Source organism: Ambystoma mexicanum, chromosome 2q (assembly GCF_040938575.1).
Source record: "Ambystoma mexicanum isolate Mex_15411 chromosome 2q, UKY_AmexF1_1, whole genome shotgun sequence".
In the NCBI taxonomy this organism is placed as follows: domain Eukaryota; kingdom Metazoa; phylum Chordata; class Amphibia; order Caudata; family Ambystomatidae; genus Ambystoma; species Ambystoma mexicanum.
The window spans coordinates 1,247,851,980-1,247,924,068 of NC_090924.1; positions in this window are offsets into that span (position 1 = coordinate 1,247,851,980).

Consider the following 72,089-nt stretch of genomic DNA (forward strand, 5'->3'; position numbering starts at 1 on the left):
ATTGATGGCAATTGAAAGAGAATATTCAATGTCACATTAGCATAACCATTTACTCCAGTTGTGTTTGTGAATTTAAACGGACCAGAGAGTTCTGTTTGTGGATGGTTAGATGGGCTTGTAGATGTTAGTGGAGAAGATATATTTTTGTCTTTCCTTTCGGAAGGATGTGAACTTGACTTTGTACTAGAGAGTTTTGTGGTTGTATCATTTGATGCAAGAGGTGGTTGTTGTTTTTTTAGTGGTATTGTTGGGAAATCTGCTATCAGTTCTGTTTCAATTATTTGTCTTTTAAAATGTTTCTTTTTTGAGGTACAGGGTATATATTTATATGGGGGGTGTATAGTGCTGGTAGCCTGTTGTATTCTGGGATGCAAGGAATGTCAGCATTGACTTTGTTTGCATCAAAGAACTAGGAATAGACCATTTAATGTACGAATGTGAAAGTGATATTTAACACATACCTTCTTTAAAGACTGTGCTGCCAATGTCAATCAATGCTTGATCTAGGGTTAGACCTTGTGATTTGTGAATAGTGATAGCTGACGCAAGTGACAGAGAAAATTGCTGCCTGCGTACATACATGTCTTTGAAAAGAAGGAAACGTCCCATTGTTCTGCCAATTTGTTTAACCTCTTCAAGTTTGTCAAAGTGGATATTGACTGAATGCTGTCATGCGTATTTGTCTGGAAGCCAACAACTGTACCAATTGCTCCATTGAGTAAGCCTTGTTCTACGTCAAGGTTACGTTTTAGAATTGCTCGGCAGTTTAGACACAAATTAAATGTTTTCTCTTATTCGGTTGTGTTGGAGACACACATTTATATGCTATTTAGTCGTGCTGTTGCTTGATGACACATAGGAAGTGACATGTCAGGCTCATCTAATTTGTCTGTGGAGGTAATATGCAGTATAGGTTACATTTCTTTTTTCAACATTGTTTCATTGAATTGACTACACCTTGAAAGGGTTGGCATTAAGGACATACATTTTAGATTGTGTTTTGTTAATTGTTCCATGACCTCAGGAGCAGATGTGTTTTGCCCATATAGCTCATGGATTAGTCTACTATTTAATATGGATGTTGCACCTTTAGTAAACAGCCCAGTTCTAATGCTTTTTAAAATGTTAGCATATATAAGGTCTGCAGACTGGTGCATGTTTGAGTTAGTTCTCTGCAGCGAACATTTTGCCAGAGATTTACATTTCTAATGATGCCAAGAGCATTAAGGCATTCTTTGTGTCATAATGTTTTGAAAATAGGTTGCCCTTTCACTGGCGTTAACTGTAGGAGGTCTCCGGAAACAATGACATGTTTTCCTCCAAACAGATCCTATGGGACTCAAATGGGAATGGGGATTAGCAATTTACCGGCGCCTGACTTCCTGGAACATCGGACTTGTAATGAGGCCCATAGTAACCTAATAATTATTTTTCTTTTCTCGAAGGTTTTACAAGTTGGATTAGGACCATGTTATACAGTTATCTATCTTGTGGAGTGTTAAATGATAACTTTACATGATTAATGAGAGTTTAGTTAGCTTCACTAGGCTTCCTTCACAAGTTGAAACTGAATAGCCAGTTGTCTCATTTGGTGTGACATTGTTTTTGTAGGTGTAGTTTGGTGCAATGTCGTAGAGACACATATTTTCCAAAGTAGTACTTCTGTTTGGGTAGTATTTGTCAAGTATATCTTTTTTTTAAATTCCCTTGCTGCTGGGATCATTTCTGGCTATGTTTTTGATCTCTTGGTAGGATTTTAGTACTCTTTTTCGGAACCAGGCTGGTCCAAGGCTTAGCCAGACAATGTGCTCAGATTTGGCATATAAGGCTGTAAATGGTCTGCAGCTTTGTAGGAGCCACATTCTCTGTGGGAGAGCATTTTCATATCGAAGCTGTTCACTTTATGTGACAGGGTTTTGTCAGATGATATGTCATCCCAGAGGTCCTTTAGCTCTGTTTTTTCAGTGTTGGTGAGATAGGCTGTGAGATATCTTGCAACTGCAGTGGAATTGTCTGCAATGTATTGTATGTCAATGTTTGCATTGCATAAGAGGGCAATGATTGTATTGTAATCATCGATGTACTTGGATGCTTCGTCCCTTCTAATGTTGTATGTATTTTTAACGCTGTGTATGTCTTCTTGTAACTAAGCAATTACTTTCTTTTGTATGTAAATAAGTCATTTTCATTCTCTGTAACAAGCGCCACGATGCCCACGGGATGCCTGTGTGCTCAACAAATGTGAATAAATAAAAAAAGAACAGAAACCATTAACATACTTACTTGTCCTTACTTATCCTTTTTTGTCCTTTTTTGCACACTGGTCTAGGGAAGCCAAAGCAACATTTGATATAGTATTGCCCCTTCCTTTTATATATACAGCAGTATTTTCCAGATGTATATTTTTGGAAGCGTAACACTTGTGTATGTAAGTCAATGTGTGTGGTTTCTGAAGGGATGTTGCAGGTAATGTATTTTTTATTACATTGCAAAACAGTGTCATCACAATCATGGGCACATTTTGGAGCATCTTTTAGCCACAAAATCATGTGATGCTCCCGTTTTGATATTCTTTTCTCCCAGATTGCGCAGTAGGAAATAGGGCTGGGAAACATGGTTTGGGTCATCTGGTGTTGGGAAGAGGGGCCGGGAAGGATGGGGGAGTGAAAGATAGTTGATATCATGTGTTTATTTAGGTGGAAAAAGAGCATGCTGGGCGTGGCAGTCCACAGACACCACGGTAGTCCACGGACAGGGCCTTGGATGGATTATTTATGTGATGATTGCAGGCAGGCTTCATTAGGGTAGGGGAGTAGAATGTAGATGATATGAGGATGCTTGTGTAGGTAAAAAAATAGGCCATTCAAGCAAGAATCTAGGCACTGGCAAAACTACTGCAGTATCATACGACCATGCAACAAAGAATGTGTGTATAACTATTGCTGTAGGTAGTGTTTCGTGGTCAGTTGGAGGAACATGTTTGAGGTTGTTTTGTGACTGAAAGCCGGCTTGCTAGAGTAGGGGAGTGCATCCTACATGATATTGTATATTGATGAAGAAGGGCAAATTGATGTGTGTTGGTTGTGGTCAGTGGCCAGATTCTTGGGTGCATGGGTGTTTTATGCTGTGGTGGTTGTGACCAGACCCTAGACTCTTGGCTGCATGGCCAGAGGCCATAGGCCATGCTCCCAAGTCTCTAGGGACATTATACGAGAGCATTATAATACAATTCAAGCTTTAGTACACCTTCAAACTCTATGACTGCAACGTCCAATAGATCAATCTTTGATTATACTAGTTAATGGTGTGCCAACAAAAAACAAAAGAATTTGGCAACAACTAATTGACTTAAGCAATTTAGACAAGCCCTACAATATCTAAAAGAAATAAATTAATACAGAGTCACCAGACACTGGCCAATTTTGAACATATAGATCTTGTTACAGCAGCCAACATCTCAGACCAGTATACCATTCACCCACTGCACTCCAAAGACATGATTGACGATGCATTAACAACATATAAAATGCATCAAGCCAACGATCCCCAATGAGCAAATGGGAAAAACTTGTAGAAGCACATTATTTTGCTCTACTCTTTCATAGAGGAAAAGGAGGAAGATATGATGAAAGATCCACACAAATTAGTGCATACGAATATCCCTCTTTACAAATATATTTTGAAGACTCCAGAGTCAGGCAAAGGGCCTCATTATGTGGTTGGCATTAAGGGGTTAATGGCGCCGGTAAAGGGCCGGAGCTGTTAACCCCTTACTGCCCTATTACGAGGTCTGCTCGCGGGACCCGCTCAGGACACCTAGTTTTACCAGACGTCCTTAACAGGTCCCACGAGCGGCCCAGTATGCTAACAATGGGCCCGTCATTAATGGGCCCATTGTTAGCATGCTCCCCATTCCAATTGAGCCCTATGGCAGCTCAAATGGGAATGGGGACGGTCCGGGTGCGTGCTCCCTGAATGGGGAAATACCAGGCCCTCCAAGGTCAGAAGAGCTCGGTATTTCCCCATTCAGGGAACCCGGATCTGGATCCGAGTTTGGGGGTAGCCATTATTGTTACATGTTAACTCTATGTTATGGAGTTGCACACGCATTAAAAACAGGCTCTAACCTTTTAAACATATCCGCTACACAACTACTTCACAAAATAAAAGACAAACAATGAAGTTTTCCAGTCAAGTAACACAAATCGCTTGGCAAACATACGTGCTACAAAAGAATACTGGTTCTAACGTCAATCTGATGTAAGGTGTATGTGAAGGAACCTAGGCCCACCCACATGGTGTGTTACTTTAAGTTGTACAGAGTATGCATGGGATGACTTGCATGACTTCTTATGCACTGCAAACCAAAATAAAGACAGGATAGATATAAAATCACCATGTCAATGTATCAAGGTACTTTCACCATTGCGTCATTGCCATGCTGCACTTTATCTGCAATAATACTACCCCTCCGCTCGGAGAAGTGCAACACTTCTTTTGGAGAAAAGAATATCAATCCAGAGGAGCACCACACATCCACATGCTTTTGTGGATAAAAGATGCTCCCAATTTTGGCCATTATAGTGATGCCACTGTTTTACCGTTTATTTAAAAATACATTACCAGCGACCAATCTTCCCTCTAATTATTTTCCCCTAAGTGTTGAAATGATTAGTCTTCCTGTGTCCATTATTCTCATTTATTCGCCATGTGCGATACTGAATAATGAGGTAAGCCACTTTTTAAGCATGTGTAGTTAGTGAGGTACCATCTCTGATATTTTTAAAGTCTAGTCGTACCAATATTTCAGATAATAGGTGGACAATAAAAATGTATGTGTATGGGTGTGTGTGTGTGTTTGTGTGTGTGTGTGCGCGTGTGTGTGTGTGAATGTATTAAAACTTACTACAAGCTACACCAAGAATCTAACAAATGTAATTTCCATACTTCTAGTGAAATCTGTGTACATCCTTGGTTTGGCCACATCTACACATAAGAAGTTAAAAATGACATTTCATAATCTACAAATCATCTTCGACATTTAAAAAAAAGAAAAAGAATTGTTATAAAACACTTCCTTTTGCACAGATAGTTGTGTACAGTGTGGAAGACTTTTTTTTTTAATGAAATACAAGTTAATTGTACAATATAATAAGTAGCTCTATATTGTCATTAGAATACTTCTTCTCAAATCGGTGTGTGTCCTTTGTTTGGCCACCTACACACATAAGAAGCTACTGACAATTTTCAGTAAGCTAGTTCGACAAAAACAAAGAAAATCCACAGTGTAATGACAAAACACTTTGCAGGACTTCTGAGTAAACCCTCCACACTGGAAACAGATGATCTTTAAACATTGAACATACAAACACTTAAATTAGGCTATTTACATTTTGTATTGAATTGGAATATTTCTTGAAAACATATATTAATTCATTTATTTATTTATTTCATTTGGTTATACACCCAAACCATTGGGTATCACTGCATAGGTTACAAGAATACTTGCTACTTAATTGTTTCACGATAACTTGGTACTTAGTTGGTGTCATGAATACTGTGTGCCTTGCTGGGGCAAGATGGATAAGGGCCGGGCAGGTTTGGCATATACTGCATAAAAGCATCACTCCCTCCCCCCGTTGCACACATGAGGCATATAAACTCTTAGCCCATGACATCATTCTCTAGCACCCTTGTAATCATGCCTCCTTGTTTTCATGTCTGTTGGGGTTCAGAGTATAATCACTTCCTGCCCACTTCCTGTTAATTTCCTGCCCACTTCCTGTTCATTTCCTATGGCCATTAAGGAAATATACTGAACTACCAGTGCACTCTAGTTGTTGGGTGTGACTGGCTATACAAACCACGCTCGAAGACTATTCAGCGCTTCGTGTTGTTTTCTGTAAGCTTTACTAGCAACATGCTCACTGCGCTCCTGTCGTTGGAAGAACTTCCAGCCCACGTGCGCGCGGTCTCAGCTCCAGTCATCGGATCATCTCTCCGGATCATCGCACAAATGCCCAGCAACTCCTGTGAAGAGAGAAGACAAAAAAGTCAGGTAGCGCTCTTGTAATTGCTGACTCCTATATCAGTCCAACGCAGCGCATACTCACCTGAACTAGTAGCCGCCAGATTGTGCATGCTACTCCTTTTCTTACAAACTTGGGTGCACCTGTAAAATACAAACAACAATTAGACGTGCTCCGTGCAGCGGCCAGCATCTCTTAACGCTGTGCGAAAAGCCTGAATGACACTTACCTGCATAGCAGCATTCGCCCAACTCTAAGAGCACTCCCGGCTGGAACGAAAGACACTTGCCTGCTAATCCAGTTGGCTCAGGGGTGCCAGTGAAGTAACTGGTTCACCAGGCATCCTGCAGCAGCATTCCAGGGGTTTCCGCTGTGAATTAGGAACAGTGACTCAACACGGAATGCGAGCAGCCTAAAAACTCATTGCAAACGCAAGGGAAAGACCCACAAGCGGGGCAACCGGATCACCTTCCCCCAAATAATTGCAGGATGGAGAGCTCACCCAACTAATCCTCAAGGTGAGCCAGGGAAAAGCCTTGTCAAATCTCCTCTACACAATGGATAAGAGGGAGGGGGTCTAGTGGTGAAGTCAGTCCTGTATCTTAGTGTAATTTACCCTCTTTATTAACAGGCAGACTTCCCGCACCAGGTTGGGCAGTGAGCACACAGAGAAAGAGCTCAAGACTCCATCGCTCCTGCAGAGACATAGGTGAGTGTGACAGTTGGTGCATATTGGCATATTTGTAAACATACAGTTTTGGTTCTTAATGATTTATACACTTCATATATATAGTTGCAGAGTTATTTACATAGAGTTACAGAGTCAAAACAAGGCGTAGTAGTACTTACAGTGGATACATTTACAGTCTTACATCTTTAATTTTCAATTTTTTTGTGGACTCCCTTCTTTTGGCCCCCTACACACATAACAATGAAGACACAGTGGGCCTCATTACAAGTTTGGCAGTAGACTTGCTGGTAAAACCAGCAGGCTGGCGCCAAACTTGTGAAAAATTCCGGCACCCGCGAATGGGCAGTTATCAGGTCATTATGCCCCACCAGACCCGGTAATTGCCCATTCGCGGGTGCTGGAAAATATTCTTCCCCATTCCCATTTGAGCCCTGTCAAATGCACCGGCACCATTGGTGAATGGTGCCGGTGCATCCGGCATGCTCTGCTCGCAGGTGCCAGTATGCCTGCCAGGCCAGTCCTGGCTGGCAGGAATGCACACACAAGAAGAACTCGTAGTTTGCCGGTCCGGTATCTACGGTACCAGGAAGCTTACCAGTACTGTAGTTACTGGACTGGCAAACTTGTGATGAAGCCCAATATATCTAAATCTTTCCCTAAAACTCGCATTAGTAGTTAGCTGCAATTTATTTTAGGAACATTGTACTTTACTTGTTTGCCTCTACATCCTGTTTACTTGTTTCAGATGTAAACAATGATGAACTTCTACACTCCCTAATATTTAAAATAATGAACATGGAACCCCTTGTGTAACTTGTACTTATATGAAATACTTATATACTAAAATATACACTGTTTTACATAATAAAACGGAAGTAGAAGATTGCAGAATCCTGTTTAATCTTCTAATTTATGTAATCTGAGAATTGTATCCCTATAGTCTCGGGAGGATAGCTCAGGGGCAACATGATCATATTGGAAGCAAGACGATACAGAGCAACACAAGTTTGATCCCTGGGTCCCCGCTTAGAAACCTCTGGGTATTAAGCATGTTATAAATAACCAATTACAATTACATTTATTTCATAGTGATTTTATATAACATCCTAGTAACTATCTATTTTCTAATTTACATAAAACAGTTATTATACTTATTTTTCCATTACAATGCTTTATTTTGCATGTTTATATTCACAAACAATATAAATCGTATTTTAAAACTTTAGTTCTAACAATAGTAAGTAAGCATTATTTAAACCCTGTTGGCAATCTAGCTTGTGTGAGACTATAGAGTCATTGCAGACAAGTACATCTTCCTTTGTATGCACCCATGCTATGAAATGTCCAAAGTGAATGCATGCCTCCACATTGAAAATAATTACACACATATTAAATGTTTCCTTACTAATTGAAATTTGACTATTTACAAAATTGATTACTGACATGTTCGTTGTTCTACTATCTAAACTGTATTTTTGAAACATAATCAATACATGCGTATTCAAATCTAGATTTTGCTGTGCAGATTGTAAATTACAGCCACAGTCACTGCATTCCATGTCATGGAAAGCTTTAGTTAGAAGATCAGAAAAATCATTTTTTTCTGATCAGGGATAGGAACGTATAAACATCTTTCAGAAATATCCTGCATATGGTTCCACTTGTATCTAATTACCACATATATATCTATACTAACAGTTTCCTGCAGTAATACATCAAATACAGTCATTAAAGATTCTTGACTATCTTTCTTGGTATTTTGGGAAACTGGTTGATTTCCACTTGCAACAGCTACTACATTTCGGATTGATATTGCCAAATGTGTACTGTGTGGTCTTCCATCTGCAGATATTTTAATAAATGAAGGTTTCACACATAGCTGTTTTTTTGTTGTTAAAGCTACTTTTTTCATCAGTGGTGTTATTTGAAACAATATTCACAAAGCTTCATTAGAATAGGATTCAAATCTTGTTTCATTACTAAATCTACAATGGGAATACAATGGAAGTATGTCACCATACTTTTATTTCAATGTGGTTTCACTGGTTCCTTATGTTTCCTGGCTAAGTGCTTAGCAGATAAAGGTATAAGGCCAAGGTGAGGAGCATAAAGTACATGTAACCTATTGTATTCTTCAAGCTGTCATGTTTCTTTCATCAAATTTTTATAAAAAATAAACCTTCAGTATTGTTCACACATGACACAGCTACATATGATATTCCTTCTTTGAACACTGTATGACCAATGTCAATAAGTGCTACTTCTAAAGTCAACCTTGTGATATATTAATAGTAACTGCATATGCAGAGCACAATGGAATGTGTACCCTTTTCCCAAAGGTATCCTTAAGAAGCATGAAATATGCAGTGGTCCGAGAAATCAAAGCGAGTCTTCTATACGATTGAACTTTACTTAAATATGTTCAATATTGGTACTGTGAGGAAAAGTGTGAAATGCAATCACTCTTCCCATTTCCCCATTTATTAGACCACTTACTACATTCAAATTCCTCTTTACCATCACTAATGCATTGATGCACAGTTTTAAAACACTAGACCTGTTGTTTTGGAAATGTATTTCTCTAGTTGAACTAATAGGCTTTTGTTCTTTTATCTAACTCTAATGGCATAATATGGCCATTAAAAACATCACCCAATTGTAGCTACATGATATTTTGCTTCTGAGAGAGCAACATTGTAGATCTGAATGTGTTGCACTCTGAAATTGTACACATCAAAGCAATACAAGAAATGTTTATTTCATGAAGGTTCAACATGACATCAGACACAGTGCAATCTGCACTAAACATTTTAGAAATCAGTGTTCCCTTTAAGACTACTTTCACATTCACCTCAAGAATAACTATACACATCTTATTAAGCATTTCTGCATACCCTAAGTCTGCAGATTGCCTCATATTAATGGTAAATACCTGGAATTCAAAACAATTTCAAAGGTTAAAATTACCAACACTCCCTATATTTTTTTGACTATCCTTAGATTGAAGCATCTTGAAAACTGGTTGACTTTTCATAGGAGTTCATTGTAACAGGTATCCAAAAACAAACCATCGTAGTCAGTCTTCAAAACTTCTTGCATTTTCAAGTGAATGAAAACTAGCATCAAGTTAGACACCATGCTTACTTCATCTAAAATCCTTAATGTTCTTAGAACTTGTCCTACTTCTTGTGCTGCTCTTGATACACGTTTTTCAATACTCTAATTTCTTTTCATGCTCCGCTGGTAGCATCAACAGTCAATGTAAAGTAACACCTCCTTCAATAAGTGCTGCTAAAACTGTTGGAGCAGTTACAATACTTGACAAGAGCAATCAGTTTCATTTTGTATAATAGCTTTTAATGCATGAATTAAAATAGATGTACCTGTTTTTGCTTGTCCACTAACATACATCAACAGAGATTTGTATTGGACAGAACATTCATGATTTTCATGTATCTTTGATTTTATAATAAACTTCTTTTTGCTCTATATTAAATTTACTATTTTATCATAATTTACATCTGCAAAGTTAGTTTGTTGCATTGTACTTTTGAATTCTTCCATGGCAAGCTAAACATCGGTTTTAATAAATGGCTCACCAAGCACATTTTGACTTTCTGGTGCAGAATCTTGACTGCCCTCAGGAATCCCTTTTGCAATTCAGCTGCCGACATTTCTTCTTGACGTAGTTCTTTTCACAGCAACTCCAAGTACTATCTAATTAATTAAGCTTTTTTAGCAAAAAAAAATTCAAAAGTTTCAAAACTTCAAAGCAAATCACTCACTGCACGCAATGGGAAGAACATGCAAAATACAGCAATTAAATAATTCCTTAATCTCTGCAGTTTGGCAAGGCAGTTTCATGTGGTTGATAAGACTTGCCTTCTCATGTCTCATCGGACAACCCGAACATCCATGTACTTTAAACCATCCTCTGTCACTGCAGGAATGGAACAAGTAACATATTTTTCTATAAACGCCATCACACAGTCATCACACAGTCATCACTTTCCTTAACAAAGTGAGGAGTACCTTAATCCACAACAGCATAAGCATATTTGGAGCCCCATGTGCCTGGTACTCTTTCTTCAAAAAGAAATGTTACACAGTGACCAGTGGACCATTGTCTTTATTACATAGAAAAGTGTAACATGGCTAAACATCGGTGAAGGAAGAATCATAAAACACTTGCAGGGTCCATGGAACACAATTCTCCTAGTGCCACACATTCTATGTCTTCTTCCTGTGGATTAGTTTCACAAATCCACTGTGCAAGATCATCCCAACCATACCCATTGCCACTTAATGTCACAAACCAAGTTGGAGGGCCCAGGTTTCACATGATGCATCTAAGCTCTGACTGCCTCCTATACCAATATACCTTAGTTCCTCTCATTGTGGCAAGAATATTGACAAGTTTACCCTCTAAAACATCATTTACTCTTTCATCTGCTGCAGAATCTCACATGCCATAAGATATTGAAATTTAGTTCCTGTCTGATGTGTTTTTCTGCAACAGCATAACATAATGTTGAACATTCACTTTCATACAATAAGTGAAAAATATTTTTGGTGCAAAATAGGAATCTTCAGAATACATTTGTGCACAATGATAATCTGAAGAAGATATGGAACCTTCCGATCATCCGATCTGCCTCCTGTTGCAATAGGAAAAAGCATAGGGAAACAACAAGCATGTAACATTTTTTCCCAAACACTGATTGGTGCACCTTTCATTGGTTTCATTTAGTACAATTCAACACTATTGCCCATGACGTCACTTGAGAGTACAGGATGAACTATCTGCAACAGATAGATGTTGGAACTGAGCTTCACTGCTTTTTTTGTTGACTCAACATCAAGCAGAAACAAGTTTGGTACAGTCAGACTGCCTTTGTAAAAATCATTGTGCTCCAACAGAAATGTCAATGCATTAGTAACCTTTGCAACATCTATAAGCTGTTACCAAATGTTCTTATCTTTTGTTGCAACACCATTTAATAAAACAAACAAATCTGCAATATAAAGCTTCACTCCTAGAGTGTTCACATTTTCATGCAAACTGATTGGTAAATAACCAACATTGCCTCTTACACCTTGCACTAATATTTCTTTTAGGCAGGTTTGATATCCTTGTTTGTAATCTAACAATAACCTGGAAATAATGAACAGTTTGCAATGTATTCTCTTCAAACATGTTTATTTTTTGAAGCAGAACATTGATAACAGGCACTACCATGTCATTCAAGACTTTTCTTGGAGGAATACTTGTTCACTTATAAAACCCAGCGCTTTGTCCACAAACATTAGGTGCCTCACTTGTGTCAAATCCTTGTTCTACAAACAAATACATATAAAGTTGTAAGCAAACATCTTCTACACTGTGTTTATTTTCTCACAAACAATGTCAGGTCTTTCACTAGAAGAGAACTTGAACATTGCAATACTTTTTTATACTGTTAAAAAATCTGATCCTTTAAAAGCATATGATCATCATTTCCACTTCCTGCAAGTGTTTTATATACATGCACATCATGTTTGAATGCATTATATGTATCATTGTAGAAACCAAACAGGTGCAGTCACAAGTGTTTGATCAAAGGTTCAAGACACATACTTGGTGTTTTGCACTCAAATAGTTTAACTAAACGTTATCTAATTTTAGTATGATGTGCAGCCAGCATCTGCATATGATGAAACTGACTCTTACATCTACTTTTATCAAGACAAGCTAACCCAGAAGTCCTGTTTGTTCACACATGTCACATGCCACAGTCATCTATTCTCTGTAGCATCTTGATCTGTCTTTGAACATTATCATTTTTATGCAAAACTTGCAAAAATGACTGGAAGACTATACAGGAAAACCTATCAATATTGCAGAAATAATTGCCCTTCCATACCTCAGTTAGCCTTTTAGGTTTTATTGTAGACTGACCTAAACTCTCCTTAGGATTTCTTTTTTTTTTAGAAATTCCACGTTTTGGACTTTGGACTACATCAACTCTCATCAATAGCAAGGGGCACATTCTTTCCTTGAATGTAACTCTCCTCATTAAAGCATCTTTCTATATGAGAAATGTGTTTCCACTCTCCATCAAACAATTCACAAAAGTTGTCATATGTAAGTAAATGACTTGTTTCTATATTTCTATGGAATGGTGTGGTCACCCTAATTAACTTCTTAAGTTTATTCAATACAAAAATTAACAATTTTCTTTTCATATGAAAAACATTTTTAATTAGTACTTCTATTTTCTTCTTTTTCAAAAAACTTTTCAGAACATATCTAGAGTTGGCCTCACACTTCTCCAAAAATGTGCGTGAAGCATTTGCCTACATATATCTTTATTTCTCTGTTTCAAATTTAGAGCACATTTCCTTTCTTTTCTTGTAAATGTCTTTGTTTTGGATTTGATAATTTCTTCTTTTATCACTTTCACTTCAAATATACTAGGTGGCATTAATTTGTTAAGTTGGCACATCTCCTATCGTAAAATGCACATTTCCAAAAGTATTATCAATAACAGCTAAGGATGTATTATCAGCACTATTTACACGTACAGATTTGGAAACACTACTTTTAAAAATATTATAGTGTAAAACATTACTTCCCTGCAATCAATCCTTTCTTCTAACACGTTCTTCATGCTTCTTTGTTGGCATTCAATACAGACGCTGTAAAGAAAAAATAAATAATTACAATATACAAACCAACTCTTGTAACATAAAACAACATTAGCCCAAAATTAACTTGATATGATTAATACTTTCATTTCATAAACTTAAAAACATGTTATAAATAAAAGGTTTTCTTTCACCAGTTTACCTGAAAAACCTGTTTTCTATTTTAGGGATTTCTTAAATCACAGTATCTACTCTACATAACAAAACCACACAAAATAAAGCTATATTCAGCACCTAATACATGTGAGTAAATATCACTGTAATAAAACCTACGTGAACCTGCATAATTAAAGAAACTAATCTTCTAAAAAAAGCCATATCTATATACACATGTGAGAGAACTGTGCACTGCTTTGGTGCTTATAGGAACCATTCAAAATGATGAATGCTTTCAGTTCCATATCTCATGCTTCTATAAACTGAATACATGGACAATTGCATTACACAAATACAGGGACCAAGGGTCTAATCCACTTGACAGAATGTTTAAATATTAATGGCACCAGTGACTTCTTCAATGAAAGTGGACCTTACAACACTACATAATGCCATATTAGTGATGTAAACACTCATTTTCAATACACATGTTCTTATGCACTATTCATAGAAACGTGCACTGCTGAATCCAATTAAGTACCCAATATATTTGAGTACATATTCCTCCAATAAAACCTGTAGTAGCCTATTCTCTTCAAATTCTATATTATGCGTAGGTACCTTCTCCACTGTAACTCATAAACCTCTTTTCAATTTCAGAGAACATCTTAAAACACAGACCACAACCTACTTAACTTGACCAAGCAAAATTAACCTATACTGCAAATGTTAAATGTGGACTACATTGAACTAGTGAGATCTATAGTGTACTTATCTTTAGGGGAATATTCACACAGAAAAATGGTTTGAGATGTCACTACTGAGAGACGTCTAATAGTGTTTGTGTGTACACATTTAACAGGTAGGCCCATTACTATATACATTATGTGTGAGAACTGTGCGCAGCTGAGATGCTTATTGCAACCATTCAAAATGATAAATGCTTCCACTTCTGTAGGTCATTTATCTATAAACTAAATAGATGGACAATTAAATTACACAAACATAGGGGAATACTTTCTAATCCACTTGATATTTTAGTATTCAGTACAACAATGACGTCTTCAATGATTGTGGACCTTACAAAACTATATACTTTAATGTCATATTACTAATGTAAACATGAATTTCTACTACCCATGTTAATATGCACTATTCATAGACACTTGCTCCGCTGAGTCCAGTTCATTACCCAATCTATTTGGGTACATATTCCTCTAATAAAACCTATGGCAACCAATGCTCTTGAAAAAGTGACTCTTCTGAACAAGGTCTATATTTTTAGCTGGTTTCCATTCCCAGTGCACGTCACAAAGCTCTTATCAATTTCAAGGAACATCTTAAAACACAGTGCATATCCTACTTGTCTTGATCAATCAAAATGAACCGATACTGCAACTGTTACATGTGTGCCACATTGCAATGTTGAAACCCATAGTGTACCTGTTTTGGGGGTAACATTCACACAGAAAATGATTCAGTGACTCTTTCACTGAAAGGCCCATTTCTATATATATTATATGTGCACTACACAAATAAAGGCAACCCAGTTCTAATCCACTTGACAGAATATTTTAATATTAAGGGCAACAGTGACATCTTCAATTAGCGTAGACCTTACAACACTATACTGTTTAATGTCATATTGGTGATGCAAACGTTAATTTCTACTACATTTCTACTACACATGTTATTATGCACTATGCATAGAAACCCTGTTGAGTCAAATTCAGTACCCAATATGTGTGGGTACATCGTCCTCTAATAAAACCAATGCTAACCTATGCTCTTATAAAAATATACATACTTCAAATCCTACTTGACTTGATCAGGCAATGTCAAACCATACTGCAATTGTTAAATGCAGGCTACATTGCACTGGTGAGATCTGTCGTGCTCCTGTTTTAGGGGGTAAATTCACACACACCCAATGATTCGGTGACTCTTTTACCTAATCAGATGTTTCTCTACTGACAGCATTCCAATGGTATTTATGTGTGAAGATTTAACTGCTAGGCCAATTGCTATATACATTATATGTGAGAGAACTGTGCACAGTTTAGGTGCTTACATCAACCATTATAAATGATGAATGCACCCACAAGTATCACTCAGGCTTCTACAAACTGAATAGATAGACAATTACATTACAGCAAAAACAGGCACCAATGCTCTTTTCCACTTGACAGAATATTTTAATACTAAGAGCAAAAGTGACTTCTTCAATGCAAGTGCTTCAATTTCTACAGCCTATACTGAAAAGGCCTATATCAAGAGAAGGTTTCCTTTCACCACTATACCTCACAATGTTACTTTTACTTTCACGGAACACATTAAAGCACAGAGCACATCCTAAATGACATGAACAAGCAAAATCATCCCGTAGTGCAATTGATAAAGGTGAGTAGACATTCCATGCTGAGGCCCATAATATGTCAATTCTTCTTGGGACAATTGACATTGACAAACTATTCTGTAAATCTTTCACATAATCATACATTTCACTGCTGCAAGCATTCTAATGGAATATGTGTGTACAGGTTTAACTGCTAGACTCAATTTTATATACATTGTTGGTGAGGAAACTGTGCATAGTTGAGCTACATAGTGCAACCATTGTAAATAAAGTAAATACAGAATATTGCCACATATGTGGCGTATGCTTCCACAAACTGAGTAAAGGGACATTTACCTTATACCAGTATAGGGTACACTGCTCTTTTCCAATTGACAACACATGTTAAAGCTAACAACAATAGTTACATCTTCCTTGACAGGGCACCTTACAATACTACACCCCGTAATGACATAATACTGATGTAGAAATTGTTTTATTTTATTTCTTGGGTATTTATAATGCATCTACACACAATGCTGCTGATTCATGGAATTTGTGCGTTGAAAAACAGGGATTTGTGCGTCATTCTGCCCGCGAATCCCCATTTGTTAAACAAGGATTTGCGGGCAGAATGGCGCACAAATCCTCGTTTTTCGGCGCACAAATTCCATGAATCAGCCCCAATTTGTTTTTCAAGGTGCAATTCCGTTACCCGTGTTCTTCTGCACTACTAATAGAAACATACCATATATAGTCCAATTCTGTACCTAATATATTTGGGTAAATATTGCTGTACTAAAACCTATTATATACTGCACTCACCTTAATAGAGAATCTTGCTCTGCTTCTTACCAAACTCAGAAAATACACCACATTTCTTCAAAGTAAAATACATTTTCTTACCTAACAAACAACTTCTAAGAGTTATGACCATATATTTCTTAGATACAATGCAGCAGCACATTATTTTGTACATACACGGAAAGATTAAAAAAAGAATTCCTAAAGCCACATCATCAGCAAATTATCAAACAAATCCTTAATCAAAACAGTGAGAAACCTTTAATTGGGCATACATGTTTCTCACACACAGCCAAAGCATAAAATGTACTACTGCTTAATCACTCTCCTGAAAACACTGAAGAAAAATATAGACAGCCCTACTTTCCAAATAATACTTGTACACTTTCAGAAACCTAAACATACTTAATATATCTTATATAAACACACATTCATATTACACATGCAATATATAAAAACATAAAATCACTGACCTTTAGCTGCTCCAAAGAATGTATATATATATTCAAAATTGCCAAATACAGAACATCTGCACAGTGTGGGTTGAGAATAACAAAAGTTCACATAAGTGTGACTTTCATACATTTTACAAATCAACAGCACAAAAACAGGGCTGTAGAAAGCAAACAAGCAAAACGGCGGACATATTTTTACTGCAACCTATCACAGTCAATGAACCCTAAAACAATCCTTCTAAAGACAACTTATATATGTATATGTAGAACAACTTATATAAACACACATTCATATTACACATGCAATATATAAAAACATAAAATCACTGACCTTTAGCTGCTCCAAAGAATGTATATATATATTCAAAATTGCCAAATACAGAACATCTGCACAGTCTGGGTTGAGAATAACAAAAGTTCACATAAGTGTGACTTTCATACATTTTACAAATCAACAGCACAAAAACAGGGCTGTAGAAAGCAAACAAGCAAAACGGCGGACATATTTTTACTGCAACCTATCACAGTCAATGAACCCTAAAACAATCCTTCTAAAGACAACTTATATATGTATATGTAGAACAACAATTGAATAAAACCATTTTTTTAAACAAATTTCATAGCTGTGGCTATAACCCCGGCTACCAGGGGCAGACCGTCATAGCCGAGGGTACACATACATGTTTTTCATACATTGAAAAACACACAAAGGTTTCCGACTTAAATCACACACAAAAGAGCAAACATACAAAAAGAAAGGTATAACATCCATAAAATAATATGATCACAGCACAGAAATATGAACAGTAATAGCTGTGTGTTAGATTCATGGGTTCATACCACGGCTACAAAAGCCAGCCAAAAAGTTTGTCATCCAATTGGGGTATTGTTAGCTGTGGGTATGGCACCCACTTGTACCCGCTGCAACCCGTACATTTGTTTATATTTTCAAAAAGACATATTAACAAGATGTAAACATTCAAACAACACAAAGGTAGACAAGAGGGCATGGAATCAGAGACACATGTAAAATTTAGGGACCTATGTGATTACTACGACCCCCAGAATGGCGAAAACCGCCTTACACGACATACATATGCAGGGGAGACTCCTCACAGCCCCCAATACTACTATTATATCCCATACCCCACCCACATGTGGTGTAAGGAGTGTCGGAAAAAAAGTTGGAATTTTGGGAGTCGGAATTCTGAGGGCAAAATTCTGGGCCATTATCAAATTTAGTAGTGTAAAATCCATGAAATAGCATGATCAATGCACAGAAATGTGTATCGCAATACCTGCAGCTATGGCGAATGTTATCGCCATGGTTGTTTCCACGACAAATACACAATGTCCCATTGGCTCAGTGGTGCCTGCGACTATAATCCTTCTCACAGGGCACAACATTTAATTGGCTGCTGACATAACCGTGGCTATTTAAAAAAGGCTTCATAGGTATTTTCGTTTTCCAATCTACCTAAACACTTCTTTAGGTGGCTCTTACAAGAGCCTTTGTGTTTTTTTAACAATATATAACCAAAAAAACTATTTTTAATCAGTGAAATACTCCTCTCCTCTTGTACAATTCAAGAAATCTTGAAAAATGCCTTCATTCTCTTTCCTTTGATGACTGTTTAATTGTTTCTTCTGAAAGAGAAAATAACATGTGCTCCCTGTCAAAAATATTTCTCCACAATTTCGGCATAAACCTCACATTTTAAGACTTCATCTAACTAACATTATAGAACCAGAAAAACGTTCTAAGCCACTGCTTTAAAAACTGATCACCTATATCCTCAACATCACTATTAGTCCGATTATCAACATTCTTTTTTTTCCACAATCTTCTGAGCAATGACATTCCTGCAATTGCCTCAATTTTTGAAATAGCCACCAGAACAATATATAGCCACTTTAATTCCACGATCTCCCAAAAACACTCTCTGGTAATACCTACTTACTATGTAGAAACAGTCTTAATATTATGATGCAATAAGCAACAGTTTAATTGGCACATATAAACATCGCTCAAAATAATACATTTTCTTTTAGGTCCAATAGATGAAGAGCGTCTGAGGTACTTGACATCCCATTGGTAGCTGCCCACCAATCAGAAACCAAATACAGGGAATTCCACCTTCTCTCCTCATGGTATCTTCTTGCATTGTTCATTTTAATATATTAGGGGGCAAGCAGTATTTTTCATATCAGAGTAGAATGGAAAACTACATGGATTGACTGGAGGAAAACTACCCTACAGAGGAAGGAAGATGCTGAAGAGAAGCAGCCAGAAGAAACTGCACAACATTCAGGATGTTTATTGTTTATATTTATGTAAAATGTGACTAAGAAAAACATTTTGAGAAACAGACATTATTCAGCATATAGTTATACTTTACCTTACTCCTTGTAAATGGCTGTGCAACCTGCAAATGTATTTTAAAATCTATTATATCTTCAAGTGTTAAAATATATTTCAAATATTTTCAAACAGATGAAGAAGTGATTCAAGTATCAAGAAGAATAAAACAACCGGCACCTCAAGAATTACCCACAAAACCAATCATGGATACCTTTAAAGAAATAAAATAAGTATTGATTAATATTCAAAATGACGTACACTCCATTAAAAAGTATATAAAAGAAATAAGAAAAATCATCAACAGTAATAATGGAGATCATTGGGCTAATGATACCACGCATCCACAAGGTTACAGCCGGGGGGCTGGGTTTCCCCTACATAGCACCAAAACTTTGGAATAATCTCCCCCACGCTCTAAGAGCAGAAGGCTCCCTCACAGCGTTTAGAAAAAAACTCAAAACCTCTCTCTTTAACTAAAATTCCTCTACCTACTGCCATTCAGGCACACACTGCTAACTATTGCTACTGCCCAAACTGTATGCATGTATGCCTCTGTATGCTGTAACTAAGACGCGCTTTCCCTGTAACCAGCGCTATTCTGTAACCAGCGCCACGATGCCTCAGGGCTGATTCTGTGCGCTTAACAAATGCGAATAAATAAATAAATAAATAAATAAAATAATGAGGAAGATATATCATATGTATGAAGTAAAAGAACAAGAAATCTCACAATCACGTTCCCTCCAAATAAATATATCTTCAAAAAATGTTGTTTTCATACTTATTTAATTTTTTTAAGTATTTACACTTATATGGATTATTGACGAATAGACAGTTAATAAAGTGTTACCGTAACTGTGTAGAAAGACATTTACTAGACTACTGCGCTCACAAATGTGTACATATATTTTAAAACAAATGTTTTAAAGACTTGGCTACAAGCACAATGCAGTTAGCATTGTGCCCTCGGCTATCGACTGTGCAGCTATTATACACGCAGCTAACACGGGATGATACGAGTGGTCGAAATGGCGTCAACCACAGCAATGACTGCAGTGTGTTTATCTGCGGCTACAGTGGAGCATAGCTACAGCTGCGATAAAATACATAAACACATGAACTTTTTTTAATACACACTGTATTGAAAGAATCAATTAAAATCTAGTGATTCATTTATATGGTGTATTTATACAGTCTATGTTTTTACTGTCTATTTTTATGACAGACAGGTTGGCCCTGAAAAGGTCCGTTTTTGGGGAGAGTGAAAAAAGAAGAATAAACTAGGAAGGGAAAAACATTACTATTCACACCTATAACAAGTCCTTTCTGACATTAGACACATCTTAAAATAACCACAGCTCATTGGAAAGTGTGGTAGCCATGGCTATGTATTTATAGATAGTTTTTTTAATCGGGGTAAATATGTGTACATTCTATAGGAATATATATTTTCAAGCATACACCGTGTAATAAATGGTGGGATAAATATTCACAGACATGAATAGAATAAAGAGGAAGTGAATATGGTTAGTGGTTGTGATAGAGATAGTGGTAATAGGTTGATTGCATCTACAGAAGGTGATATACATTAGTAGCCTTCTATCTGCAAAATAAAAACAATAAGTTAAAGAACACACTACATGAAATACAATTAAATACATTGTTTTACCCTCAAATGTAGTGCATATTATACACAATATAAGATACAACATCTGTGCACACTGAACTGTTGTTCTCTTTGCACATACTAATCATTGTGTTACTGGGAAAAAATAGAAAATGGATTAAAAGAACACATACAATAATACATCAATACAGTCAATAGATGGTAGTAGACTAGGTGGGGATACATTTAATGGGTAAAGGTAAATAGGATGTAGTAGGATGGGTGAGAATAGACAGGCTGAAAATATAGTGCACAAGGGATATAAAACTAGAATAGGGTGGCTGAGGTTTAAAAAGAGGGAAAGGATGGGTTGCATATAAAGAGTGACAGTATAGTGCACAATAGTACAGAAGATAAGGGTACACTGCATAGGTAAGGTTGCATTTCCCTATTGGCTTGTTTTATAGTAGTGAATAATAATCGGTACCAATTTCAAAGTTCTTCATTTTAGTTATTGCTTTTAGTCCTTGTCAGAATACAGTTTTTCACTTATAATAAACATAACTTTAGCTTATTACACCTTATTTTCCCATCCTTATTTACCTGCTTTTTTCCTGTATCGCTCTCCCTTTTCTTGTGATTTGTTGTCTTTGTCAATTTTTTGTTTTCATTTATTATTTAAAAATGTTTAACTTTTTCAATGTTGTGGCATTTTCCTTTTGGTTTTATCATGTTTCTTTTTAAACATTTTCCTCCCTTCCCAGACTATTACCATCATGTTTGGCAGAAGTGATAGCAGTGACAATGACATTGTGTGGGTGTCAAAACATTCGCCACCACAAAAGGAGAACTGTGGCATGAAATAAAACTTCATACAGCTGGTAGTTCTTTCTGGTAAAGGTTCACCATTCCCTGAAGGAGGTAGAGGAGGTGCAGTGCACCTTTTGCATCAAGCTCCTACAATGAGGACCATCAACCGTCACTTCACAGAGCTTGGGCATCTTTGTATTAATAAGTATTCTGCTACACGCCCATTGGGAAGATGTGTATGATGTGCATAGAAAAGCAGATGAATACCATAAGGTGAAAATGCATGGGCTCATTCATTTCATTGTCATAGTTTTGCAGCTATAACTACATCTCTGGCACCTACTTTATCATCACGTCCTACTACCTCTTATTCTACAACTCCTTCAAATTCAGATCTTGCCAACACCACTCAAGGCACAACTTTTTCAAGCGGACCACAACACCCAACTACTCTTATTTTACTGGCACCTAATTTTGCAGAATTTTAAATTCTTGGCAAAATATGCCACAATTGGGTTGACACAGTATCCCATTGGGAAATGAGACTCTCCTAACATCAGGTGCATTGCCATTGCTCTTGGAAGATAGTTCAAGGGCACCATGCTCGCCTTGGAAGCAAGACGACACGGAGCACCACAGGTTTGATCCCCAGGTCTGTGCTTAGAAAACTCTGGGTATTATATCATATCATATCATTGCTTGTTTCTTTTTGAAAGTGGCAATCCCCCCTTTTTTTTATACAAAAAACAACACAACCTATAAAATAAAAAAATATCAAAAAAATATATGTAGAATTTTCAGTAATCCCTTTGTTATAATCCTTAATGTTGCCCCATCCCCATTTCAACCCTCCTCCTTTCTGTCCCCCAAAATGGCCCTTTTATGGGCCACCTTCTAAGTTACAAAAATACTACAAAATAAAACACCAACTGCACTAAAAGTGCACAATGTTTTATGTGATCTATTTTGTGCAGTTTGTGTTATTGAAATGTATTTTTCAAAAGTTTTCAATGTATCCAAACACATGTTTCATTATAACCACGGCTAAGAGGTCATTGACTTTTTATTACTGTCGTTATAAGATGTGGGGGTAAAAAACTAGGTTTTTTAGGTTGTTTTATACATAACCAAAAGCGAAACCTTCAACAATAGAATATCAAATGCTAAATCAAACTCTAAAGAACTTTTCACTATCCTAAAATAATTGGAATCTCCCATTCTACCCCAGACAGCTTGCAATAAAGGTGCCCTTTGGTGTGTTAACATCAAGAAGGCCTTTTTAGATAAAATACTACTATAAGCTAAAATAGAAACCAAAAGACTCATCCCTGCCTCTAAAGCAAAACCAATTCTAACAAACACCACCTATCTTCACCGAAGCTCGGCAAATTATTTGAATTCTCACCAGTCACTATAAAAGAGGTGGAGGCCAAAATAACTGGACTTAAACCCTCCAAATGTCAGGGGGATATCTGTTCAGCCTCCATCATTAAAGAAGGAGCCAAAGAGATTGCGACCTTCATCACATCATTCATTAATTCCTCTTTCGCTTCCTGCTCTGTACCTAAGAATCTCAAATACGCCTGGGTCATGCCCCATATCAAAAAGCCCACCCTTGACCCCAATATCCCTACAAATTACCAACCAATCACAACTGTATCATTCCTGCAAAATATTCTGGATAAAGCAGCATACATCCAAATTGAGAACAACCTCAAATCAAACAATCTGCTTGGCCTCTGACAATTAGGATTCAGGCCTATACATGGCACTGAGACGGCTCTCTTGGATCTCAAAATCCAGATGGACGAGGCTAAAGATAAGGGTAACCCCTCCCTTCTCCTATTACTTGATCTGTCAGCTGCTTTTGATTTGGTGGACCACAGCATTCTGACCACACCCCTAACCACATCGGCCTCATTCTCGCCCAAAGCAGCCAAATGGATCCAATTGTTCCTCTCTGACAGATCCATGAGGATCTTCTCTGCCACAGCTTCCGCAGCACCCTCAGCCATTTCTTGCGGAGTCCCACAAGGCTCATGTATCTCCCCAATGCTGTATAATATCTTGACAAAGATGTTATTTGACCTCCTAGATGACTTGTAAGCCCCCTACACAAACTATGTGGACGATATGCAAATTGTCTTCACTCTCTCAGGCTCATATGAGAAAGATGCCGCCCAACTAAAGAAAAAATACAACAAAATACAAGATTGTATGGCCAAGCAGAGCCTTTGTCTAAATGATGACAACACTGAGCTCCCACTCATTGGCTCTAGGAAATGCCTTAACAAACTTAACCCACAATACAAGACCTTCAACATCGATGGAAATCTCGTTAATGTGTCCAAAGATGCCAAGAACGCTGGGAGTCTACCTTGACTCAACCCTCTCCCTATCGAGACAGGTCAATACCACAGCGTCTTCTATGGTCTTCCGCTTCAAAGTCAAATCCTGGCTCATCTCATTAATCACACTTTGATATCTGGCACTTGAGCCTTATTGTACATACTTGTCTGCTTGTGTCTGTTTTCCCATAACTAGTCCTCAACCTAACTGCCTACCTGTACATAACTGCTTCTACCTATGTATATTTTGTATATCTACTTTCTTGTATGTACATTCTGTATATTTGTTTGACCTTTGTGTACATTCATATTGTATGCACATTGTCTGTAGTCAAATACTATGTGGGTCATTCCAACCCTGGCGGTCGGGGGTTAACGGGGCCGGTAGAGCTGCCAGCCCCTTTAACCCCCTACCGCCTCATTACGAGGTCCGCTCACGGGACCCGCTAAACCAGGCGTCCTTAACGGGTCCCGCAGAGTGGAACAGCAGGCTAACAACGGCCTGTCATTAACAGCCCCGTTGTTAGCATGCTCACCATTCGCATTGAGCCCTATGGGGGCTAGGATGTGAATGTGGCTGGGTTCCCTGAATGGGGAAATACCGGGCCCTCCAAGGTCGGAATGGCCCAATATTTTCCCATTCAGGGAACCCAGACCCGGTACCTGAAATGGGGGTAGCCATGCTGCAAATAGCGGCATGGTTGCCCCCAATGTTGTAATGACCCTCTATGTCTATAACATGATTGTTCCAATAAGCCAAGCGCCTAGATACCTCCGGGTTCAGTGTGTTATACAAGCAAATAAACTAAACTAAACTAAACTAAACTAAATAAAATACATATGTGTGTAATAGATATTCCTTTAAAGGGCAATTTTCCGATACAAAGACTGCTTCTTCAGTGCATTGAGACTTAATACCCATGGGTAAGTCTCCATTATACTCGCAGCTATGACCTGCAGCTGATGCTGAGACTGACCGCACCTCCAAAGCTCGACATCCCATTGGGCAATACAGTAGCCATGGCTGAGTATCTATGTTCAACAATTTATATATATATTACATGGCCATGTAGTTATGATTAAGTTGCTGTTTCCATAGGAAGAGCACTTTTTGGGTGGCTTATAACTTTGCTCTCCCTGGACGGATCCTCACCAAACTTTGCAAAGTAGTTGGGTCACTCTGAATTTTTTTGCAAAGTTTGGTGAGGATTCGTCCAGGGGGGGAAAAGTTATAGGGTGGGTCCCAAAACTTTTTTTTTTTCCCATAGACTGAATGGGAAAAAACTTTGCGCACGGCTACAGCCCGAACCGCTGCACGGATTTACACCAAATTTGCGGCAGGAGCGGCGGCCTGGTCCCAAAAGCGTGTTTTTGTAAATTTGGTGTAAATCTGTCCAGTAGTTTTTTTAAAAATGCCCTTCGCGGACGGACTTCCCTGTGCGCTCCGCGGACAGCACCCCGATTGGCCCATGGGCTTGCGTCATGTCCACGGACATGCGACGTGTTCGCTGATTGGACGGCGAGGGGCGTGGAGCGCGTCAGATTTTCTGTGGCGTCCGCCATCTTGTATTCGCAGTCGACCGCGTACAGTGTATTTAGTGCCGTGTGTTGGTGTGTAAGAGTGTTTGGGCAGGGTGGGGGAGTATGAGATAGGTTCAATGTTTTGTTTTTTTATGTGCTAGACCTTTTTGGTGTGTTCGATTTGTCCGTGGAGAACACGGCTGTTCTGACATTTTGTAAATAAACTAAATGGTGGGGTGTTTAGAGGACGGAGTATGTGTCATTTTTGTTCGCAAGGAAGGTAAAAATGAGCTATGAACACTCGCGGTGTACTTAATTGTTCGTAAATACACAAACTGGGGGTGTCCTCAGGACGCTGTCCGTATTGTAATCTGTCTAGTTGAATGTGTTCTAAGAACACTCGCAGTGTCCCGAAATGGTTGCAATTACACAAAATGGGGGTGTTCTGAGAACGTTGTTTGTATTGTTCGTTGTCAGGGTGAAAGTGTTTTAAGAGCACTCCTTTTGTTCGCTAATAGTACAATTTCCTAGGGGCGTCAACCGACTTTTTGTCCACTAAAGAAACAATAAATCCGGCTGGTGTGCGCCGACATTATGTGATAATCCTATGACTGGCGCTATTGACCTGGCTGACTTGCTTTTGCGACACTAAATCATATCTCCCGCCCCTAAGCCTGATATTATCAAAGCATTCATATTCCCCGCCTCTCTCCGTGACGTTACAGGGTGCGTCATCAAACGCGCCCAGTCGTCTCCAGTACTACGCGACTTTACACAGAACCCGGAAGACAACACACATTATGTCACAACACAGCGCGCCACAATTCGGAATATGAAACTGTGATTTAAAAGCAAAGAGCAAGATTGTAAATGTTGTAAAGTACATTTATTTGACATCAAATGTTTAGAGAATATTCAGCAATTTGCATTTGTCTTTGTTGTCGATCCGCAAAAGTTCATGTTGAGACACGCGATGTTCCTTTGCGGTACAGAGAGTGTTAGATCAGCTTACAACTCAGTGCGTCACAATTCGGAATATGAAACTGTGGTTTAAAAGTAAACAGCAGGATTGTACATTTGGTAAAGTACATTTATTTCACATGAAATGTTTAGTGAATATTCAGCGAGTTGCTTAGTATACTGGATAGAACTTCATAATAGAATGCTATTTATATCAATGCATTGCTTAATGGACTAATTAGCTCATGATATGCATTCAAATGATCCTTGACACTTCTTGGTCAACATTATAAGAATCCCTCCTACAGAGTTTTCATGAAAAGTAAATGCACATGTGATGTCATCAGTGATGTCATCAATGACATTTGTGATGTCATCTTTGATGTCCTGGGTGTTAGTGTTAGCAGTGCATGGTGGCGCGAGTTATGGTTGCTTATCTTACCATAACTGCCGAATTTCAGGGGTTTTTCGGTTTTACTTTGAACCATAACGTCCCTTTAACAAAGTTTTTTCACTGAATTTCATAGGTTTTTAGTAGCGCAACTTAACCATAACGTCCCTTTAACAAAGTTTTTTCCCTGATATATATATATGTAAAGTGAATGAGAATAAGCAGGTGGGAGTATGGTTAATATCCGAAGTAGAGAAGATGCAAGTAGGTTCAGTGGATGGAGAAACGGTAAGGTACACTGATATTCTTCTATCTGTAAAATAAAAGAAAACATGTTTATTTAGAAAACACACACTATATGAAACACATTTAAATAGTCACGTTTTTTTACTCTCCTATCTCGTATGCAGTGCATCACAAATACTATATAAGATACAACATATGTGCAAACAACACTGTTGTTCTCTTCACACATAGTAATCATTAGGTAATTAAAAATAAATCCATGGGGACGAAAAAAAATACTGTTTTTTTATCCACAGTCTCGCATTTAAATATGTCTAAGGCCGGCATCAATGAAGAGGTGGTGTGGGATTGTACTGCTTTACCTCCATGCAAGAAGCACAGGAATGCTGCTTATAAAATAAGTTAGACTGGATCAGGTTATTTAGGGTGCAGCTGTCCTATATCTATAATCAAACACATGACAGAGGTACAAAAAAGCTTCATAAACGATCACTATCATGAATGAACAGGGATATATAAACTGGTCCAGATGAACAGGGGAGATTTTACTGGGTGGTTGCAGTAGAGACAATGGGGTAGGGTAAGTAAACTTGGAGAACAACAGAGGTTGATGTATGTTAAATAATTTGGAGGACGTTGCATACAAAACAGTCACAGATGACAATGTTATAACAAGCATTGGGTTTTTATAGGTTACCGCCAGAGCCATTTTTGGTTTGTGTTTTTTTAAAGATTTTGTTTTTAGACCCACAGTTTGACATTTAAGTATTTCTGAAACCAGAATAGATGAAGAAATGGTGTGGGTATCTTCTGCTTTACCTCTAAACAAGAGCCACTGTGCTTACAAGACTGCTGCTGAAAATGTGCAGTATTTTCGGATCAAGGATCAACAGAATTAAAAGGACATTGACAAATTGCAGTGTATTTTTGTGTGAAAGTGTTGCAGAGGAGACCTTCTAATAAGCCATCTCAAAGTTTGGGAACCTCATATTTGATCCAATATGATTATTGCACAGAACATTTATGGTTTGGTACAAGGATATTGCTCCAGCACCATCCAGCGGACCAGCCAGTGAAACAGCGATATCCATTAACAAGCCTATGCCCATTTGTCATATGCTCACCGCTATAACACCACCTGAGGGCCTTTTGTTATAGCTGCGGCTATTCGAAAATTATTAAGTGAAAATAATAGTTTTGTTGCACTCCCAAACAACAACTGAGTGCCGCCATCATTCCCAGCTTCACCTCACCCACTCCTCCATTATCTTCCACTATCCCCATGCTCTCTCTCATTCCCCCATAACACTCAATCCTTATATGACTCACTTTCACTCAAAATGTTGTGTAGCCACGACTATGACACATTCACAAACACACAACATTCGATTTGTCTACATTTAACTGCTGCAACACAGGGGTCCACGCATAGCTTAGGGTAAAAACACTGTGCAGTGACAGGCTTGATCTTAGCCACAGATATGCACCCGAGTCATTGCTGTGTTTTGTTGCACCTCAAACTCTGCAATATGATTGCTTGGTATGGTAGCTGCAGTTACCAATTTATGTTTTTAAAAAAATAAAATAATAAAAAAAAATATATATATATATATATTCAAGGAAAACACGTTAGTTGCAGGAACGTTAAGGTGAGAACTTAACGCAACAAAGCCCCTGAAATTTAGATAAGGCCACCTTATCTTCATGCCCCCTATCGTGCAGACTATGACCACAATGATGACATCACTAATAACATATTGTATGAGCACACAGATGACATTAGAAATCACATCACTGATGCCATCACTAGTGTCAACACCAATTACATTGTATATAACCGATTACATCAATATTGGAATTAGACATAACATAATGTATAAGTTGAGGAAACGAGATCTCTAGTTGCTTAATGGGAATGTGGCGAGGTACATTCTGAGCGAGCCCACTTGGCATAGGGGAGGCCCCATTTCCACTTTAGATTATTTCTTTGTAAGCAGAAGGATCTTTCGTAGCTGCTTAAAATGTGTAGCTGACAGAGGGAATAGTGATGATCATGACATGTTGATTGGTACACTGTCCCGAAAGAGGGTGAATTTTCAATCAGTCTATCGATGTGAGGTCTCAGCTTACTCTGCAGGAAATCGACTAAGAACATTTGATAGAGGGGGCCTGACTCTAATAAATAACCTGACTTATCGAGTAAAGCAGCTGTTGGATTTTCAGCTCTCTCTCTGTTGTGATCCAGCCAGGTTCCAGGTTTTTTGTGGGAGTTAAGTCCCCAAACTGTCTATGAGAAAAAAAACATGTGTCCCATAAGCACGCATATGATATTCATATCCATGAACAAAAGAGGCTGAAACGGTATCATAGGGCAAGGTTGAAAAAAGAGGCTTCGATAAAGATCTTCTTGATTAACATCTTAGGGTTTTGAACAATGTATATAGGAACTGGGTTCGTTCACATAGGCATTGTAATATACCAACAAGTTGGGAAAAGATGTTGAGGGCACTAGCTCCAAGAAATTCCAGAAACCTTTGGGCTTTAGTAGGCTCCTTGAATAATTAACCAGCACTTTACTGATGTCTATGGATATTTGGACACTCCAATTACGAAGACGGAGTTGAAAGGGGCCTGGTCCTTATCATGTTCCTGTGACTCGATTTAAAATCTGATTAAGAAATCGTCCACTTCCAGAGAGGCCGGCCCAAATGGACTGAGTAATTTGATTCTAAAAAGGAGCCCTGCTCTTTAGATGCGGTTCAAAACATGCCTATTTGATAATATTCTGCTGTCCAAGGAATTACCAGAATCTTGGATATTGTCTGTGGTTATTCCAATATCTAAAAGGGGGGACCATTTACCAGCTTCAAACTATTGTCCCATATCCCTTTTAGATGCGGTTAGCAACATCTCTGTGGGCCTGATTTTGACAGAGACGGAGAGCTGGGCCAAGTTGAAAGGTCTCATTCCCAAACAACAAACTGGGTTCAGAAGGGGCCTGTCAACTTCCCTTAATGGACTGGTTCTAAGCTGCCTAAGTGTGCCGTCCTTGGGGAAAGGCGGTACTCCCATTTTTGAAGCATGGATTGATCTCTCACAGGCGTTTGACGACATCAACAGAAATCTTCTCTGGAAAAAATTGACTGCCTGGGGGGCGCCGCCAAACCTCCTATCTATTCTCATTGAACATCATCACAATACATCCATGTGAGTCAGGCTGTCCAGAGCAGGTGCTCTGTCAGATTCAATTAAGATCAAACAAGGAGTCTGTCAGGGGTGCCTGATTGCCTCCTTTCTGTTTATTGTTTTTATGTCTGATTTGAGTATATGGCTGGAAAATAAAGTCTTAGCCACCCCAAAAATTGGAGACTTGAAAACCAACTTGCTGGCTTATGCTGATGATGTGGTGGTTCTAGACCACACACAAGTGGGTCTTCAACAACTACTCTCTGCAGTGGCAGATTATGCTAAATGCAACGATCAAAAAATCAATCCAAACAAATCCAAAGTCTTGATTTTTAAACATCTCAAAAAGCTGCTCAAGTCGTAGATTTCGGATTCGGAGAATCGTCCTGTACCGGTAGTCAATGAGATCACCTACCTAGGGGCCAGTATTGAATCCTTCCCGACTATGGCCCATGTCCTTGCTACAATTCACCTTAAGGTGCTCAATATGGGGGCGCCAGATGGAAAGAATCCATCAGACATTTTCTAAGTGCACTATCCACCCCATGGTGAGGTTCTATATATGAAAAGTAGTTCTGATCATCCTTTTCAGCCTGGACTTCAATCCTCTATCTTGGCATATAGATTGGGATACAATTGAAGCCAGACTGTTGAAGAAGCTGTTAAACCGGCCCAATTGTGTGCCTAGTGGATGTCTAAGGTAGTACGGACTAGGATTGACCTCGCTTTGGGCGACTATGCAGTGGAAATGAGTCTCAATGCTGAGGTTAATCTTGGATCCGCCGAAAGGTTCACTCTGTGAAGACGTGGCATTGTTAAGACAAAGTGGAGGGAACATTTTTCTCAACAATCTCGACTTAAGGTACCAAGAAATATTGGTAGCTTGAGATTGTTCATTAGAATTACTTGTCCAAAATCCTATGAAAGTCAAAACGTGCATGCTGCGAGCGGACTGGATTAAGACAATTGACAAAATGAGGATTGCAACGTTATCAGCTTCACATAACCAAACCAATAAACTCAGATCCTTCCTGCCCCAATATCTAAATAGGTAATCCGACTCAGCTATGAGATCCATTTTTTTAGGATCAGATTAAATTTACTTCCCACGCAGGAAATCCTGTCAATACAAAATAGCAAGGAGTATCCTACTGCTATCTGCAATAAATGTGATGATAAGGTAAATCAGTCCCTCTATCATTTACTCGCAAAGTGTCCAGGCACGTGGGACTTAAGAGTCTCTAGACTTCAGAGATTTGTTCATGATGTGAGGTGGCTAAATTCAGACATATTTTGGGAGAGATTATCATCTTGTAATGACACTTTTTTGACATTTGAAGTAGTTGCTGTTCTAAAGGAGTTGAATTTAGGGGGGATAGATCTTAAATTAAATAATATTACAGTGCCTCTAAATGGATGAATTATGTTCTGTAGGCTTGTTCTCTAAATTAGTGGTATCTTGTCTTAAGTTTTTTTTGTGTTTCATCAGTTTGTATAAGAATGTATTTGGGTCTCTCTCCTAGTGTCTATATTATCTTTTTGTATGATCCAATGATTAATTTTATTTTATTTCTATGTTATAAGTGTTAAAAGTCATTAACTGTTTCATCTTTTCTATAAAATAAAAAAGAATAAAAAGTTATCTCATGAAAACTTTGATTACCTAATTAACAATATAGGCCATGTACTTGGCCATGACAAAGGCTGGGGTCTCTGGCCAGCACCAAAGACCATAGTTAGTGGTTCATTAGTGTTCAAAAATACCAATGTACATCTAGTAGCCCATCACTGTTTTAAAATATACAGTTGGCATTGGTGAAAGCGTATTCAGTGACCATGGCTAAAGGCCACAGCTAGTGCCCATTAATATGTTTGAATATACAATCGGCCACTGTCTAGTATTATGTTGAAGACCATGGCTAATGGTTGTTTAGTGTATATAATATACAGTGGGCACGGCCGAAGGCCATAGCTAGTGGTGGGTTAGTGTTGTATAATACAAAGTTGGCATAGCCGAAGGCCATCACTTAATCACTTATTGCATTTTATTATTTTAAAATATACAGTCTGTATGGCCAAAGGATGTACACACTGCTCATGGTCAAAGGGCATGACGTGTGAGGCCCATTTATCTGTTAGAATATATAGTGGACATAGCCAAAGGTTGCTGCCACTGCCCAGTATTGTGCTAAAGTCCATGACTAGTGTCTGATCAGTGTATATAATATACAGTGGATGCACTGAAAGCTGTAGCCACTGGTGTAGGCAAAAGTGTATGGTTGGTGGTCTGTTAGCGTTTTAAAATATACAGTGGAAATGGGTGAAGACAATGTCAAGTGTCAATGACTGTAGGCAATGATTAGTACTTATTTATGTGATCAATATATCTGACCATGCACACTTACCATGACTGAAGGTCATCATTGTGGTCATAGGCTGCACAACATGGGGTGCAACGTTAAGGTGGCTTTAGGTGAATTTCAGGGGTTTTGTTGCATTAAGTTCTCAATTTAACATCCCTGCAACTCAAGGTTTTTCCTTGAATTTCAAAGGTTTTGTTACAATGTATTGCTCCCCTTAACATCTCTGCAACTAACATTTTTTCCTTGATTTCAAGGGTTTTGTTTTTCCATACATGATTGACACCAATTATACGGACAATTGGGCTAATGAAAACGATGTATCATGTCTACAACGTAAAATAATAAGAATTTGTGCAGCCACACACCCCCTCGAAATAAATCTGTTCATAACACACTTTGTTGGTATATGTGCTTAACTTTTTAAAGTCTTTACATTTATATGTAATGTTGATGAATAGAAACTTATAAAAGTGTTACAGTAACAGTGTACAAAGACTACACTCAATATATCTTAAAATAAAGCTTTACAAAACTACTGCCCATATATATATATCTACACAAGATAAAATAAGAAAAAATAACAAAGTACAAAGCGCAATACAAAGGACAAAAGTATAGGAAGAAGAAAGGTAAAAAAATAATGGACAAATCAAGACACTGCTTTTAAAAGTTCCTGAAGGCTTAGAAAGATGTTCACCCACCAAGAGACAAAAAGCTATGACGAAAAAAAAGGGATGAGGTGCTTGGGAGAGGGGTATAAGCGCAGTTATGCAATATAGCGAACCAGAATGTGTTTTCATATATGCAGGTACTCCCAAATGCAATGACGTGTTCACGCCTAAATTAAACGTAATCGTAGCCACGTCGAAGAAAGGCCCAATTGTAGTCCCTTCTCCCATTCCATGGTGGCCATCTTCTCTGTTTTATTTTTTTTACTGTTTTAAATGGCTGCCGTCGAAAGGGTGAACAGAGTTCATATCCCAAGTGTGAAATGCCAGAGTGTCTTCAACCGAATAAAGACACTATAGGTACCAAGGGATAAAGTGGAAGAAGACTTCTGGCAGATGCATTGAACCACCATTCATAGCTACACTGAACATATACCATTTATAAGCTAAAAAAGGCTGCAGCCCAGTATGGCCCAGACCAGCTGATACAATTTCCAATACACATCATCCACATCATTCCAGAAGACTTGCACCAGATGATTTATCATGATTGATGTACCCACGCTTTCTGATGGAACATTAGAAGAGCCATGGCTTAGTGCTATCTTGGCGCAATTTTAGAAATGTTCAAATGTCCAACTGGTGAGGAAAACAAAATAACACAAATGACAACTCTAAAAAGACAATCCCACAAAAAAGTGAAGCCTCCTCTCTGAACCTCTATAGCATTTCTAGTGACTCTGCAAATAGAGTGTCTGGGTGCTGCAGGTGTTTGAAGACTCTGGCTGTTGTTGGAAGCACCTTTAATAGGTGGACATTGATTGCACAAGCACCACTCATGGATACAGTAAAGATATAACACCACATATAAGCCAACCAAAGGCTGCTGCCCTGTCTGGGCCAGACCATCTTGTGCAATTTCCAATACGTATCATCCATATCATCTCTGGAGACTCACACCAGGTGATTTATCATGATTGATGTTCCCAAGCTATCCGACGGGACATTAGAAAAGCCACGTCTTATTGTTTTCTTGAACAATGTTAAACATGTTTAAATATCCAACTGGTAATGAAAACTTAAAATAACAATAATGACAACTCTAAAAAGTCAATGGGCCTCATTCCGAGGTGGGCACAAAGGGATACCGGGCATCGTTAAGGACATTGGTGCCGGTAATCCCTTTGCGCCCTACTGCGAGTTCCCTTAGCGGGTCCCGTCCTTAATGTCTGGTTTACCAGGCGTTAAGGACGGGACCCGCTAAGGGAAATCAGAGCCAACAACGGTACCGCAAATTGTGGTACTGTTATTAGCTACTTCCTCCTTCCCATTGAGCTCTATGGGGGCTCAAAAGGGAATGGGGAATGGTTTGGTGAATGGGGACTTACCGGTCCCACCAAGGTCGGACTGGAACAGTAAGTCCCCATCTCACCAAGCCGGACACGGTACCGGTATGGGAGGTAGTCATGGTGCAAATAGCGCCATGACTACCTCCATACTCGGAATGAGGCCCAATGCCACATACAATGAAGCCTCCTCTCTGAACCTCTCTAGCATGTCTAATGACTCTTCAAATGGAGTTGTCCGGTGCTGTCAGTATTTGAAGACTCAAACTGTTGCTAGAAGCAACTTTAATGGGTGCAGGTTGTTGATTATGCAAAACCACCACTCACAGCTACAGTGAACATATAAGACCATTTATTAGCTAAAAAATGGCTGCAGCCCAGTATGGGCCAGACCATCAGATGCAATTTCCAATACACATTATCCACATCATTCCAGGAGACTTGCACCAGATGATTTATCATGATTGATGTCCCCACGCTTTCTGATGGAACATTAGAAGAGCCATGGCTTAGTGTATTCTTAAATGATGTTTGACATGTTTAAATGTCCAACTGGTAATGAAAACAGAAAATAGCAAAAATGACAGTTCTAAAAATACAATGCCACAAAAAAAATTAAGCCTCCTCTATGAGCCTCTCTAGCATTTCTAATGACTCTTCAAAAAGAGTGTTTTGGTGCTGCACGTGTTTGAAGACTCTGGCTGTTGCTGGGATCACCCATAATTGGTGGAGGTTGATTCTGAAAAACCACTGATCACAGATACAGTAAAGATGCAACACCACATATAAGCCAAAAAAGGCTGCTGCCCATCTATGGGCCAGACCATCTCATTCAATTTCCAATACGCATCGACCACATCATCCCAATAGACTTGCACTCAATGATTTATCTTGATTGATGTTCCAAAGCTTGCAGGCAGAACTTTAGAAGGGCCACATCTTAGTGCTATCTTGGCACAGTTTTAGAAATGTTCAAATGAACTACTGGAGAGGAAAACAAAATAACACAAATGACAACTCTAAAAAGTCAAAGCTGCAAAAAATTAAAACACCTCTCTGATACTCCTTAACATTTCTAATAACTCTTCAAATAGAGTGTTCCAATGCTGCAAATGTTTGAAAACTCTATATAACATCCCAAATTAGAACAAAAATGCTATAGCATGGTATGGTCCAGACAAACTCATGCAATTTCCAATACGCATCAGCCATATGTTCCCAGGAAACTCACAGAAAATGATGTATCATAATTGATGTTCCCAGTATATCTCATGGAAAATTATAAGGAGAATGTCTCCTGTTTCCATGCACAATGTTAGACATGTTCAAATGTCCAACTGGTGAGCAAAACATAAAATTAACTAAAATTACAACTCTAAATAAACAATGCCACAAAAAATTAAGCCTTCTCTCTGAACCTCTCTAGCATTTCTAATGACTCTTCAAATAGTGTGTTTCAGTGTTGCAGTTGTTTGAAGATTCTGGCTTTTGCTTGCAGCACCTTTATTGGGTTTAGGTCAATTATGCACAACTACCTCTCACAGCTACATTGAAGATATAAGACCATATATAAGCCAAAAAAGGCTGCAGCCCACTATGGGCCCAGAACATCATGTGCAATTTCCAATATGCATCATCCACATCATTCCAGAAGATTCTCACCAGATGATTTGTAATGATATATGTTCCCAAGCTTTCTGACGGAACATTAGGAGAGCCACATCTTAGTGGTTTCCTGAACATTGTTAGACATGTTTAAATGTTCAACTGGTAAGGAAAACATAAAATAAGAAAAATGACAACTCTAAAAAGACAATGCCACAAAAAATGAAGCTGCTTCTCTGAAAAGCAGCATATTTAATGGATTGAGGTTGATTCTGCACAACCACTGCTCAAAGCGACAGTGAAGGTATAAGTCCACAAAGAAGCCAAAAAATGCAGCAGGCCAGACAATATTGTGCAATTTCCAGATGATTTATCATGATTGATGAAAACATAAATGGGGAAATTCATGGAATAATTGTGAGCCGAATTGTGTGGCGCAAGCATGAAAAAGCCAGTGCACGTGTGCGATTCGCATGCACGCGATTCATGGAAGGCTCTGCACGTGGCTTTCTGGGAGCTGTGCCAAATCTGCACTTACCCTACACGTCACTGCAACTATCCAAACATGTGCGCGACACACACAGCAAAAGCGCACAACTCCTTGCGCACACACCTAAAAAGTGGGCGGAACACACGGAATGGGGAACTACGTGTGAAAATGTGGGCGTATGGGGGAAGGACCGCTGCGAAATACATGCAACTCCCACATGCTCGCGAACAACACGTATTCCTGGAATCGAATAGGGAAAACCTGTGCATGCCAAAAGACACGCACACACATAAACACATCTGCCACACGAAAGCAGGTGGAAGTACCACAGCACAGTATAAAAGTGTGCGCAAACAACAAACAGGCATATACAGCTATGATGAATGTCCCATTTCTCGCTGCAGAGATCGTGGGACACCGCAGGCAGAGGAGAATAGCCAGGCCCGCATTTATTTGCCCAGGACTAGTCTTTTTGGGATGCCTGATGACCTGGTCTATGGCAGGCAGAGGTTTCCACCTCATATCATCCTAGACCTGGTCACAGAGGGGGAGGATGACCTCACATCACACACACACACAAATCACACACCTTGTGCTCCCAAGCACTGAGCCCCTTGGAAAAGGTGCTCAATGTACTGCATTTTTTAGCCACTGGGTCATTTCAGCAGACAACTGCCATAGTCGGGGTGTTTCACAGCCCATGCAGTTACGCTGCCTACTCCAGGTTTTGGCACTCATGACTGTGCGCCCCTCAGTCTCCAGGCACATATACATGCCCAGAACACCAGCAGAAAGGTAGGCCGGGGTCCAGGACTTCTACAGGGTGGCACACTTCCCCAAAGTGCTTGGTGCCATAGATTGCACCCATGTGGCCCTATGCCCACCTAGTGCCACTGAGAACATCTACTGCAACTGCAAGCACTGGCATTCCATCAACGTGCAGGTTGTATGCGATGCCAAGGGAATCATCAACTCTGTCTATGCAAACTATCCAGGGTTCACCCATGACAGTTTCATATACAGAATGTCCGCCCTGAGCTGGGACCTGGAAGCTGGGAAGAATGGCAACACATGGCTCATTGGTGAGTACAAATGCCCAACACCCCAGTTAAGATACAACACAGCCCAAATTGCAACCAGGGCCATATGGACCACACATTCAGAGTGCTCAAGTCATGCTTCCACTCCCTTGAAGGCTCTGCCGGCCATCTACTATATGCACCCCCAGTAGTGTGCAGGATCATTGTGGCAGCATGTGTCCTGCACACCATTGCAACACAGCGGGGCGTACCGGTGGACATGGTGGTGTCCCCACATCCCCAGCCACACACACAGGTGCTGCACATGGTAGGGAAAAGGGCACGTGTCTAGGCAGCCAGTACCCATCTTGTGGCCACATTCTTCACCTAAACTCCAACCCCAGTGGGGTGCACACAGGTCTGGCACATACCAGGTGACAATAGATGATGACAAAGGGACAGTCAACTGTCACAAATTTACCACCCTTAGAATGTGTCCATGGAAGTGCTACATTGTGGACATCCCCAGCCACTTAAACATTACCAATCTCATGTGATCAAAAGGAACATGTTCAAGGTGCATATCCACCCCCCTGCAAAACAGGGCATGAAAATACTGATATTTCACCTAAACCCTCCCAACCCCCATTACCCCCGTCTGCCACACCATGGCAAAACAGCAAACCAAATGTACAACACATGACACAGTTGTCATGAAGTGTCACGTGAGAAAATTAAACAGGCAGTAGACAATTACACCTGACATGGAATCTGATGAAATGAGTGACCAAAACCGGCCACCCATAAAAAGAGTGGCACAAATGCATGCCACCAGCAGTACTAGCAACAAAAGTCAAAATGCCTGTTGCCATGCACATTGGGCAATAGAAATTTGCCAATAGAAACACTGTGTGCTGCGTGTGTGTCCCCTGCAACACACCGCTCACCAGACAGCACAGTGAGTCTGCTGTGCGTTGGTGAAAGCCATTGAGCATCATGAAAAATAAATACAATCAACCAAAAGTACTATGTGATGCATGTACACGATCAAGGAATTGAAAGTCATCATGCATTGCAGGGACACAGCATGCCTGAGAAGGCAATCTGGGTGCACGTGTGTGCATGTCGTTTTCGTTGGTGTTGGTGTGGTGGGGTGTTGTCTAAGTGTTTGTGTCAGTAGGGACATGCACTGAATACATGCATGTGAAAAGAAGTGACCCTCAGTGTTCTGTAAACAGCACATGTGAACATTGCCCCCGTGAACCACCAGTGTGTCAAACCACACCAATCTCCTGACACCTCAAAAGCAAACACAACACAGGATCATCCATTGACAAGCAGTACACATCATGCACAGAGTACCCCACATCGACAATGTCAGACCGTGACCAATCACTGTAGCCAAGTGTCCCAATGTGACATTGTCACCACACGGACCCCTCCCATCATCAGTGTGTGTTGCACAGCCAAAGGGTGCATGGTACCGCCTACAGCAGGAAGTTCATCAGCAACATAGACAGGCAAGTCATAAAAAACATTGCAAGCAACATGATGAAATGCAAAGTCAACAAAATACTCACCAAAATGAAGTGCAGACAGAGAAACCATTTGGAATGCCCACTAGGGGTGTATACACAAGTAGGACTGCAGACTGGCCACAGAATTGACGGAAGCCCAATGCCCCTGTGTAATATGCTGTCACACCGAGCTATCCTTGCAAGCCCATGGAAAAGGGAAGTAGGAGTGGCATATGTGTCAGGACCCCAAGCCACAAACACATACACAAGACAAGCCTTTATGGGCCCAGCTGGAACACACAGTGGATGCTTTCAAATGCCACAAAGCACCACACTGTCACATGAATGCACAATAGACACACAATAGTAGAAAAAAGAAAAATGGTCCCATACGACCCGGGGGGCACCCAGGAGGGGGGAGGTACAGGGTGCACCTCAACACCCACATGTGTTGAGGTTGAGATAAAAAAAAATCCTCCATGGGCTCAACACCTGCATGGCCCGACCTGTGTGAGAGATAAGTCGTCGTCGTTGTCACCCTCTGGATGTAAATCAGGTGGACGTGGCACAGTTGCTTCACCATGCCTATCCGCAGCAAGCATGCAGGTCTGGTAAGTACAGTCCTGCGTGGCTATGGCACATAGGTCTGAATGCATCACATCATGTGATACACGTGTTTCTTCCTCTAAGGTCTCACATGTATGATGGAGTTCAGCCTGCATGGCCTCATATGACATACGGAGCACCTCCTGGGTAGCACGGAGATAAGCCGAGATGGTGTTTTCAAGCTGCTCCATCCTCTCTTCTGACCGCATTCTCTGGGTCATCAAGAGCACACCCAGAGTAGATCTGAGGGATTGGTGTTCTTTCCTCAGGGCCTCCCTGTGTGCCTCTGCCACCATTTCAGCCTGCCATGCCCTGTTGGAGGCCGCGATGCTCAGCCTGAGTGAGCGGCACGTGGACTGCGTTGCCTGCTGCTGGAGCTGCACCTACCTCGCAGGGGTGAGGATGGAATGGGCCACACTTTCCATGCTTTGAGCCATCATCTCAACTGCTCCCCATGTTGCTGTGCGATGGCATACATGGCATGCTCCTACTCAGTGGTCCGAGGTGGCGCATGGTGCATGGCCACCACGTTGCTGGACTCTATAACTGCTGGGCCCAAGGAGCCGTGGTCCTTGCTGGGTTGGCACCGCCCGCGGCTGCAGGACCTCATCCTTCCGTCAACCAGATGCCCCAGGAACATGAGCAACTGGTGTGGAGTGTGACCGTGCACCCGTAACCACCACAGGCGGACGTTGCAACACTGCCTGGCCCCTCACTGCAGGTGGCGTGGACAGAAGATCATCCACTGCAGGATCACTCACCAGCGACGTCACGTCATGATGCACATCCAACTCAACATGGTGGTAAGAGAGTTCATCAGAGCCTGACTCAGAGTCAGCGCTCGACATGATGGCCTGGAGCAGAAATGGGTTTTCGTGTTCTACAACCCCAAGACCACCACTGGTGCTAGGTTGGTGACATAAACCCACCAACCACTGTGTCTGGAATCACATCCTCATCATCTGCCTCCAGTGCCTCATCACCTGTAACATAAACAAAAGAAACATGAGCACACATGTCAGCTGCACATACCACACACATACACATAACAACATCGACAGCCATGTCACACACAGGCCAAACTCCGACATGCATCCAGTGGCATTGCAATGCAAGGGTAACCCGAAAGCAGAAATGGATGTGTGTCAAATGTGAAGCCTACACGTGAACTGCATGTTGCATATTACCTGCATCACACACAACCCCTGCCAGGCACAGATCCAAGGCCGAAATTAGAGATGGCAACAAAGAGATGGCACGTAGCATAAGCATGGTGTAACACCCAAATAGCCACAACTGCAAGTGAAACCAAACACGCCATGACACATGTAATATGCATGGTGACATTCAGCACTCAACAATCATCACCAATACAGAATACATGTGTCACAGTATGCACCTATGATAGAGCGTTTCAGTACAGTGAAGGGATGAACATGGGAGCATACATGCCATGTCAGTTTGACATAGCAGCATTGCGTAGGTATGTCGAAGGCGGAACATGGTTCAGAAGTGGTTGGATGCAGTTCAGTGCATGTGTACCACCTCAAATTCCAACATTAACACATACGTAGTGATGTCAATCTCTCAACATGACGGCAGTGTAAGGGCAAGTGCAGCTATCATGTGCAAAGTGCATGCACTGGGTTGCATGGATACAGTGAACCCCCCACCCTTTGGGGTATTGCAGGGATGCAGTGCATGGCAATGAAAGGTTGACCAGAGAGCAGTGCATTGGCAGACAGTTTTGGTATGCGTCAATTGCATCTCGTCAGTCAAATAACACTACAGCAGATGACAAGTGGACATTAAGCAGGACTCATGAGGAAGCATCAGTAGTACAACCATGCATGCAGAAGCAACAACACCAGTTGAACAGAGGCAAGGGCCTGAAACAGGGTGAGGCCTGTGCACGACACAGAAGAGAAGACCCTAAACATGTGCGTGATGAGGGACTGACCCACAGTGAGCATTGAATGGAAGACCAATTACCATGACACAAATAATCCTGGAGACGTACCACGATGATCAGCCTGTCAAGGACCCATACGGGCATTCATGGAATGCACATGGAGCATGAATGGGCACTCATGTCCAAGGGGAGCCACTGCCATCTGCACAGTCCGAGTGAGACACACTGCACCAAGGACAAAGGAAGTACAACACAGTATGTGTTTTGCAAGTCTGCAGAGGGAAGTGTGCATGTACAGAGGAACGGGGGAACAGGCAGTAGCCATGTTGAAATTGGCTGCAGGGCATTGAGAGGCAAGGAAGCATGCCCGTGAGGGGGACCACCTTGCAGGCTGTCCACATATATACGGCCCTCATGTGATTAGATAGGCCAAGTGCTGAGTGCAACAACACCACCGGCCACATGCAGACATGTGAGTGAGCAGGAACATGATATGACATGAAATGGAAATTATATCATATTGTGCTCCTACACATGTGTTTCAGACCGCCACCAGGCAAAGGGAGGGAACATGGGAGAAAACTAAAATGACTCTCTTAATGGGCCCAGTGACATTGGGAATACGCAAGTGCATGGGGAGTGAAAGCGTGAACGTACATGGGAGGGGGGACAAATTGGAGAGTGCAGAGTATAAGAGAGGACAACGTCAATTGTAAGTTTACAAACAAATAGCCTGTGAGTGGCCAAGTGCAAGGTTAGTCAGAAATTGAGTATCAGATAAGTGCAGAAGAAGAGGGGGGCTGTATGGGTACAGATACAGGCCCCAGTGAGAGGAGTGGCCAGGAGGCAGTGCAGGAGGGTGGAATGGGGGAGCAGGTACCTGGGCCTGAAGGTGGCCAGGTGCAGCATTGCTGATGGAGAAAGCAGATCAGTAGGGGAGAAGAGGGGCAAAGGCAGAGGCAAAGAGGAAGATCTAGAGGAGCTTCCGGAACCGTAGATGGTTCTTCTCAAGTTTCAAGGTGGCAGGTAGGCAGATCCATAGGGAGGCCCCCGTAGAATATAAGGATCTACCACCAGCGTGTTCCTTTGAAAAACAGCTGACCCTGAGGGAGTTTGAGGTGGAGGAGCGAAGGGCTCTAGTGGGGCGGAATTTACAGAGGGATAGTTGAAGGTAATTAGAACCTAGGCCCCAGAAAGCCTTGTGGACAATGCAAAGGGTTTTAAATGTAATCCTTGCAACGACAGGGAGACAATGAAGGGGTTTCAGAGCTGTACAGATACGATGCCAGGGCTTGAGGCCCAGGACAAGTCTCTCAGTCCTGTTCTGGATTAGTTGTAATGGGCGGTGAGTGGAGGAAGGTAGATTTAGAAAGAGGCTGTTAGAGCAGTCCAACCTCGAGGGAATCTGAGCTTGAAAGACAAGGAGCTTCTGTGGGAAGGAGAGGAAAGGAAGAGTGCCTTTAAGGAGGTGCAGTAAGAAGTTTGACTCTTTGGTGACATCAGAGATGTGTGCGGATAAGGAAAGTGTGGAGTCAAAGATGACCCCGAGGTCCTTAGCTTTGCCGGTAGGGACAGGAGGAGGGCCAAGGGAGGCCTGCCAGAGAGTGAGGGGAAATGATGGAGGGGGTGTACCAATGAGGGGGATCTCAGTCTTGTTGGCATTTAAAAAAGGATCATTTGTGGCACACCAATTTTGAATGGTGATTAGGCAGTCAGAGATAAGGGAAGGAGAGGAGGTGGCTGAGGGAAGCTTGAAAATGAGTTGGGTGTCGTCAGCATAGCACTGGAAATTTGAGCAGGAAATGGAAATGCACGGTATTGATTGAAAATCCAGTGTGAGAGACCCCTGGGGAACACCGCAGGTAGGGAGAGAGATAGAGGATAGGAAGGACCCAAGTTGTACCTGGGAGGCTCAATCAGAGTGAAAAGAGGTCAGGCAGGCCAGAGCCTGAAAGGTGATGCCCAGGTTGTCACAGAGACGATTTAGCAAGGTGGAATGGTTGACCGTGTCAAAAGCATAGGCGAGAAAAAGTAGGATGAGGACAGAGGGAGTGTAAGAGTCAAGGTTGGAGAGCAGAACATGTACTGGAGGGGCAGGAGAGTGACTTGCATGTGAGTAGGGTGCATGTGTGGTGATGAGGATAGTCCCCATGTGCATCACATATTCTGCATGCATCACAACAGGCATGCATCAGTGAAGCAGTGCATGACTCACACATGACAACCATGTACACATAGCATGTAGTGGCAGACTAGCACAACACATCACACAAGCAAGCCAAACACACATGTTCTGGACAAACACGCATCAACACTCACCGGACGATGCTTCATAATCCATCCTCTCTCCCACTCCACAGATTAGTTCTGCCTCGATGAACTCTGCAGCAATCTCCTCGTGCTGATGAGTGCATCCTCCTCTGGTGCTGGTCCACTACCAGTCACCTGAGTTATGGCATAATTGGAGGCATGCTTTTGTTTTGCACAGAGTCGGAGGTCATTCCAACGCTTGTAGCAGTCTTGACCTGTGTGCACCTGGAATCCCATGGCATTCACACCATCCACAATATGCTGCCAGTGGGCCCAACGCTGGGCAGGTGTAGTCTGGCACTGTGGGCCCACAAGTATATTGCGTTTGTGTGCTGACACGTAGCCCACAAGGAAGTCCAGTTCCTGCTTGTTGAAAGGCTTCTTCCTCGACGTGCCAGAGGCCTTAGCCGTGTCTGGGGTCCCAGCCTCTTGCGCAGTAGCACGCTTCCTCCTCTTGGGCGGTGGTATGGACCCTGAGTGTACTCAGACTGGACTGGACAAAGGGAGTGGTTGGTGGAACAAGGACGGAAGGCCTGGTTTGAGTCAGTGGCTGCTGGGTGCTGTTGCCAGGACCCAGTGCCACAACTGCCGCAGTGCCAAGGTCTATGACCGACACAGTCCTGGCTGGCAGACTCACAGCCGGGGTGGTGTTGGCTACATCTGCCCATGCAGTTACCACAAACTGGCTGCTTGGGGCAGCAGATGTCACCACTGCCCTGGATATGTGTGCCTTAGTCACAGCAACCCTGGACACACGTGGCCTGTGCTTCCTGGCCACCTATAATTCTGTCTGGGAGTCCTCAGGTTCCAACGCATCATGCGCTGGCTGACCTGAGCCTGGGTGGTGGTCGCCACAGCTGCACCTGCAGCTAGCACTACCACTACCGGTGGGTCCGTGACAGCAGATGTTACTGACTGTCGGGTCATACGGACGCCTGGGTCGGATGCAACAGCTGCATCTCCTAGAGTTGCAGTGGGTGGCGGCATGGCTACACCAACACGTGGCTGGACATCCTGCCCCAGTGGTGCACCCCTGCCTCTTCCCCCTCTGTGGCCACTCTGGCCACCACGGACTCCATGTACCCCCTGGTCAGCCCGGCCACGTTCCCGACCACGCACAACACTGGGAGGATGCCCAACTTTGCCGCCCTGTACCTTTGGTGGCCTCCCAACCATGGCACAGATGGTATATTGCCAATGGGAGGTGCACTCAACATTTGTCCAGGGCAATTGGGGTATAGGGTGCAGGGTATGTGATGTTAGACGCACCCCTGTGCTTTTGCAAGGCTGTTTGTGACCCCTGGTGAAAAATGATGGGTCACACAATGCTCAGGCACCTCAAAAATGCTGATAAATGTGCACGCAACCCCCGGTAGCCCACGTGCATGGAATAAACCTCCCGTAGTACGCTGTGGAACCCAGGAAAAAGAAATGGAAAAGAAAAACACATGCGCTTGTGCATGTAGGCAACACCCCTGCCAAAAGAAGAAGTACAAACTCTATCCGCTGTGAAGTACTTGTGTTTGAAACCACAAGAAGAATAAACACACGCGTCGGACTCCACAAAAAGCAGGTACAGCTAACTGTTGCCCATGCTCACCTTTAAGCCGTGCTGAGGGAAACACCTGCACCGTAGCATACTTGTGCGCTTATGCGCTAAGGGCCTTTCCTCAGATTTCACGCAATCTCACACTGACGTGCTGTTTTTGCACGAGCGGATTCACTCTGAATCAAGCTGGCCACGCAACAACACACAGAAGACCACGCTCCTGCCCAGAAGGCCATTTACCTGCCCCCCAGAGCTCCGGGAAGCCTCCTACGAGCCATCTGCTGCTGCCTGCCTACCTGCTGCCAACGTGCCCTGCTATTTGGTGCCTGCACATCAGCTATTGCCAGGGGTCCAGTTGCCGTGACCACCCCTGCTGAAACAGAAGACTCCCGGCTGGTGTATCATCGCTCCACAGCCCAGGCCCTGGACCCAGTTGCCCACCCACACCTGCCTCAGGGGTTGCCATGTCAGGCCAACTCCATCTGGGACCAGTAGCGACCTGCAAATGAAGTTGGCATCCTGGTGGAGGAAGTCCGGGGTCATTATGATGACCTCTTCACACCATCGTGCGCCAAAAAGGAAGGACGGAGGAGGATCTGTGAGGACATTGTGGGTGCTATCAACACGGAGGGGGTTGCACCCTGAGACTTGAAATTCGTCTTGAAGAGCTTGGAGGACTACAAGTCCAGGACCCTCAGGAAGGCCCAGTGCCTCTTAGACGCAGAGGATGCAGTGGGGTGCCGGGTCCGCTTACCTCCGACCAGTTGAGGGTCCTGGAGCACTTTCGCCCACCACTTCACCTCTAGGTCCATGGGAGGCAGACCCTTCCGGAGTTGAGCGGTAAGTGTCCATGCGTTCTCAATCGACACAGTGCATGTTGAGGTGTGGCATGAGTGTGCAGCTTGGACATATGTCTGACATGACCCATGTATGGATGTGTATGTGCAGGGACATGACCGTGCTTCATGTACGTGCACGGTGTACATGTGTGTGTGTCTGTTTGGTATATGTGTGACTGTGAGACGCCATGAATGCATGTGACACGGGCATCTAGGTACCCGATTGGCAGATGTGACATAGTTGATAACGATTGCACTGTGTTAGGAGGTAGAGATGGCCAGATGCATGTCTGTTTGGTGGCGTGTGTGCATGTGAATGGCATGCTCCATGATGCTTGTGATGTCATGCCACCCTTAGGATGTTCATGCAGTTCCATGTGAATGGATGCAGATGCCTGTTGCACATTCCCTGCTTGTCTGTGCATGTATGTGGATTCAATTGACCTGAGTGATGGGGAGTGTGATGCCGTCTGTGCTGTTTGACACTTCATGTGCAATAGTTATGTGTCTAGCAGACCATTGTACGGTGTCCTGATACCTGTGTTCTGTCTCTCCCTGTCTGCAGCATCAACTGATGAAGAGGGCGGAGATGGTGCTTCGGAGCACAGCGGCAGGGATGCCACCGTCAGCTGGAGATGCAAGGCCATGCCCCCCTCCCAGGTAACAATATCTTCCGGGAGTGAGTGGACTGGTGCCGCGTCCATGGCCGCAGCTGCCGAGGGGAGGTTCAACAGGCCAAGGTTGGATGTGGACTCCTCGGCAGAAGAAGGGGCAGGTGAGCCCACACAGGGGCATAGTAGAGAAGATGGCACAGAGTCATCCAGGTTGGTGGAGGGGGTGGTTCCATTGGTGCAAGTGGTGCAGTCCAGTGGCAGGGGCAGGCGGCAGCACAAGCCACCGTGGAGGTGCCTGTGTGTAATTCTGTCCCTGATCCTGTGACTGCATCATCCTGCACCAGCAGGGATGCCCCTGTCCAGGCCTGTTCGCCGGTAGGGGATGTGTCTACGTCAACTGACCTACCTCTACCTGCAGGCGAGGCAATCGTGACAGGTTTAAGCCTCTCCTAGTCGGTGTCACGTTGTGCACACGGGAGTTTCGGGATGATGTGCGTAGTTCCAGGCAGGACAACGCACATCATTTCGGACACCAGTGTGGCCGTGTCGACTTGCTAGCACAGGTCGTTGGCACAGGGTTCCTCTGTGTGCTGGGCGCTCTTGTGGTGCGATTGGGGTATGCGTATTCCGGGGGTGCACGTGGAGTTTTACACACGATTGGGCTGGCGCGAGCGGGGTACACATATTCCAAGGGGTGCATGTGGAGTTTTGCAAGTGATTGGGCTGGCGTGAGACAGACAGCTCAGGAAGGCAAACACACTTCAATGCCCTTCTTTACACATTTCCTCCCACAACATATTTTTTTTGTGAGAGTATTTAAACTCAGCATTTGGCATGAGACACATAGTTAGCTACGGCCTTGGCAGTCACACTAAAAATCCTTAGCACACCTGCAAATATTCACATGAGAAACAAAATACATCAAAAACCGATTTGTTTGTGTCTCCTGTTTATATTTTATTCTAATTTAGCACCTCCCAAATGCTTGTCTTAATCAACAGTTTTATGCATCTGTATTGTTTTGAACTAATACTCACAGGCCCAGAGAGAGCATACAGCTTGAATGGGAAATGCTTCAGTCAAAACGTCTGTCTTTCTCCCATTATCAGCTGCTTGCTCGGGCTACGCAGGCCTGTCCCTTCTTTCTTCACTGTCCTTCTGCAGCCTGGCCCAGCACAGCTATCAAATGGCACCCTTCTCTTTTTGTTTTTCTCTCCTTGGTTTTCTGCCTGCCTTCACTCTCTTTCTCTAACCCCCTCCATACTTCCTTCTCTGGATTATAAGTTCTCTTTGCTTCTGTCCCCCTTTTCCTACCCAATTCATTTCATTTTACCACCTTTCCTGCCTCCTTCCAGGATATCATCAATCAATCAAACATCTCCCGTTCAGCCAACTACCGAATATCTTTCCAGAACCCTTCTCTTTCTTCACAGTGACCTCTGTACACCCCTTCTTCGGGACCAGAATGACAAGATCAACATTTTGCCTCCTGACATCCTCTCTGCATTCTGGTTTAAACAAAGAGTTTTTTACAAAATGCATTCTGCTGTCTGCCATGTACATTGCAGTTCAGCTTCAGCTTTCAAATTTTCTTCATTTCTTTCTAAACCCACATCATTGTAGGAATGGTGCCTTTTCACCTAAGGCCTGCAGTGTGGACTATGGCCTAAGCAACCCGCTACTTACTACTAATAGTTTAGTTTGTAAAGGTTAGTGGCTAGTGTATTAGTATTAGTCAGGTTAAGTATTACTAGTCCTACATTACACTACACTGTGCACTGGTAACCCAATATTACCCCTTATTCTGTTTGGGATGGTTCTCATCAGAGCCTCAAATCAAACCCAAATCGCACATATGATGCACACTGGCATTCCTTTTCATTGGTGCTTACCTTACCTATTGATAGCAGTGGCTATGTTGAACTTAGTGCACAGTTAAAATGTGTGCATTAACTATCCCTACAGAGCCCTCTGACGCCCACAGTTGCCTAATTCACTGTTGTTTTTACATGTCTTCCCCACGTACCGCTGTTTTATAAAAGCAGGCCTAAATAGAGAAATGTGTTTATGACTTCCATTGTCGAGATGCAGAGAGCCCAATAAAAATTCTTCTTGTTCCTGCCAAATACCAGAATGTTTGTTTTGGACAAATTCATCTTGAAACCATGCACCTGAAAATAGTTACTTATGTACTCTAGAGATTGCTGTATTCCCCTAGCTGTCAGATCCATAATGACATCAGTGTATACAATCCTGCTGAATTTTACTCTGTCTGATAAAGGGCAAATCAAACCTTCTGTGACCTTGTGGGGGTTGAAGTCATATAAAAGTAACGAAAATAAGAGTGGAGGAAAGGGGCAACTTCTGAATCAACACCCACAGGCTTGCTGTAGGTTTTCTTATTTATGAAATGAGAGTGGTTATAGGATTCTGCTCTGCTGTGTTACCACTGTCTAGATATATCGTGCACAGCCCCAAGCCCCAGGATCTTGTTAGTACCTGTTCTGGTATGGCTTGGAGTGTAAGAAATAAGATCTGGACTGGAGTCACCCAGGTGTTCCTTAGATCTTGATCAGCTTGTATGAGATGTGTGCGTTACACTTCACAATGTTAGCTCTGTGCTATCATAGTCTTTACAAAAGCAAGGGTTATCTTCAACCTTAATTATTTGTAATTCCTAGTGTGCTAATAAAGCCAAAAGTCCTTTTATCAGGTATTGAGATTTGATGTTTATAGCTGCCTTGAAGCATGCATAGCTGGTTCACCTTAATACGTAAATGTATTCTTTTGTTGCGGTATGAATAATCTAGGTGTGATTATTGACTGCTTATTGTCTTGCAGGATGAGTAATCCCGGTGTGACTGCGGGCTGTGGGATGGAGTCTGCAGGAGTTACTTAGGTTAGCCTTGGCAGTGAGACCTTACCTAACCTTATTAATTGATTTTCTTCTTGTCTTGCAGGAGGAGTACCCGGGGCATGATATTGCTACTGACCATAAACTGCAGATGGAACTGGAACTCACGAAATCCTCAAGGCAGGATGTCAGACTGGCTGCATTCTGCTAATGAGTCAGGCTACTTAATGGATTGATCTAACAAACAGATGTCCATGCTATTATGACGCTTTCTGAGTAATGTAGTTTTTCAATACACTTTCTCTTTATTTCCTCATTCATTTGGACTATATGTATGATAAATGGCCCTCCCAGACCTTGGAATCTGGAGCAGGGTTTATCATGAGCAAGGTAATAGAATAGAGACATCTGCTGTCATGACAGTTGATCAGTAACACTTAGAACTGACCTCTCAAGACTATCACTTTCTGATATATTTTAGTGGACCCATTAACCTAATGTTTCAGTTTCACCACCCTCAGTTCCTAGGGTTGTTTGTCCCTCACAAGTATGCAGGCCATGACAAGATTAGTGAAAGGGATAATAAGTGTTATTACATGTACTTCCTTGTACATTCATCTGAAAACTTGAATTTAGTCACACTAGATTTGAACTGAGGTGGTTAATTAATGAATTTCTTTATTAAAAAAAATGTTTTTAGCACACATGGTGCTTTTACATTATCTTCCAAAACATTATTTATATACATTAGCTTAGCATATATACAAAGCAACTCATCAGAGACAAATACAAATTCTTAGAGTCCAACAGATCTCTTCGAAAACTAAAATATAATAAATCATATGACACACGTATACAATATTCTTATATTGCTATATTGTACTTAGGACCACAGATTAAAAGAGAAAAAGGACAGAAGAGGTTAAATGCCACTAAATGTAATAACCTCTGTTCTTGCTGCCTGTAGAACACCTTCTAGTTGAGCAAAATTCCTCATCAAGAGTTTCACCAAGGCTAATATAAGGGAGGGGTGGGTTGTCATCAACAAACTATGCCACAGGTCTTCCCCTATTAGCCTGGCCAATGAAGTCACAAATGGTCCCAGAAATAGTATCCTTTTTCTTCTGACAGCAATTCGCAGTCCATTACCAAATGCTTTAATGATTCTGTTGCTGTGCCACATAATATACGCAATCTCATCTCATAATCTATATTTCTTCTTGGTGAGCAAAGTGGTCTTTTTCGCCTGAGCCTTATCCTTCCACAACAATCTTTTTATCTTTCTGATGTCTCTCGCTTACCGGTGCTTCCTCACACTTACCTCTTTGGTGGACATGACCTTCTATGTAAGGACTACCAGTACCTCCCTGAGGGGGTTTCCTGCATTTCCCAGTCTGCCCAACAGATTTCTTAAAGCATGTAGCATGGAAGCCCTTACTCTGTTGTCGGGGGTGAAGGCCTCCCACCACAGTGCCAACTTTTCATTAATCAGTGCCACATTAGAACTTCTCTGGGTCAATCTCCCCCCTTCTACCACCATGGGAAGATCTCTAACATCCATGGATTCAGTCCCCTAAGAAGTGATGTAATTCGCTTCAGGAAGAGGAGGTTATGATCACTACAGATGTCTTTCACAATTTGCATATTGTGAATAGCCTCACAAGATATATTCCTCATAAAGATGTAATCAATGATTTCCAAGGAGAATACATTAGCCCAGGTTGGAGTATATTTTAACCTACCGCCCCACAGTAGGTTGGATTGAATAAAGTCCCACCTTGCAAGAAAGTGAGACCATTCCTTCCCTATGTTGGCTCTACTAGATACCCCAGAGGCCCCACCTGCCGTTGTCCTGGCATCCGTCTCCCCTAGTTCGCCCTGAGAGACTTACAACTACAGTTAAAGTCCCCTCCTAGAATCATGAGACCTGCATAAAATTCTTTCTCCAATTCTCATATAACATTTTCATTTACATCAGACACTTTTCGAAAGCCACTGGTTTGCGGATTGAAGTACATTTTAATCAGAAGGAAATGAGCCATGAGAGCCACAGACATAGCAGTTACTTTAAGAAACATCAGCCCTTCAATATCTGTATTAATTTAATGGATATACCTTCGCCTTTCCATTTCTTTGCTAACAATAGTGCCCCGCCAGTCTGCCTTTTCGGCCCTTCTTTGCATTGCTCACAAAGGACATATAGACATATAGCCATCTATATTAGGTGTCTGTCTTTACCATGTCTCCTGTAAAAAAAAAAAAAAATCTGCACCTGTGAACAAAGTATTTGAGTCAGCACATAAAAATAACATCATTCTGGTAGGCCTGTCTCAGAGGTCCATTTTCAAAGAAGCATTTTAAAGTGAGATTCAACTTTCCTCTGACAGATTGTTCTGCATCCTCCACTTTTGGATAGTAAGTTTTGAAGCCATTAAGCAGGAGCTCCTCTTGGCAACTGCTTACTAGCTCTTCCACGTGTTTAGAGTCGAAGAAGACTGCACCTTTTCCTAGCTGTTGGTGATCAAACAAATGCACAAATTGTATATATGCTCATGATATAGACTTTAGGCCTGGAATGAGTTGGTTATTGTTGCTTTTGAATTTAGCCGCACTAAAATTGCCACCCGCTGCTTTTGAATTAGCCACACCAGAATTGAACTGAGTTGGTTAACACTGCTTTTGAATGTAATCACTCTAGAATTGTAAGCCGCTACTTTTTCACACCTCTTACATGCTTAACACGCCCAAAGGGCTAGTGAAACAAGCCACCCCTAAAAGTGCAATCATCACACCCCTTTCTAATCATACTAAAAAGCCAATACCTGCAAACAACAAACAAGTCAGACACTGGACACTACCCTTATGGACACAACTAATCCAGTGCACATAACAAAGCACACCCAGAAAGCTCACACACACAGACACGAGTTCCTCCTGGTTCTGCACGCATCAACAAATGTGCACACATTGGCCCTCATTACGACCCTGGCGGAAAGTGACTGACCTGACCGCCATAGCGTAAATAGCGTTTCCGCCATTGCACGACGGAGCAAAGTGCGGCTAATTCCGACCCATCGGGCACGAGCACTACGCCATGGCGGAAGTGTAAAGTCCGCGATGGCGGAAATGTCCCCAAAACGCCCCTCACCGCCGTCGTACGGCGCCCTAGGTGCAATTCCGCCACCCATCTTAGCGGTCACCGTAATGAGCGGCAATCGGAAAGTACGGTGACCGTAAATATACGGAAACGGAAGTAAAAACATGGTCCCGGAACGGGAAACAGCACGCCGTACACCTATAAAATCAGAATTCCCACACAACCATAAAAAATACTACCCTGAGACACATCCCAACCCGTCATCCACCCTAGTGAAAGCAATAAAAATGGGAAAAGTAGCAAAAAAAGCGTGCGACCGCAAGCGGCAGGTCCACTTCTCCCGTGAGGAACTCACCGTGCTCACAGAGACCCTCCAGGAGAATGCTGCCGTCGTCTTCTCGACGCAAATGACCAGGACGGCACTTGCGAACAAGAAGGCCATATGGGCCCTGGTGGCACAGCGGGTAAGTGCGGTGGGGACCGCACCCCGCAACCCACAGCAATGCAGAAAGCGATGGGACGGATACGCGTACGGAGCATACTATCCACCAACCGTAACATTGCCACAGCTACCGGGGGAGGATCGGAATCACCCATCAAGTTGACCCCCTGGGTAGAAATCTGTGCCTCCACCATTGGAATGGAGAGTATAGAGGGAGTCGGAGGGATGGAGAAAGGAGTGCAGACATCCGAAGAATCAGGTAGGTGGGCCAAATAAAACAATGCTAAATCCACAATGTCCAATCATGTGAAGTACCATGTGTCCACATAGTGCAACAGTAACACATGTCCAGGAGAACGTCCACATACATTGGCCTGATAGCGCACTTTAAAACTCACATTAAATACATAAATAATTAAAAATCCTAAAAACACCCTCTACACGTGCAGCAGGCACACCCTAACTGCAGGCTGCAAAACAACTGCATCCTCAATCCACACAAAAATGAAACCACCTCCAAGGGCCCAACCCAAATCACCCTCAGGTACCACCCCAATGCATGTGATACATTGCCATTCCAATTTCCACAGACCCATTAATAACGCTCGCCCTCCTTTACTCCACCACAGGGTCCGATTCAAACGACGAGCTCCAGGACACCCCTACCAGCACACCTGCAAAGAGGGCCAAGACCAACGGCCAAAGACCCTCCACCTCAGCTGCACGGATCAAGACACGGCAGCAGCACAAATCAAGTGGCAGCACACAGGAGGGCACTTCCACAGGCACCCCAGCAGCCAGCATGCCCACAACAGCACCACCACAGGTCCCCCCAATGGATGCCACAGAAGGCACTGCTTCTGGTGGCAGCAGCACCATAGGTGACACTGCATTAATGGCAGCATGCTCCGACACAGAAAACGGTGATGTTGGTGTAGGATCCATCAATGACCTGTCTCAATCCCCCTGTTTGTTTCATCCCGTACACCATGAGGATACCACGCAGGGGCACCCACAAGACGACGACTGGCCATCCCCCACAAGCCCTGTGGCAAGGCAACATGAGGTCACCAGCCCCTCTGTGACACCACCGCAAATGGCCATGGCACAGCAGAGGCAACAGTCCCTCGACCAGGTGATCGTGCAACAGCAGCAACTGGCCACGCTCCTCAAGGACCATGCTGATGAATGTGGGGGTACTAAGGCAGCCATAGAAACATCAACTGAGACACTTAGGGCAGAAATGGAGAGAAGCACCGAGAGCCTGAGAGTACAAATGGAGAGAAGCACCGAGAGCCTGAGAGTACAAATGGAGAGAAGCACCGAGAGCCTGAGGGGGGAACTGCATGCGACGTCCAAAGACGTATGCGCTGAACTTGCCGCTGTGCGCCGTGTGCTCACTGAGCTCTCACAAACCCTTAGGGACATGCATGGACGTGAGCAGGCAGAGACATCATCTGTTGCAAGTTCCGTCCAGGGCAGCCCCCAACGTAGATCAGGGAGGAACCTGCGTTCCACAGGCAGGGGTGCCCCTGATACCCGGAGAGGGGGCTTGCAATAGCGTCTGCCCACTGACAATGAGCATCTTTGGACACTGGTGGAGGGGGTGTGTTGGGCTCACTTGGGTGGCGGGTCGATGGGGTGTGTAACATAATTTCACATATGCTATAAACAATGCACGATCATCCAATGAGATGTGTGGACATTGATCTTTGTGTACGAGGCCTTTATAGGCGTACAGTCCATATTGTGCATGTTCCAGACACACACAGTGCCACAAGTCCCGTGTCCATGTATCAGCCACCAGAATGTCACGGCCCTCCTGTGCCTCGCGGACTCCTTGAGGTGCTGCCACATCCACACCCTCATCATGACCATCTTCAGGTGCTTGCAGTTCTGCGTCAGGGGGCATGGGCACATTTCTACGTACGCACATGTTGTGTAGCATGACACATGCCATGACCATCTTTGCAACCTTCTCATGGCGGTACAGGAGTGCCCCGCCAGACCTGCTGAGGCAGCGGAAACGAGTCTTCAGTAGGCCGAATGCCTGTTCTATGACTACACGGGTACGTGAGTGGGCATGGTTGTAGTCCTCCTCATGCTGGTTCTGTGGGTACCGGAGTGGTGTAAGGAGCCATCTCTTCAGTGGATACCCGGCATCACCTGTATGTGGACAATAAAGGACGTTTGTGGAATGACATTGCTACGTACGCACCCCCCCCCTTCCTGCCAGGTCATTGCCGCATCACATACCCCACATTATCATGCATGAAATGAGACTCACCGAGTAGCCAGGATCTGTTCCCTGCGTGTCGCTCCATGTAGCGTGGTATTGTAGAGTTCCTCAAGACCATAGAATCATGGGTTGATCCAGGAAATCGGGCACAACAATGTGTAATGATCCTGTTGGAGTCACACACCATTTGTACATTAAGAGAATGAAATTGTTTTCGGTTGCGGTACTGGGCCTCCATGGCATGTGGGACGACCAATTCCACATGGGTGCAGTCGATGGCACCAATGCAACCCGGTATGCCGCCAAGTGCATGGAATCCCACTTTTGTGTTCGTAATTTCCTGCTCCGAGCGTGGTAGAGAGATGTAGTCGTCTGCGTGCTTCAGGAGGGCATCGAGCACTTGCAATAGTGTCCGTGAGAACACTGGCTGTGAAATGCCATGCAACTGTCCGACTGTGTGCTGGTAGGTGCCTGTGGCCAGGAAGTGGAGTACAGACACCACCTTCAGTAGGGGTGGGATGGCGGTTGGGCTATCTATCATGCTGACAAGGTCAGCCTGTGTCATGTCCACAATGGCGGTTATGGTGTCCCGGTCCAAACGGTAGAGGGTGTGGATCTGCTCATCCGTGAGGTTGAACGGATGTGCTCGGAGGCGTGGGATTGCGGGCTGCCTGCGTGGTGGTAGTGGCTGTGCTGGCGGGCCTTGCTGGCCCTGCCTTGCCCTCCTCCTCCTCCTGCGTCTCCTCTGTGCGGCCGGTTGTTGTAGTAGTTGGTGTTCGTCTTCTTCTTGAAGTTGGAGTACTTGCAGTGCTATCAGGTCCCCCAGGGCCAACATTGCTAGTCCTGCCGGTAGCATTTTGGAGTGGGTGTGGTTGTGGGAGGGGGTTGGGTGTGCAATTTATGTGTTTTCAGGCTGTATAGCCTCCACCTGTGGTGATTCATTCCACCTGTGCAAGCTGCAATCCCCTTTGGGCGAGCACGTCCCGCACACAACGCTGCAATTCGACGCATGGCATCTTGCTATTACAATCATGTATTTAATCCCGATGGCAGTGAAATATTGGTTCATATGTTCATTCTGCTATGGTCCCATTGTTTCACATGCTATCTTTGCAGTCGCGAACAAACTTGTGAAGGGTCAGTGGAATGTAGTACTCGATTAACGGTGGACCCTCATGCAGCACTGTACCGCGGTTTACCGACGGGCGGGCCGTCCCATTTGTGAGTGAAGCCAGTTGCCATTTTCACACACTGCCGCACTACATGGATGAATTTGTGATTTCAAGCGGTCACAGATGCCTTTTCGACGTGATGTTGCAAATGAGGAATTCGAAGGACGGCGCTTTCGGTTTTCAGCTAGCGGCGAGGAGACGCCCACAGGTCTGACTGCAAATATAACGTTCTATTGTTTAATGTCCTTGGGACAGGGGCCATGGCGAGAATGCAATGATTGATATGAATAGTATGGGATGCGCAATAGCGTAGTGGACGATAAGGCAGGACGTTCCCAAATACATGTTACTTCACAACACTGGAATTCCGGCCTGGAGCACAGTGGATTTTGCAGACTGCATTACGCACAGACTCAATGGAAATTTCACATGTTATGTGAGTAAATAATCAGGCGTTTTCATACAGGGATGAGGGAATGATGTATGGATGCATGGACAGGTGATTTAATGGAGAGTTTGCCATGTACAGGGCTTTTTGGAATCTATCCACCTCCCCTGCGCTATGTGATGCAGAGCTGCCATAGTGGGACCATCGTCTATCTGCCCTTGTTGAACCCTCCCTGTCTCGACGCGCCTTCAAACACTTGTGTCTATGCACGTTACTAATCCCATCTAATGGATTCTGTTTTGACAGACGCATGCACACAAACACTCGTTTGTAATAGTGTTTTCACCTCGATTTTTATAGTTATGATTCGCAAGTGATTTTTGGGTGGGAATAATCCTTTTGAGTGGGCTAGCATGCATATGGCTGTGGATTTAGTGTGATCATTGATGTGAGTAATTCAAATGAAGTTCTGATGCCCATACTATTATTTTTCATTTCATTTGGGTGACAGGTATCTCCTCCCCTTTTGCCGCTGCCATCTGTATGCCACTCCTGCAGATGGCTTTTACTCCCGACACCTGCTGCTTCGTGTTAATCAGTGGAGCACCATTACGATCTTATGGGACGATCGCCAATGGGCCACATGCCCTTACGCAGTACTAGTGGCTAGGAGCAACATTTCGACCTTTCAGCTGGACTAGTGCCTACCTAATGGGACGGCCCTGCGGTTCTAGGCGCTTCCATGTTGCCTTTTTGAACGTGAATGTAGCCCCTGTGTACCATGAAGGAACAGGGCGTCACACAAGAAGAAGCTGGTCATTTATTGCGGATGCAGCCCACAATAATGAAATATATTTTGGAGTTCATGACCTAATGGCTGTATGGGCTTGGTGATTTTGTTGTGCATTAAATTTCTATTCTGATATTAACCGTGTAGCGTTCTTCTTTGCAAGTAATGTAGCATATTCCTATTTGTGGAGCGATGTATTGTGAGAAGATCTGTATTGGGTTCCGGCTTCTGAGTATAGTTGCGTGGTACTGTACTGGCCGCGTTTGCCTACGAAGCCCAGTGTGGTCAGGGATAGGGGCTACCATTATGACTGTTTTAATGATGTCATGCTCAGGGGCGGGGGATTAGCTTTTGTGTAACAGATGCCGGTCAGCCAGGTGGATTGGTGGAATGATGTGATTATCAGAATATGGCTGGTCACAGGTGCCTGTGTTTGCGTGCGTTTCTTGGAGGGAGACTGAGGTCATGTCCATTGGAATAGCTTCTGTATTCGTGCCATCTGTGCCCTGCAGCTCCCATTGGCCCCTCTTGAGATGAGCCTGGCTGCTCAGTCACTCTGCCAACTTGTGTGGTACATGCTTATGCTGATGGTTGGTTTGTTTACTGGAAGGAGTACAGGGCTGGTGCAGTCTCACTCAGGATACTGCTTTGAATGTTGCCTTACACTGGTGTCAGTCGATGGGGGGGCCTGTTTTTGTTTGTCTCATATTTCTGTTCATGTTGCTGGACTTGAACCTTCACATGCCTGTGCTGCATCAGTGCGGCAATGGTGCCATGGCAAATATGGATGGCCACTCACAAGGCACTTGGAGCCCCTAGATTCATTTGTTCGTTGGCATGCATGGGTGACTTGTACATTTCACTGGTTGCATTGTGTGACTTCATTGCACCTACGAGGAGTTGTGCAATGTGGCCAGGGAGTGGTGTACAGGCACTCAGTAGGGCCGTTTATGGTTGGTTCGCGATGCCGTACTTCTCACCATGGCGGAATGGTACTTTCCGCCATGCTTGATGGCGTTAGGTACATGTCCGCTAGGGTCAGAATTCGCGTACCGTTGCGCCATGGTGGTAATTACGGTTTGGCATGGCGCGCGTGCGCGTACTTGGTGCAGTTAGCGTTGGCGTTCACTACGGTGTCGCTAATGGCATCGTACTTTACGGTGACGGGTCATAATCGCACCGAGCGCTATTCGATGGCGGTATTGCATTTCCGCCATCGTTTTTCGATTTCCGCAAGGGTCGTAATGAGGGCCATTGTATCCTATCCATCTTTCCCTTACTAACCAACCCTAACTACCTTTCATAGGGAGCCATGTGAGCACCTGGAGACCATGCAAATGGTAGTGGTACATTATGTAAATCAACATAACATAACATCCTGTTCTTGTGTCTTTAAGCAGGAACTTCTTCTCTCAGAGTTCTGCCTAGTGGTGGAAACATAGGGGGTCATTACGAGGTAGGAGGTAACCATGCCACTATTAGTGGCATGGCTACCCCCTTAACGGGTACCGGGTCCGGGTTCCTTGAATGAGGAATTACCGGCCCATTCTGACCTTGGAGGGCCTGGTAATTCCTCATTCAAGGAGCCCATCCCCATTCCCATTTGAGCCCCTGTAGGGCTCAAATGGGAATGGGGAGGGTGCTAACAACAGGTCCGTCCCGCGAGCAGATCTCGAAATGAGGTGGTGAGGGATTGACGGCTCTGGCACCTCTTACCGCTTACCTCGTAATGACCCCCATCGTCAGAAATTAGAATGGATTAATGAGTGACATCCACTATCTGAGCCAATGCCAATACGCCATCCATTTTTAGTAAGCTCTGTGAACAAAGGTGAACTGGGTGATCTACAGCCCTTCAAGATGAGTAGCAATACCCTTGAGATGGATGGGGATGCAGAGTTTACTCATACATCAATAATTGAAATGACACTGGTAGTTGGCAAAAAGGATATCTGTTTTAATATCAATTATCTAAAACAGGGAGTACAATGGACATCATCTGACATCGCATAGCAATTTCTCTGAATGCATTTCAGAGTAACCTTATATAGCAAAAAGTTGTCATCCGTGCCCCCTTGTGACTGTCCTTTTTTAATATAATGGTTTTGTAGTTTTACCAATGTCATCCTACGTGGCAAAGTACTAAAACCTAGTGGCAAATGTGATTGAATCTAAGGAACTATCTAAGTGTACACTCTATACTAGTATGGGACAATGAGTGCACGTGATAGGCTTCTTAACATCAGGTGGGGCAACTAAGCCCTCCTCTCAAAATGTCCACTATGAATGTCACTAAATACACAACATCCCATTGACTACACAAACTATAGGACCCCTAATTATGTGGTCCCCTACAATTGGTTGGCACTCTAACCTTCATCAGTACTTTTCCACCTACGTCTAGCAGCACGCAGATTGAACTTCCAGGTGCTGGTGAGCTCGTCTAAAACCGAGCTTCCCACAAATTAGCATATACATCTATCATCACCTCAGTGGTCTTCTGGCAATTAAGACTTTGAACTTGTCCTTGGGAGTGTCCTTAGCTCTGGAGAATTCAGGGAGTGAAGGCACGCTCTGTCCTCATGCGTAGGTGTGACCATCTCGTCCGTACAACTTCATATGTCCATGTGACTGTAGACCATGATTTTGAGCTTCTCGTGTATTAAAATGCTATTTTCTAACAGACCTCTGACATCTTCCTTGTTTGGTTCTTGCATTCTGAACAGGAGTTTTGTTCTTTCACATGATTTGTATCCAATGCCTGCCTGCCACGCCTGACAAGACCTTGATTTCTTTGGCTTGGCTTCATGGCTCATCCAGCCTTGCCTTTACAAGATTCACTTTTAATTCACTTGTTTTACTTACTGCAAAACACTGAAAATTAGGTCTTCCTTTTCCAGTCCAACTCTGCTTTAACATGTAGTGGAAACATCCATCCTTATTCTTTATGCATATGTGTATATATTGGTGCATGCCACAACATATTCACTACTTAGCTAGCCTCAAGAATAATGTGTCTGCTTGTGTTTCTCTGCATCGGTACATGTGTAAAACAACTCGATATCATCATCGTTTCCGTGGCATAAGCTTCTTCACCTTGATTCCAAGATGTCACTTATCATTGATTCTTCTTTGATGTCTTATAGAAATCTTAATTCCCTTGTCTCTGCATCTCATTTATGCACATCAGCTTGATTCTGCATGAAGTCATCATTCATCTTGGCCATTCATTTGCTCTGATTTCATTCAAATGGCCATCATATCATCTTGTATGCAGGTATGGTTTTCTCAATGGGAACCTTGCTTCCAGGATTCTCTTAGGTATTGGTATTCCTAATGGTAGTGTAAATGTCTCACAATCTGGCTCCCAATATATAGGCAATATGGGTGATGTGGTTGAGTTGGGAGTACTTGGATGCTCCTCTATAAAGGTGTAAATGTAAATGAGCTCATATTTGGGTATTCATGCATCCATAGGTCTGTCACCCCACAGTTAGTGGAATCTGACACTAATTCGAAACGTGTCATTCTGAAAGTGACTTTCCAAACCCTGGAGTGATATGTAGGTATTGGACACATATTGACATCTCCCCCTATGAGGACCCACTAAGAGATAGCATTTAGGTATTTAACTCAAGGAAATCTACTGGATTCTCATTTGCTGAACAGACTGTCACCATGATACGTGCATCATTTCCCAGTTTCTCTGTCCAGAAGCACTTCCTCCACCTGGATCTCGTGTTGGCTGAATTCTTCTTGTGTGCAACTTGTTATACACATCAAACACATATGTATTATGCATCCTCTTCCTATTATATAGATGACCTTGAAAACCGGCCGTCCTCAAAGGACACAACTGCGGTAACCTTCAATCGTAATCTCTGTCATGTCCTTTCTTGTTCTAATATGTACGTCATTGTCAAATTATGTGGTAATACAACATTGCACAATATTATGTTTCAGTAAGTTACTTAATTTCCTGTTAAGAGTTGTATATCAGCATATCTTTACTTGGTTGATGCTCAATCACTCTGAGAAGTGAAACCATCGTTTCTAACCTGTTTGCATTGAGATGATGTGTAGCGTTACCTCCATTAGTTTATTTTGCCACTTTAGAATGCACCAGATTCCCTATAATGTCCTGCTGAAGGCATTTCTACAAGCTGAGCAAGCAATTACAGAAAGTCAGGGGATGCTCTTCCTCCAAAATCTCCAAGTGTTTCTTATCTTTTTTGCAAACCAGCATTCTAGCATTCGTTAGGCTTAATGTACTCTGCCTTTGTAAATTAGCATTGATTGTGTGCAGATTGATGCAGGTCAGCCATTCATGATGTTCAAATCTCCTACGAAGAGCTCATTTCCCTATCAGAAAAAGGCATGAGGACTCCACTGGGAGTGTGCCAACAAGGTTCATCTTTCCTCTGTCTGTTAAGAGGAACTATCTCAAGGTACACACAACAGAATTTGCTTGAGAGTAGTTAAAGACAGCTTTCAAGATCCATCCACTCATGACCCAGTTGAAAAATTGCAGAAAACGTAACGCAGACCAGCAAATCAAATCAGTCAAATGGATACTCCTCTTGTCAAGGGACTGTCCACCCTTTTGGTGCATGCATGAGACCATCGTTTCAGAAGGATCTCTTGCTTAGATGTAGTTTTGGGCATTCTCTGCTTCATTGTCTTACAGTGAGTGGATACCTAGGCTCTAAAAGTCCTCTTTGCTAGAAGAAATGTGCCTGTACTTGTTGCAAAAACAAAAGGAAAGACTGCCGAGGAAGGTTGATCTATTGCAGATTTATTTTGGTAACTTAGCTTCTCAGTTATTTGTAGAAGGCTAGCCTATTCTTTAGTGTCTTTAATGAAAGGTATTAGATTACATGGATTATTATGTTCATGAAATCAATTGGCCCTTTCTTCACAGCTGTGGTCAATAATATTTCCTTTGCAGTGTACACATTAAATGTAATGAATATGTCCCTGAGATTTCGATGGGAGAATGGTCCCCACTCTGTGAGTACTGTCTATTTCAAGGTTGTTCTTATATTTACATGGTTGGAGTTCTTTAGTCCTTTGGAGACATTGAGGCTCATTACGAGTTTGGCAGTACAGGAAAAAAGTGGAGGTAATTCCATTTACCTCAATTTTTCCCACACTGCCAATCTACAGGTTTGCCGGTATTACCTCTGGTGGTATTACCAAATGGTAAAACCCCTGATTTTTGGAGGTCAAGTGGTATTACCATCCGGAATACCACTGGAGGTAATACCGGCAAATATAAAATAGGGATTTACACCACCAAACTTGACTAAGTGGTGCCAAACGTGACCATTTGCTGGTTTTCTGGTGGACTTACCACTTGAATACTGACAAACTTGGAATGAGCCCCATTGTCTTTCATCTGTGACGTAATCCTTATCAAGCCGGTTTGTAGGCAATTCAATTACGTAATTGCATAGTCCTTCACAAACAAACTCTGCTGATACTGTTTCGGAACCTCTCCTCATAAATGATTGGTAAGTTTTCATGAGCCCTTTCGTTATCATCTTCAGTGTTTTGGGTTGCATATACTGCTCTGTGGAGACTTTGGTGGGTGTGTTGGCATGCTTGGTCATCCATGGAAAGAAGAACCGGCAAGGCTACTGCCAAACTTGTAATGAGGCCCAATGTCTCTTTGGCTGCAACACAGAAGCGGATCTAGGAATCCCAGAACTGGTGCCAGGTTTGGGGGGTTCCATGCAACATCAACCTCTTGGTCTCTCAACATCAGAACCAATAGGATCTGCTACCGTGTAGCTGTCAGCTTTGTTCTAGACTGCACTTGCCTCTCATTTGTGCTTAAGTGTCACCAGGCTACCTACTCCACAATTTGAGCCCCTCGCTAATATTACAAGGGAGTCAGGAAGTTATGGGGATGTCTTCGATATCCTCAAGCACCAGACAAGTGAGACCAGAATGTGACCCTCATTCAGTCAGTCTCTTTAATATTTTAGTAGAGGTTCTTCCTTCTAGGTTGCCATCTTTGTCATTCCGCTAAAATGTTCACAACTTAATATTCTGATCCAGGATCTTCAGAGAATCTAGTGCAGTACAGATCAACTAAAACCTGCGGTCTATTGTCATTGAGGCCATTGAGACCACATGTATTCAGTGTTCTCTAATAAAGAGGGAGATGAACATGTGCTGAGTTGTGAAGACTGAGCTTCTGAACTCAAGAGTCTGCCTCAATTCACTAGGCAGCAGGAAGCAAGAGCCGTGCCTATGTATGTGTTGTAATTGTTTATTTATAACATGCTTAATACCCAGTGGTTTCTAATTGCGGTCCAGGGATTGAACCTGTGTTGCCCCACGTTGTCTTGCTTCCAAGGCAAGCGTGTTGCCCGTGAGCTATCCTCCCTTCCCTATCTAGACTTCAGAAAGGCACAGAAGTATAACACACTCACAGGTGTGTGCTGCATCTCATCCCCAATGAGAAAGTATGGGCAGGCTGGCCCTTTTTTCAGCAACATTGGACTATGATGCACTAGGTTGAACCCACTGAGTAACTTCACAGTAAAGCTACACAATGATGGAAAGTGCTGCATTCACTGATCCGCAGTCGTTTAGAGATATTAGCTCAAGTAGTTTCATCACATGCTTTGTAATTCATTCTTTGATGTACTAGAAATATATAATTTAAAAGCGAATCCAAACATGGAAATTCACCTATCTGTACCACTTATTGATTGTGAATTTGAAGAAGATGAAAGGAAGGTAGTTTGATGCTTTAAATGCAGTCGTATATATGAGGTAGTAACAGAGGGATATCTGCAGTTCAGAAAAAATAGGAAAGTGGACTCATGTGGGACTATTCAGATCAGGGTGGAAGAATTATAACCTAACATTACACAGAACGGCTAGATCCTTCTAAGTGCGTAGTCATCGTTAGAACATGCAGGTCTGGACCGCCTGTCACTGCGCAAAGTTTGAGATGCACAGATCTATGATAATCTTCATTTATTGGGGACGTTCCTAAAAGGGGTGAAGTTAATGAAGAGGTCAAGTCCTAAGAAGAAATGTGGGGGGAATCATTAACATAACAATTGAATGTGGTGTCACCAGAAATGTACATATCAAGGTGCCCTCTGAAAAAAGTGGGGGCACTCCGTACCACTGCGTGTACACCTGAATATAGCCCTGTCAATGATGGCACCTACTCAATGATGATATGCTCAGATCAGAGAGAAAGGGACGTCTAGGGAGCTTTGTATACGTTATCCAAATGCGTGGGGAGGTGGAGGGCAACCATAGAGATTTCCACTGACACATGTCAACACGTGGAAATCAACACCAGGGACAGGTTTGGGCACTTTAGCAGCAGTCGAGTGTGGCTTGGTATGATTGTGGAACAGTCAGGGTACAAAGGACATAAACGTCTAACTCTTTCACTGCCGTTAGTACTTGTATGTAGGTCGTAATGTGCATGTCAACACATTGTAGAGACGGCAAATGAGACAGACATTTTGTCTGGGGATAATTGTTACCCACATGTATTTATATCCCATTTTTGATAATAGAAGGTGCTAGCTTTGCTCACTAACTGAAGATGAGGAAAGGCCACATGCAATTCCTAAATGTAATTGCAGATTACTAAGGCTTTTCTAAAAGTGAAAAGTGAAATAATAAGCAGCCCCATACCCTATATTTGGGGCATATAAATGATTGGCAGACACAATCAAAGACATGCATAAAAATAACCTCTCATGGAGCATTATATACAAATAAAATAAAAATAAAAAAAACGTTTTCCAAAATCTCTGAAGCAGTTATTAAACCAGCTGTTTGGGAAAAGAACACAAACCTGCTAGGATGCGGATGGGTAACTGTTAAGTGTCTGAGCGCGGAGTGATACGCAAGCAGCAGATGGCCTGGGAACGGGCTTGAAAATGGCAATGCTAACACCGCCAGACTGAGATGTTCATTTGCGCTGCCTCGGTCCGCGGAGGCTGGGTGAATAATGAAGGTTCTATACTAATTGTGTAAATCCCAACATTATTAAATCGATTCCGCTGAGGTTTCTTAATATATGTGGAGCACTTGATGTACTTTGAGAAAAACACCTCCTCTTTTGCTAAAGCTGTTCTCATTAACTCGTACTACTTTATTTGCTGTGACCTCGGTGTTCCTCCTCGGTAATGAGGTGAATATGAATGAGAAGATGGCTTTCATGCCACACGTTATGAGTGAGGAAAATGTTCGGAGAAATGAAGGAGCTGGGCAGCAAATATGAGCATCAGTCCTGGAGACCACCCGTCTACAGTCACACAATCGCAACTGATTGAACTGATGAACTGATTCTATGTATGTATTTGACGGTCGATTATAATTTCCAAAATATTACGTTTTTTTTTTTAGATCCGAAATACTTACTCAACGTTTATATTTTATAAATACATATTTCCCCCCATAGTATTCTGTACTCTCGAACACAACATTGAATACATTGCAGACGTAATGATCGTCAAAGATAAAAAAGGAATTGGGTACAATAAGTAGTAGATGTTATGTGAATCGTGTCTGTCTTTTGCAAGGTGATACACTCTACATGATATCTTTTGCAAGGTGATACACTCTACATGATGTCTTTTGCAAGGTGATAGACTCTACATGATGTCTTTTGCAAGGTGATTGATACACTCTACATGATGTCTTTTGCAAGGTGATTGATACACTCTACATGATGTCTTTTGCAAGGTGATACACTCTACATGATGTCTTTTGCAAGGTGATTGATACACTACATGATGTCTTTTGCAAGGTGATACACTCTACATGATGTCTTTTGCAAGGTGATTGATACACTCTACATGATGTTTTTTGCAAGGTGATACACTCTACATGATGTCTTTTGCAAGGTGATACACTGTACATGATGTCTTTTGCAAGGTGATACACTCTACATGATGTCTTTTGCAAGGTGATTGATACACTCTACATGATGTTATGCAACCGTGGAATCTGACTTGCAAAGCAAAACTAATCTACTGTTGACAGCAAATATCTAAATTTAGGAGCACCTTCCTGTTTTAAATGTGCTACCAACATGCATATACAATATATGCTTTTATATATTAGATTTGTTCTTTCCCATCACAAAATACAAATCACGTGCCCATATCTTATTTGATTAGGACATATATTCTGAGTGCCAGGGCGTTTTTGGTCAGGCAGGTCTCTAGAGCCTGCATGGTTTTAGGCTGGTTTCAGAACAAGGGTGATTTACGAAAACCTTCCCCCTCCACAGGACAGAGGGAATCATCAAGGCACTTTCATCTGATTCACAAACAATTGAGCTGGAAAGAGCGTCTGACTCTGGTATGCACAACCAGCCTGTTGACTTTACTTTTGACACTTACGTAAACCACTATGTCTTGCTGTAATATGCCAGTGTTTGAGGGACTTTCAGGAACATTAAACGAGTCAAGTTTGGCTCAGTGACTCCAAACAGGTCCTTCAAAGTTTAAATATTTGTTTTAATATGGGAAAGTGAGCATAAAGTTTACATTTCACACCGCCATATCATATTAAGTTATCTCACTTAAAATATGAGTTCCTAAATGTTTGAAGGATTTAAAACATTAGGATACAGATGCATCGTGGCAAACATACAATCCAGCTGTTGGAGCACTGTAATAAAAACAACCTCATCAATACACCTACTGTCATCAATCGTAGACCTCTCTGGGAATGGACACACACCCTGTTCGAGCCCTCTTTTTTTATAAGGATCACATTAGCATGTTTCTCAGATTTTTCATTTGAGGAAAAGGTTGGCACTACCTATTTGGCTAGGGAATATGTTAATAATACTTTAATTTGTCTTCAAATATCCCGACCAAGTGTATACCTACCTTATTCTGCACATCCAACCATGGCTTCATTAATTGGTAGTCTGAAACAATCGTTGGAATTGTTACCTGAAATTACTCTCTTGAACCCAATCCTGTAAACTGCCAAATTCCTCTCTTTGGCAATTCTAGAGGGACAACAATGACCTTGGACTGGGTGTCGCTAACATTGGATATGTCACCCCAATTAGACAAAATAGCACACCAAGCATACATCATAGGACTTTGACTTGGTGAGAGTGAACTATATTTAAAAATACAAATACATGAATGAATACATACATAAATATAAAGAAAGTGATGGGGCAGCATGGCATTCTAATCTTATACTGTAATGCGACCTCACCTGTCATCTTCTATCTGCATAGCTTCCACCTTTTGTCACTTTCTCTTTCTTTGTTTTTGTTTGGGTATTTCTCTGCCCTGCAGCACTTCTTCTCCCCCTGTTTCGGTCTCTCTCATCAACATGATCCTGACTCTTCCGCGAAATATATTTTAAAATACAAACACATAAACATATATAAAGAAAGAAAGTGGAAAGCATTTCTTTTTAATAAACAGTTAAGGTGAAGTAGTAGTAGTTGTCATTTATATAGCTTTATAGAGTAACTTTCCCCATTTGTGTGGCCTCACCACGCTCTGTGGTAGGAACTCCCTCGGGAAACAAAGTCAAGGTATGGGAAAATGATCAGCACATGCTTAGAATGTGTGATTGAGTTTTTGTACCTATATCTTGGTATGTTCAATGTTTCTAGACCCGAAGTTTAACACTCCCAATGGAAATAACTTAACCTTTTTTCAGATATCAACCTCAATTCTTTTTTAGAAATCATTTTATTCCAATGATTTCCTATTGTTTTTTTTAAATACGTGTACGTTTCACTGTAAATATGTCTGTTTGTGTGTGTGTGTCCAACAGCGAGTGTGTGGGTGTGTGTATATGGACATATGCATTTCTCATGGATGTGATCCATGCCATGCTTCCATTCATTCTGAACATACATTGGGTCTCATTTTCCATGAGCAGTACTGTACAGAAAATGCATAAAAGGCATCCGTTTTTTTACGAATTTATATTGCAGTACGGTTCAGGTTCCTCAATTCGTATTATGCAGAGGAGGGGGTGGAATGAATATTAAACATGCATTGGCCCAGACTGTGGGATACACAACAGCAGCAGAAGCTTCCAAATAACATGTTCTGGTAAATATTAAAATGCAAGTGAAGCCCAAGCAAGATGTGTTGTACAAACACGAGCAGATTGTAAAAACGTGTCATGAAAACACATTATGAAAATTGAAAACCAATTCATATTGTAGAAAATGACTGAAAAGTAATGTATTTTCACAAGCATTGCACAGCACTGCAAACATGTGTGGAAGTTGCAGAGCAAATACAGCGATATTCAAAAACACATTGCACACATTATTGATATATATGAAAAAGCAAAGAAGACCATTCAAAAGTATGATAGTAATAATAATAATAATAATAATAATAATAATAATTTGGTTATTTCATACACAATTGCTCCTTTCTGCCTCTAACTGTTGTAATAATTACACACCATTGGTGCTCAATTTATTGACTTGCTGGTATGTGGCGGGAAGTGTAGAGAAAGCCCACATGGGGCATGAAGCTCACAAGGCTTTTTCTGTTCCCAAGATGAGTGTGTTGCACTTGTACAATCCACCAGACCTTTTGTTTTAATGATCTGCAAGGTATAAAAAAAACACAGAAGTCATGACAACACCCACAATGGTATTCTTATGTAACATTATTAGACATATGATAGGATTCCTTACCTCTAACAACTGCCACACCCTAGCGAAAGCCATCATAGGTAGCAAACTTGACTAGTGCAATGCTATTCTAGCAGGGACCGCCATCAAAATCATCAATAAACTTCAACTGCTTCAAAACAACGCCCTTAGATCAGTTTGGGGCCTGAAGTGCTGTGACCACATCTCTCACATCAGACGGGAGGCTCATTGGCTTCCCATCAATGCACATATTCAATTTCAACTTCTGGCCATCACCCACCGCTGCTTAGACAACACTGCCCCTCTTACCTCACCAACCGCATCACCAAAAAACACAACATGCGCAACCTCTGCTCTTCCACCACATCAGCCTTGATCACACCCAGATTTGCTAGAAAGAGAGCTGGGGGATCCTGCTTCATCACCATTGCTCCCACTCTCTGGAAGGAATGTCCTCCTGCACTAGATCAAAGAAGAACCAACCTATGCACTCTTCCATAAGAAAGTAAAAACCTCACTGTTCAACAAATATCTGTAATCAAACCAGACTGCCCTACCTACTCTGAACCGCAGTCATGTTCTATGATGTAACACAACTACCACACCCTGTTTGACTCTCTTCTATGTTTTTAATGCAATTACCATACTCTTTCCATCGAGTCCTACTTGTATCTTGAGCGCTGTGATACCTCCGGGTCTGTGTGCTACCAACAAATATTATAAGTAAATAAATAATGCTTAAATAAATAATTCTAATGCTGGATGCAGAACGTGGGAATTGGCATAGGAGGTGAAAAAGGAGGGATAATGTGAAGGGATTGAGTTACACTTTTTGGACAGATTCAGATGGAAGTGTATGGGTTATATAGGTTTGGAAGGAGGCATTGTATGACTTGATACGGGATTTAGATACTGTGCTAAGGCAGGGCACAGAGTTCAGTCGGTTTCAACTTACACCTATGCAGGTGTTGTGTTGCCTACATCTGTTATGACTCATAGAGTTTCCAACGCACACTGGCAATGGCTGTTGGAATGTTTCAAAGTGCCCTGTCATGCTGCTTACATCAATTTACTAATGCCATTCTCCCTCACATAAGTACTTTCCAGACCTTCCAGAAGAGCGGAACCATCTGAAGCAAGATCACGTTTGCCAATTTCCATATCATGATAGACATAGTAGGCACGACCCACATATTTCTCTTCTCCCAATCAGAGAGTGCACATCATTAAAGAACATGAAGTATCATAATTCCATCAATGTGCCAATGCACAGAACATGGGCATTCTGGGCTGGCATCCTGCTAGCAATCAGCATTCATTCTTCTTTATGCACAGTGTCATGCGTGCTCAACTCACACGTCAAAATCTCGTGACTGCTTGGCAGCTAGGTGAATGTGGCATTCATATGGTATGCCATGGCAAACCATCACATGCAAACACACACACGCACACATAGACACACACCTCTAGTGAGTAATGACAATCCCATATTCTTAGACACAGGTAATAGTGCATGTACCATACATTGCCAGAATCACACCACTGTGACAGGGCGAGGGCACAACATAGCACATTGTGAGGCACAGTGTAGGGGAGGCACTTGGAATTATCAAGTTGTGTTTCTGTTCCTTCCAAATGAGTGGACGAGCGCTGCTGTAAATGCCAACAATAACTAGTAAGGTCATATCCAAGTGTACCCTGTTGCACAATATTGCTTCAAGGAAGGGTCTGCATGGTTAAGTGGAGAACGCAGAAACACAGGACAAATGTCAACTCACCACCAAAGGCACAATACAAACAGAGCAAGTGAGAGAAGGGCCAGGATACATGCCATGGCAAACCATTACTTTTGAGTTGAGTGACTGGACATGTAAAGTAGAAGGCATGCTTAAAGAGAGTAAAACGCAAATAATGTATTCTGTTTCGTTCACAGGTTTAGAAAATTACGACATATTGGGTTGGTGCAAACCAGTACTCAGTGATGGATTGCACTCTGAACGTGCGGCTGTACTTCTCTAATGCCGTTGAAATGCAGTGCATGAGAAGCATGCATATATTATTGCTATTTGCACTTTTTTTTTACAGACTATACTTA